The 53977-nt window shown below is 36.9% G+C and overlaps 7 protein-coding genes across 8 annotated transcripts; 3 read left to right on the plus strand and 4 right to left on the minus strand.

Moving 5' to 3' along the window:
• Window positions 1–305: 305 nt before the first annotated feature.
• Window positions 306–5740, plus strand: LOC147539145 (beta-galactosidase 1-like). 2 transcript variants are annotated; one of them, XM_086639060.1, is made up of 17 exons: window positions 306–781; window positions 1168–1263; window positions 1361–1473; window positions 1567–1633; window positions 1722–1814; window positions 1961–2104; window positions 2253–2341; window positions 2438–2543; window positions 2648–2735; window positions 2830–2948; window positions 3449–3613; window positions 3914–4086; window positions 4176–4395; window positions 4488–4598; window positions 4681–4791; window positions 4907–5112; window positions 5210–5740. In XM_086639060.1, exons 1-17 carry the CDS (start codon window positions 605–607, stop codon window positions 5316–5318), a joined length of 2187 nt encoding a protein of 728 aa, XP_086495186.1. In that variant the 5' UTR covers window positions 306–604; the 3' UTR covers window positions 5319–5740. The 2 variants fall into 2 exon arrangements, with proteins under 2 accessions (XP_086495186.1, XP_086495187.1); XM_086639061.1 differs by lacking the exon at window positions 5210–5740 and having other exon boundaries at window positions 314–781; window positions 4907–5116.
• Window positions 5741–5847: 107 nt separating this feature from the next.
• On the plus strand, window positions 5848–11821 carry LOC147539146 (beta-galactosidase 1-like). The gene is made up of 18 exons (XM_086639059.1): window positions 5848–6326; window positions 6882–6977; window positions 7069–7181; window positions 7404–7470; window positions 7574–7666; window positions 7801–7944; window positions 8137–8225; window positions 8323–8428; window positions 8518–8605; window positions 8940–9223; window positions 9322–9494; window positions 9586–9695; window positions 9792–9901; window positions 10007–10117; window positions 10206–10316; window positions 10481–10686; window positions 10771–11107; window positions 11425–11821. The coding sequence occupies exons 1-18, from the start codon at window positions 6135–6137 to the stop codon at window positions 11536–11538; spliced, it is 2544 nt and encodes an 847-aa protein (XP_086495185.1). The 5' UTR covers window positions 5848–6134; the 3' UTR covers window positions 11539–11821.
• A 377-nt stretch (window positions 11822–12198) lies between these two features.
• Window positions 12199–17662, minus strand: LOC147539147 (acyl-CoA synthetase family protein). The gene is made up of 7 exons (XM_086639062.1): window positions 17651–17662; window positions 16742–17093; window positions 16471–16657; window positions 14797–14986; window positions 13933–14136; window positions 13345–13644; window positions 12199–13258 (listed from the first exon to the last, which is right to left on the minus strand). Exons 2-7 carry the CDS (start codon window positions 16931–16933, stop codon window positions 12328–12330), a joined length of 2004 nt encoding a protein of 667 aa, XP_086495188.1. The 5' UTR covers window positions 16934–17093; window positions 17651–17662; the 3' UTR covers window positions 12199–12327.
• A 2997-nt stretch (window positions 17663–20659) lies between these two features.
• Window positions 20660–26261, plus strand: LOC147539148 (CA-responsive protein). The gene is made up of 6 exons (XM_086639499.1): window positions 20660–21630; window positions 24830–24882; window positions 24967–25054; window positions 25139–25237; window positions 25545–25678; window positions 25766–26261. Exons 1-6 carry the CDS (start codon window positions 20956–20958, stop codon window positions 25797–25799), a joined length of 1083 nt encoding a protein of 360 aa, XP_086495625.1. The 5' UTR covers window positions 20660–20955; the 3' UTR covers window positions 25800–26261.
• Window positions 26262–28788: 2527 nt separating this feature from the next.
• Window positions 28789–32646, minus strand: TAF11 (TBP-associated factor 11). Its single transcript, XM_086639501.1, has 4 exons — window positions 31567–32646; window positions 31100–31187; window positions 30252–30351; window positions 28789–29043 (listed from the first exon to the last, which is right to left on the minus strand). Exons 1-4 carry the CDS (start codon window positions 32088–32090, stop codon window positions 28916–28918), a joined length of 840 nt encoding a protein of 279 aa, XP_086495627.1. The 5' UTR covers window positions 32091–32646; the 3' UTR covers window positions 28789–28915.
• Window positions 32647–33295: 649 nt separating this feature from the next.
• On the minus strand, window positions 33296–38295 carry LOC147539150 (transmembrane 9 superfamily member 7-like). The gene is made up of 7 exons (XM_086639500.1): window positions 37884–38295; window positions 36437–36601; window positions 36154–36263; window positions 35817–35925; window positions 35625–35737; window positions 34815–34962; window positions 33296–34731 (listed from the first exon to the last, which is right to left on the minus strand). The coding sequence occupies exons 1-7, from the start codon at window positions 37986–37988 to the stop codon at window positions 33574–33576; spliced, it is 1908 nt and encodes a 635-aa protein (XP_086495626.1). The 5' UTR covers window positions 37989–38295; the 3' UTR covers window positions 33296–33573.
• A 3649-nt stretch (window positions 38296–41944) lies between these two features.
• On the minus strand, window positions 41945–48433 carry LOC147539151 (beta-galactosidase 1-like). Its single transcript, XM_086644859.1, has 18 exons — window positions 47830–48433; window positions 47643–47738; window positions 47422–47534; window positions 47073–47139; window positions 46868–46960; window positions 46630–46773; window positions 46303–46391; window positions 45768–45873; window positions 45585–45672; window positions 45147–45430; window positions 44505–44689; window positions 44292–44401; window positions 43931–44040; window positions 43702–43812; window positions 43497–43607; window positions 43227–43432; window positions 42802–43138; window positions 41945–42262 (listed from the first exon to the last, which is right to left on the minus strand). Exons 1-18 carry the CDS (start codon window positions 48019–48021, stop codon window positions 42152–42154), a joined length of 2553 nt encoding a protein of 850 aa, XP_086500985.1. The 5' UTR covers window positions 48022–48433; the 3' UTR covers window positions 41945–42151.
• Window positions 48434–53977: the final 5544 nt, after the last annotated feature.

Here is a 53977-nt window from a genome sequence, read left to right on the forward strand (position 1 = left end):
AATCTTTTCAAGGATTGGTTGACCAAAACCAACAAATGTTGGAAGAGATTATGAATTCAGTAACTGGAATCTCTTTTATGAAAATATAAAATTACTTCCTAAACTAGAAACAAAAAAATACTTGTTTTCTCCTTTCTTAAATACCGTGCTAAATATCAAAGAAATTAAAATTAATAGAATATGTATTAAACAAAAAAAATGTATTAAACAAAAAAAAAACAATGAACTGGATTGGATGAAAATCCACATCAGTGAGGGTTAGGCCAAAGAATTATGGGTCCTACAAAACCCCTTCTTAATAGTACAAATTTTCAAGTTTAAAAGCAGATGAAAAGCTTCTCATTTTTGCTAAACCAAAACCAATATCTTCTCATTACTCACTTACTCTGCATTCTCCAACTATCTCTCTCTCTCTAATTTCTCTCTCTTATATTACTACTACTTCAAATCCCTTATTAAGAAAGAAGAGAAACATAACACTTATTAGTGTTGCTTTCTTTCTTCATTAATATTATTATTATCATCACTTTTCTATTTTAGACCAAAGTGAAAAAGCAAACAAACACAATACAAGAAAAAAAAAAGACCCCATTGAATAGAAATTATGTATAACTTATTAGGGACCAAAAGAGCTTTGTGCCTGTTTCTGGTTTCTTTTCTATTTTCATATCTTTCATCTGTTAAAGCTTCTGTCTCTTATGATCATAAAGCTATTACCATTAATGGATGGAGAAGGATTCTCATTTCTGGTTCTATTCATTACCCAAGAAGCACTCCTGAGGTATTAAAAATCTAAATGTGTTCAATGGGTATTCTATAATTTCTTGTTTTCTTTAATGGGTATCTCTAAATTTCTTCATTTCTTCCATTTTTCTTCAATTTCTAAGGCTTTTAAACAAATGGGTATCTCTGCTTTTGGTTTTCTTCTTCTCCATAACCCTCAAAATTTTCTCAATTTCCTTTGGGTTTTTTGGATTTTGTCAGTTGTTTGCTTCAATTCTTTAATGAGAATCTTTCATTCTCTCACTTTCTGCAACTTGTCAGATTTTGTAGAATAATTTCTGCAATTTTGTACCTTGGATTGTTTATTTGTTTTTTCTACTTCTTTTTTGTTTTTACTTCAAATTTTCAAGATCATATTAAATTTGATTATTGGGTTTATTGCAGATGTGGCCTGATCTTATTCAAAAAGCCAAAGATGGAGGTTTAGATGTAATTCAAACTTATGTCTTTTGGAATGGACATGAACCTTCTCCTGGCAAAGTAATCAAAATTACTCCACCAAATTCATCAAATTCCAATTTCATTTCCATTTTTTGTGCAATAATTCTAATGGGTATTTCTTCAATTTCATTTTCAGTATAATTTTGAAGGAAGATATGACCTTGTTAGGTTTCTTAAATTGGTGAAACAAGCTGGTCTCTATGTTCATCTCAGGATTGGACCTTATGTTTGTGCTGAATGGAACTTTGGGTAATTAAAAATTCATTCTCTTAAGACCCATATATAAAAATAATAATCAAAGTTTTGATTTAATAATTCTATTATGTTCTGTTTTTAATTCAGAGGGTTTCCTGTCTGGCTCAAATATGTTCCTGGTATCCAATTTAGAACAAATAATGGACCTTTCAAGGTTGGTAATTTGGGTTTCTTTTCTTCTCCACTTAAAATTTTAAATTTTTTTTATTAATTACTGTTTTCTTTCGAATGATTTTATGAAGGCGGCAATGCAAGGTTTTACGACGAAAATCGTCAATATGATGAAGGCTGAAGGGTTATTTGAATCTCAAGGAGGTCCAATAATTCTATCACAGGTAAAACTTATTAAGTAAATTTTGTTTCTTGCTTTGGTTATTAACATGGGTTGAAATTACTTTTCGAACATTTTGCCGCCAATTTTATTTTCGTACTTAGAAACCATTAAGAGAGTAAAGAGTTGATGTGTTATTATATGTTGCAGATTGAGAATGAATACGGACCAGTTGAATGGACTATTGGTGCACCGGGTCGTGCATATACACAGTGGGCAGCTCAAATGGCATTAGGTCTTGGCACTGGTGTCCCATGGGTCATGTGCAAGCAAGATGATGCTCCTGGTCCAGTTGTAAGCTTCTCTAGCCTTAAAGCGTTGAGAAAACAAATTTTAAAGCTTGAAATTACTCTTTCGATCATATTTTGCAACGATCTTCTGTATCTTACATGAAATTTTTTAAAACGTTTATATTTATATAGTTTGATCGTTCTTTATACAGTTGGGTGCGTGTAATGGTTTCTACTGTGATTGGTTTGTTCCTAACAAGGCAAATAAGCCAAAGATGTGGACCGAAAACTGGACTGGATGGTAAGAATTTTTACTTCTTCCAAAAATGGTTTTAACGACTCTTATTGGTTTTACGTCTATTAAGAATCTTATCGTTTTCCTCTCAACAATTTGTAGGTTTACAGGGTTTGGAGGTCCTGTGCCTCATCGACCAGTTGAAGATATCGCGTTTTCAGTTGCCAAGTTTATACAAAAAGGTGGATCATTCATGAACTACTATATGGTAAGGTTATGTCATAATTGTATTTTTATTTTATATTTGTGAGGCAAAACTAGTCATTTTTCAGTCATTTAAACACTAAAGTTGTTTCGATCTTTATATTTCAGTACCATGGTGGGACGAATTTCGGAAGGACAGCAGGCGGTCCGTTTATAGCGACTAGTTATGACTATGATGCTCCAATTGATGAATATGGTAGGCAACCGTTGCTTGGTTCATACATATTATATGTATATCCGATGAGCTTATGTTCTTTATTGTTTTAACTTTCTTTTCGCTTCTCATGTAGGACTATTAAGGGAACCGAAGTGGAGCCATTTAAGAGATCTCCATAAAGCCATCAAGCTCTGTGAACCAGCTTTAGTTTTTTCAGACGCAACTGTGACATCACTAGGGAACAAGCAAGAGGTTCGATTTAACTTTCCTCTAGTCTATTCAGACCACTAATTAAGACTCTTTCGATGGAACCTCCGAATTACACTTGTAGAGTGTTTTTGAGTAATTTTCGTCCACTTTTTACTTAAATAAGTGAAAGTCATTTCTTCCTACTTTTAAAGAATTTATTCTCTCTTTTCCATTTTGTGTGGTGTTTCTAGAAATTGAATTTATGAAGAGAAACTTGTCTATCGTTCACAATTAAAATTACTTTATCAAACTACCCTTGTTTCATGTATAGTAGTCTGAACTATACTGGTCGCTTTGACATTTCTCGCCCTCATGGTTTTAACAAACCTCGACAGGGAAAGGTGATTAACGCCTTAAGAGGAGCATCACACTCTTACCAACAACTCTTGGTTTGGTTGGAAATATAAGAGATTTATTCTTTCACCCTAGAGGTCAATGGGTTCGAGGCACGCTGACTATCATTATACTAACTCTTTATATCTTTTTTGTTATTGTCGATTTAGGCTCATGTGTTCCCGTACAAGGCAGGAGGTTGTGCTGCCTTCCTTGCTAACTACGACACCGGCTCTCCTGCAACAGTGACCTTTAGGCGAAAGAGCTATAACCTACCTCCTTGGTCTATTAGCATCCTACCCGACTGCAAAAATGTCGTCTTTAACACTGCAACTGTGAGTAGTGCTCTTTGTTTTTCTGTTTATCATAACATTTGAACTTCTCATAGCAGGGTTTAGGGTTCCAGGGTCCATGGTTCAAGTCCCAAGATCTAAGGTCTATGGACTCCAGGGCCCTGGCTCTAGAGTCTGGGATCCAAGGTTCAACATTTTGGGGTTCAGACCCGGGGTCCCTGTGTCCATGGATCGGGTATCGGGGTCTGAAATGGACAAAAGCTTTGATTTTGATCCAAAGTTTGTGATTTTATTTCTACCATAAGATTGAGCTCATCCACTCCTCACCTAATCTCTTGACAGGTTTCGGCTCGAACTTCACAAGCCACAATGACACCTGTTGTTAAAGGGTTCTCATGGCAATCATACAATGAAGAGACTGCTTCTTACGACGATAATTCAGCTACAACAGTTGGACTCATTGAGCAGATAAATGCCACTAGAGATTCTTCAGATTATATGTGGTATTCGACAGAGTAAGCAATCATAAAAGAAAACGTCAAATTCTTATATCGTTCTTGTTATTATAGCTTGTGTTAAACAGAACATCTCTCTGTATTTTCAGTGTCAGACTAGCTCCAAATGAAGCATTCTTGAAAAACGGTCAGAGTCCCGTGCTTACGGTTATGTCAGCTGGTCATGCTTTACATGTTTTCGTCAATGGTCGACTATCAGGAACTGCATACGGGGGTATAGATAACCCGAGACTGACATTTAGTGGTAAAGTAAACATGAGAGTTGGCATTAACAAGATTGCACTTTTGAGTATTGCTGTTGGCCTCCCGGTACGTTCTTCTATCTCTTCTTTCCCTTGAAAGATAATCGATGCAGACAAATTTTATCCGACTAATATCTAACTTTTTTTCATTGGAATTAGAATATCGGTATCCATTTTGAGACATGGAAGGCGGGTGTTCTTGGTCCAGTTACGTTAACGGGCCTTAACGAAGGAAAAAGAGACTTGACATGGCAAAAATGGTCTTATAAGGTCTGTATTCTTATATTCAATTTTTTTCTATTACCATATAAAGATTAGAGTATTAAGCTCTCTTATGGTGTTCGTTTTCCAGATTGGTTTAACGGGAGAAGCGAAAAGTCTAAATTCACTCAGTGGGAGTTCCTCTGTCGAATGGGTACAAGGTTCTTTAGTGGCACAAAAGCAACCATTAACGTGGTATAAGGTAAGGACCCCGAAAGAACTTATCTCCATACCACCATTCATAACTTAGCGAAAAATCATAAGCTCGTTACATTCTTTGGTTTTCATCAATTTCCTGACATGGAATTCTTTTATAGACGATATTCAATGCACCAGCCGGAAAGGATCCGTTGGGTTTAGACATGGGTAGTATGGGAAAAGGTCAAGTATGGATTAACGGTCAAAGTATCGGACGTTATTGGCCTGCAAATAAAGCATCTGGTCAATGTGGAAGTTGTAACTATGCAGGAGAATACACAGAGAAGAAATGTCAAAGTAATTGTGGAGAAGCATCACAAAGATGGTAAGTGAAGCTTTCTTGATTCGAGATAGGATCGATTAAGAAATCAATTTAACTCGTCATCTGATTTCTTTTTCTCTTGTTTGCTATTTTATTTCAGGTACCATGTTCCCCGATCGTGGTTGAATCCAACTGGAAATTTAATGGTTATTTTCGAAGAATGGGGTGGAAATCCAAATGGGATTTCTTTAGATAAAAGAACCGCTTAACTATAGATACCGAGATCTTTGGAGATGCTTCATGTTTATATACACCATTTGTGTACAAGTTTCATATTTCTTGAAGATTCAAGGCATCTGGTTTATAGCTTTTAGTACAAGGATGAAGTGATAGGAATCTATAACACATCATTTGGCTCGAAGCTTAGATACTATCGGTGTGAAAAAGAATAAAGAAGATAAAGTGTAAATAGATTATAAGTTGTTTTAGCCCCATATATACATGTATATATGGTGGGGTTATGAGTTTAGCACGTAGAGACGGAATGTTTTTTGCGTGCAATGTTATCGATTCATAGAGAAAAATAATGTTTGGGCAAGTTGTTTACTTGCAGTAAAATGTATACCTTCTTGTGTTATATTGAACTTCTCCATTGTTGAATAAAATTGTAATCGTTAATTTCGAAGCAAAATTTTCTTGTGTGTGCTTCTTCTTTATAATATCGGTTCTATATATATATATATATATACATATATATATATATATATGTCATTGACTTTTGTATAATGAGGCCCTTATATAGAAAAAAACTTGTTATGTTTGAAATAGTCATGGACCTCAAAAATATGTTTAATGGTAAAAGTAGATAGATTTTAGGAGAAGAAAAAGATTGCAACTTGTAGATATCTTAAAATAGAAATAGTTTATTTTGTTTTTACTTTACTTGAAAAATGGACAATTGACACCTCCACAGAAATTGGATCTAGCATGGCTTCAATCATACTCCTCATAAGATATTGAAATTGTTGGTATCACTCTGATAAAAGTTGAATCTGAAACTGTGATTTGAGAGAGAAAGAGAGAGAATGGAGTTAGAGCAAATAATGTATAGGTTATTAGGAGCCAAAAGAACATTGTTCATGTTGTTGGTTCTTTTGTATTTATGTTTTTCATCTGTTAATGCTTCTGTGTCTTATGACAATAAAGCTATTACCATTAATGGACAGAGAAGGATCCTCATTTCTGGCTCCATACATTATCCAAGAAGTACCCCTGAGGTACTTAAACACAAATGTGGATTTATGGGTATCTCTCATCATTGGAATTGATGTTTTCTCTTCTGGAATTTCTTATTTTCTCTAAACTTTAAGTTTCTTCGTTCCTTCAACGCGTTTGAGATATTTGTAGCTCCTAAGTTTAAACAATAGAGTCCGAGGCATACGAGCTTCGCAAGTAAGTCGTCCGACTTACAATAGGGTGTCATCTGCCGTGCCCAAACAGGTTAGGAGTAACTCATTGGCCTGTCCAGCCCTCTGGCGCGCTACTGGCTGTGTCAGCCCAACGCAGCCGAAAAATGAGTTGTGTTGGGCCTTCTCCGACCAACATGGCCCATGGGGAAACTCTATTATGCGATTTTTTTTTTTTAAATCGAATGTCTACTGTTTAGTTTTCTTCGATAAATTGGTTTACGCCATTTACTGCCATGAGACCTAGACCTTGAAGCAATGCCTCATTTTCAAACTAAACTATCTTGAGGCAGAAAACTGCATTTTAGAACATTGTCATGTTGTGTTTTTAAGATAAAATTATATTGAGTTTTGTGCTATTTGCAGATGTGGCCTGATCTCATTCAGAAAGCCAAAGCTGGAGGTTTAGATGTAATTCAAACTTATGTCTTTTGGAATGGACATGAACCTTCTCCTGGCAAAGTAATAAAAAATACTTCCCCATTTCGTTTTAGAAAACTTAATTCCTTCAATATATATGCAGAGACTTCATGTTTTTGACTTCCATTTGTAGTATTATTTCGAGGATAGATACGATCTTGTTCGCTTTATAAAGTTGGTGAAGCAAGCTGGTCTTTATCTTCATCTCAGAATCGGCCCTTTCGTTTGTGCTGAGTGGAACTTCGGGTAATAACTTAATACCTTCAACAGAACTGGAATTCAAGCATAAAGATAATACTATATAATCGGCCCATAAAGATAAAGAATACAAGCATGGAAACCCATTCTATCGAGTAAGTCGACTCACAAACGAGTAGCACTGAATGCTGAAGATACTACGGCACGAGCTACCTCATCAAGACATTATTGTTTAGAATAATAACCTAATTTGTTCTGTTTTTGTTTCAGAGGATTCCCTGTCTGGCTCAAATATGTTCCTGGTATCCAATTTAGAACAGATAATGGACCTTTCAAGGTTGGATAGTTTGGGTTGTGATCCAAACCCCTAGCCCTCATTCTTTGGTATCAATAATTATTTTCTTTCTTATACTAAAATTTTCTTGAATGGAACAATGTAGACAGCAATGCAAACGTTTACGACAAAAATAGTCGACATGATGAAGGCCGAAAGGTTATTTGAACCTCAGGGAGGTCCAATAATCATGTCACAGGTAAAAATGATGAATCAATTAACTCAAGATATATATATATATATATATATATATATATATATATATATATATATTGCAGTGTTTGATTCTTGAGAGTTTGATGTTTTACGACTATATATCAATACTTGTTGCAGATTGAGAACGAATATGGACCTGTAGAATGGGAAATTGGTGCTCCGGGTCGTTCCTATACCAAATGGGCCGCTCAAATGGCAGTCGGGCTTGACACTGGAGTTCCATGGGTTATGTGCAAGCAAGACGATACTCCTGATCCGCTTGTAAGTTGTCAACACATCCATCTAAGTAATCTAACTAGGGGTTCACTAGGGCTCTTGCCTTGGCACGACCCATTAATGTGGTGTGGTGGATCGCCGGATCGCCCGCCAGGCACTGCTCCTAATATCTTGACCTTTTTTGTAGCCATGGTTCTTAAAATGAAACATCTTGATTTTGGTTTTATCTTAAAACAGCTAAGTGCATGCAATGGTTTTTACTGCGATTGGTTTACTCCTAACAAGCCATATAAACCGAAGTTATGGACAGAAAACTGGACTGGCTGGTAAACAACGTAAACGAAATTTGGTATTAATGTCTTAAGACTAACTAATTCAAGAGAAATTCTTCTGTTAACTAACCTTGTTTGAACTATTCGACAGGTTCACAGGGTTCGGGGGTCCTGTACCTCGTCGTCCAGCTGAAGATGTAGCATTTTCAGTGGCCAAGTTTATACAAAGAGGTGGATCATTCATGAACTACTACATGGTAAGATTATGGTACATTTTTAGGTAAAACTAATTCTTCTTCAATCAATATAAAATTACAAGTTATTTTTTTTTCATTTTGTATTTCAGTATCATGGAGGAACTAATTTCGATAGGACAGCCGGTGGTCCTTATATAGCAACTAGCTATGAATATGATGCTCCAATTGATGAATATGGTAGGTAGTCTTTGCTCAGATGACATGATTTTTATTGATTATTGGTCAAGGATAATTAGTCATTTCAGAATATGAGATCTTGTTTGCAGACTATTAATTCAAAAAGATTATCTTATTTACTTAATCTCTAATTTAAACGGGCCAAAGTCAGCAATTGACACGAGTCAGATGCACAAGCCAGAAATCCCAAACCAATAAACTAACATTTCAAAAATCTAACGTGGACCAATTTAGCTATCAAGTCAGCTTTTATATCCAAATTTGACAAAAAAAAAACACCACTTGCAACTTAGAATGAAAATGTTTGTAATGGTCTAACCATGCACTCTTGTAGGACTACTAAATGAACCAAAATGGAGCCATCTGACTGAGCTCCATAAAGCCATCAAGCTCTGTGAAGCTGCTTTAGTTTATTCAGATCCTGTCAAGACAGTTCTAGGGAAAAGTCAAGAAGCTTATGTCTTCAACTACAAAGCAGGAGGTTGTGCTGCTTACCTTGCTAATAATGACCCAGGATTATATGCAACAGTAAACTTTCGTGGCAAGAGCTACTACCTTCCTCCTTGGTCTATCAGTATTCTCCCTGACTGCAAAAACGTCGTTTTCAACACAGCAATGGTGAAAATCATATTCAAATTCGTTTCTAATTCAAATTACAGAATATCAACGAGATACACCGAGAATGAATTTGGTAATAATATCAGTCTCCTTAATAGGTTGGGACTCAAAGTTCACATGTGGCGATGACACCAGTGAGTAAAGGGTTCTCTTGGCAGTCATACGATGAAGAGATTGCTTGGTATAGTGATAACTCGGTAACAACGGTTGGACTAAGTGAACAGATAAAACACACCAAAGATTCTTCAGACTATTTGTGGTATTCAACGGAGTAAGTACTAGCAACATATCATCGATTAATTTACGACTAAGCAGTTACAAATTTACATGTACCAATTTGTCACTATTACACTATATTTCAGTGTCAGGATAGACCCAAATGAAGCATTCTTGAAGAATGGTAAGAATCCCGTGCTTACAGTTATGTCAGCTGGTCATGCTTTACTTGTTTACGTCAACGGCAAATTTTCAGGTAAAAAACGAGATCTTTTAACACAACAGAGTTCACATGGTTAAGATTTGCAAAAATTAATCATCCAAATGCGTACCTTTGTCTTTGTTTTGGCAGGAACTGCATACGGTAACTTAAAAGAACCAAGACTGACATTTACAGGTAATGTGGTGATGAGAGCTGGCATTAACAATATAGCTCTATTAAGTGTAGCTGTTGGCCTCCCAGTACGTTCTTTCTTACTCTCATTTAACCAGTTTGTCGCCATCTAGTAAGTAAAGAGCATTATGATACTTGGAATTAACGTTTCGTTTTTTGTGATTTGAGTTTAGAATGTCGGCGTACATTTTGAGACATGGAATACAGGTGTTCTTGGTCCAGTCACGTTGACGGGTCTTAATGAAGGAAAAAGAGACTTGACATGGCAAAAATGGTCTTACAAGGTTTATCTTCTGAAGGTTTATGTTTTCAATTTTCATCCGATTAAGACCACATGATAGAGTCCTAAGCTCTTCAGATGTTATTATATAGATTGGTTTAACAGGCGAAGTGAGGAGCTTCGATTCTGTCAGAGGAAGTTCCACGGTCAAGTGGGCCCAAGGATCTTTCGTGGCTCAAAAGAAACCCTTAACATGGTATAAGGTAAGGCCTTCTCTTTATAGAGTTTATACGAGAGAATATGTCCATGTTGTACTATTCTCTCATGGAAATGTGGAATAGAATAAGAAGGGAATATCCTATCTTACTGATACTGTCTTTTCTTCCTATTGCTACACTAGTTTGTTTACATTCTTACCCTTTTGCAGACTAATTTCAATGCACCAGCTGGGAGTGATCCATTGGGTTTGGATATGAGCAGCATGGGCAAAGGGATGATATGGATAAACGGTCGAAACATTGGGCGTTACTGGCCCGCAAACAAAGCAGAAGGAAAATGTGATACCTGCAGCTACACCGGATTATATTCCGAGACGAAATGCCAAACTAATTGTGGAGAAGCATCTCAAAGATGGTAAGATGAGTGGTACTTCATAGATTGACTACATGTCAGGAAAATCTTCAGGTCTAAATGCTTATTTGTTCCTTCTGTGTTCAGGTATCATGTTCCTCGATCATGGTTGTACCCGACTGGAAACCTAATGGTTGTGTTTGAAGAATGGGGTGGTAATCCAAATGGGATTTCTTTAGATGCAAGAACTGTACAAAGTGTCTGTGCTGATATTCATGAATGGCAGCCGACGCTCACAAGTTATCGACAGCAAACTTCAGGGAAGAGTAATGGGCCGTTGAAACCCCAGGTCAATCTATGGTGTACTCCTGGAAAGAGAATTTCATCAATAAAGTTTGCAAGCTTTGGAACTCCACAAGGTGTTTGTGGAAGCTACAAAGAGGGGAATTGTCATGCCCACAAGTCTTACGATATTTTCCAAAAGGTATCATTGTGTTTTCTTTATCATCAACAAAAAGTATTTCCTAGCACAAGTAAACTTGAAAGTTGAAACCATCTAAACAAAAAAAAAATGAACATTCGCGTATGCCTAGTGGGTCAAACAACAGGCAAAATAGTCATTTTAACGCAACTATTACCACAAAGCATTTTCACACTACTTTATTAGGATTGACCAATGGAACTGGGTAACTCGGGGATAGGTTTAGGGGTGAGCCCTAGTATACGTGAAATAGTTAATATCACAAGGTGCTTTTTTTTGCCCAATTTACATTAGAAAATAACACAAAGATGTCGTTGCAGAGTTGCATTGGGCATCCATCGTGTACAGTTACTGTAGCTCCTGAGCAGTTTGGAGGAGATCCATGTCCAAGCATCAAAACAAAGAAACTCTCTGTTGAACTCATCTGCAACTGATTTTTGACACCATCTAAAGTAAATGCTGGTAAAACTCTCGTATCCTAGTCTGTTCAAGTACAAATTTCAAGTTTCTTCGTAATTGGGTCTGATTTTGGTTTTGCCACGTACATATAAAAATCATAGGAAAAAAGCTAAATGTAAATGAATGATTGTAGTAGAGCCCTATAAGATGGAGTTGTAATAAGTAGAGCCCCGTTGTGACGGCATATATTTCGTCCACGGGCTTGTTCGAACTTTTTGGCTTGCCAGGAATAAGGTTGAAGAGAATGTGTTTATTGTTTAGATTGCATTACATTGTAATGTCGAAGCTTACAGAATGGTAGTATGACTTGTTGATTTCCGTGACAATTTTCTTCTTTAGTGAGGGACAGAGATAAGTTTTGTAGCAGAGGAAGTAGCTTAGAATAACCCATCTCAGTTGCAATAGAGTATAGTAGTCCAACAGCAAATTAGAAAGAAAGAAATTTGTACCTGTGCAGTGACACAGGAATAAAGACTCGACGGTAGCCTGAGCCAAGTTCACCTCTTCTTCTTCATACACGATCAGCAGACTCTCTTCTCGAGTGACTCCCTTGGCCTAGGACTCAACCTTAGCCACCGAGTTTGGTCCAACTACTTAGGTCTGGGAAGATTTGGAGATAGGTTCAAGAGTAATCATTGGAAAGAGAAACTAACTTCCATTAGATATCTAAATACAGTTCTACATCTGTCAAGTGGAGTACTCAAACAAAAATCTTGACTTGAGTGTTACCATCGAAGTTACAAACAACCACTTTTCTTTTCTTACTAAACATTTCCATAAGAAGATATCTTAAAATTTAGGGAACTAACAATTTCATCGAAGGCCTTGAATCCCTCTATTTTTTCACCACTTTGATTTTTCCACTGTAATAATCTCCTCTGAAGATCCATTAACATGGGCATTTGTTCAACATCTCCTCTAGTTCCGAGTTGAAGTAATTTCTCTATGCACTTAACCAAAAACATCCCTGTTCTTCCTCTTAACCGGCAAATATATTCTTGTGCACCCTCCTCAGTCTCAAATAGTGAATCTGACATATCCTCAATAACATCGAACAAAGTGAACACCATGCGTGCTCCTTCTATAGCTTCCTCAGTTCCATTCATTTTTCTGAATAATGGATTCAGTTCTTTACTTCCATATGATAGGATTGCACCTGTTGCAGCATAATGGAGAAGAAGTTCACATGCCTCTTCATCTATATTATCACATGCAATCAAGATCCCCAACGAAATTCTTCTGAACAACGAGTTCTGTCTATGGCTAAGGTTTTTTTGTGATTTTGTTCCAGCAGAAATACTCTCGCTGGCAATTTTCTTCAAGTACCTCGTATGACAGTCGTGGAATTCTTTGATCCAGAGGCCTATTACACGACCATCATATTCCTTTGCAGTCATGACATCCTTTTTGTCATGGGTTCTCAGTTTCATGAGTTTCTTTTTGGAGCCCGCTTTAACTTTATGTGCATCTGAGCTGCATTTTTCGAGAGAGGTTGATATTTGAATGAAACAATCGACCAAAAAATCAAAATAGTGATTGTTAACTGGGCTATTAATCCATGCGAGATATTTAGCAGCTGCCACTCGGTGTTGCTCTCTGTCATGTGCTTGGGTTTTCATGTTAGGACATTTTTTACCAAAGAATAACAATGTGGCGGCAAAATAGAACCAAACAGGAAAATTCATCAACAATGCCCTGCAATATAAGATTATATCAAAATCCTGAATAATTCGATCGAAATGGTATAAACGCAGATGCTTTGATAAAGCAAGAGAGTTTACCACGTAGATTTGTGATCAACCATTGTTATCTTGCTTGAAGATTGCTTGGAAATTGGTCTAGAATGATTTCCGCCATACGGAACATGCTTATCAATATGATCAACCAAACTTAGAAAACTCTCACATGAGAGAGATCCTGCTAGGGTCAGAAAAAGCTGATGTTGGTTGGGAAAATAAGCCTGACTGAATGGTAGCTTTGATCCCACCTCCATGGACAGACCCCACCACATTGGCCGAGAAAGTACATCCAACACTGACGAGACAATGTCAATTTGAAGGTCTAGAATGGAAGCCAACCCCCTATATAAAGTAGCTGGCAGATGAGTAACTCAACCCATTGATCAATATAATTATTCAACTAAAAAGCATATGTGTGTCTGTAGATTAGATGTTATAGACAGAGCAATCAAATAAAAGTGTGGACTTCATTTGGGCATCAATACGTATGTCAAAAAATAGACCAGTCATTGGACATGTTGTATAGGTGAAGATTAAAATTCTAAACTATTAGCCTATGTTTCACGCATGGATTGGAGACCATTATTTATAGTAACTGAAGTATCTACAGAATTATGAATCCAATCTTACGATATCAGAAACCAGCCATGCAATAAGGTTCTTGTCTCGATAAACATCGTTGGAGAAAGTACCAAGCATAAGACTATAGAACGCCAAGCCATTCTTTCGTGCATTTCTTTCTTCAAGCAAAGGAACGGTCTCTTACAATATTCTGACAAAATTCCTGAAATGTCATCTTTTAGAATCAGTGGTTCAAGATACCACAAGAATAACCTGCATTACACAACAGTTTTAGACGAAAGATCTAACTTTGTAAATAATAGAAGCTACGAAAAAATAACACAATTAAAAACTGATAACCTGATAGCTGATACTGCTTATTTATATGTTAAGATTCACAACTATATCAAGTCATTGGAAAGAAAAAAGCACATTCCAGAGGTATCACATATATGTCGCCTTAAGAAACAATTTATAGTATTATCAGAAGATTTAGTTGGATAAGGTGTTATAGTTTTCAGAAGAAAGATATTTGAGAGCGAAAAAGACTTTAAATAGGAATATAGGATGGAATTTTTTCTCTAAATGAATCTAGACCAAAATATATTGAAATTTATATACTGTAAATTTAGTAGGGGAGGAACTATAAACATAAAAAACAATAAAAAGTAAATATATAAATTAAATCACTACGAATGACAGCAGAAAACTAGTACCTCATGATGTGCAAGAAAGACAAACTCAATTATACTATATAATTAGCAATTGAAGTTCTAAAATGACACATTATAGGATGCTTCCAGAAAGTCACCAAATAGGTTCTTGATCCACTGAAGGCGTTCATCTTTCGTGAAGTTTACATTCCTAAGGATGCTGAGTGAACGGTAAACAACAGTTGTATCAGATAATTTCCTCAAGTGAATGAAGACACACCTTGATGGTATTTCGTAGTTTTCCGAAGAGATCTCTTCTGGTAAAAGAAGATGCAACCTTGAGAAAGCAGTGTTTTTCTGGTAAGTTGGTTTGACATTAAGAATATTTGGTGATGGGAATACACTTTGATGACAAGATGATGACGCTGCAACTTTTAAAACAGCACGCAGCAGCAAATTTGACAGATTTCCTGCAACAGTAATAAATGGTGTCTAAGGTCCTTAAAGCCCGGAAAAAAAGTATTCAAGAGCTACAAACCATGGAACCATTTGATACCCGAGGATCAGATGCGTTGGAAGAAGAATTTGAGAAGAAAGATACAAACTATTGCCATCTCACAAAAAGCAAAACGTGCATTCAAAACACCTATATACCAATATGATTCCCTCTGACTTCTTGACACACAGCTAAGCAGATGGGAACGGGATCGACTCCGGATCGGCTACCAAACGGTTCTGATCCCCCGCGACGGGATCCCCTTGGAACTGATCACACCTTAAACTATGTATGTATACATATATATACATACATTAGACATACACAATAACTGCAAAGCTATTATTGTAGCTGTTGTACAATATCCATCTGCATGGGACCAACCACTCTCTCTTTTTCTCAAGATCTCTATCTATAAGGAATCCTTGAGTTAGGGGATCCTCGTCGGATCGGCTAGGTCTACCCTCGATCCAGACCCCATCCACACCTTACTCGGGTTGATCAAGCAATCTCAACTGCCTAGGCAGTTGGACGATCCAAGAATGATTTTCCTATGGAAGCTCCCTTGCACAATACGGAAGGGGATATAGTCCATTCCAAAAGGTGTATAACAGAGATTTCATATTTCAGAAGAAAAGTACTCATTAAACTTCCCCAAAGAACAAGTAGGTATCTTTTTGTGAAATGAAGGTAATTCTGCTAATCAGATTCAGCATCATTCAAACAAAAAATTAAAAATGACAAAATTTTAAAACTGCACCTAATAACAACCAAGCTAAGAGCATCTCCAATGCAAGACTCAAGAAAAACTCTAAAAATCTTATGTGTCAAGTGTGAAAAATGGATCTCTAAATAGTCTCTTTCCTAGTTGGCCATTTAGAGATACTCTATTGAAAAACCTTTTCCAATGCAACACTTGAGAGAAACTCTAAAAACCTATATTTTAGTATAAAATTAATTGATTTGCTTATGTGGCTCTTAGAGATCCTCAAGAGGACACTCTAAATTTAGAGTGTCCTCTTAAGGATCTCTAAAATAACTACCGCCACCTCACTTTAGAGATCCAAGTTAAGTTTTGCATTGGAGATGGATTTTGGAGAGAAACTCTAAAAAATCCAATGTGGCACTCTAAGATTTAGAGTTTGAGTGTTGCATTGGAGATGCTCTAAATCAAGCATGAGTATCTCAATTCACAACGTCCTAAATAAAGGCAACCCAAATGAGAGACAACAAAGGTCAAGATAAATATTTATCTGACTTGAGATCTGAATTGGCAAGATTCAGATTTCAGATAGTTCATTTTTGTCTGACCCATGATGGCTAACATGTCCAAGAGGCTGATTTAGGTTGATTTAAGGACTATCTGACTCGAATAATTCAGATGAAGATGAGTCTAACAAGCCAAAGACAATGAGAAAAAAAAAACACTACTTAGAAAGTACTCCCAATTAGACTTACCATGTCCTTCCAATTTCTCGAAAACATTGATACAAGCTTTAATCAATTCCCCACAATCATACTTAGACATCAAACTCCCAATCTTCAAGAACTCTTCCTTCTGAAACCGCAATACCTTGCAGGAAATGGATGAACATAGAACAGATACGATCGTTTCCACTAGTTTTTCAGTAATTGAATCCAAAACCTAAAAGACCAAGAAAGAGAAAAAAAGAATTAGACCCATTAACAAAAAAAAACCCAGAATGGAATTGAGCTAGATAATAAGAACCTGAGGAGATTTGAAGCACATCAAAGAGAGGGTGGTTTCTAAAACCCTAACATTAGATTCTTCATTGAGGTTCAGAGATTGATTTAATGAGGAAATGGCGGGAATACTAGATGATGTTAAAGGAAGTCCAGATTGAATGTTGGAAGCAATTTCAGTTAGGAGAGAAGTTATTTCTGCTACGCTGGTCGTCATTCTTAGAGAGAGAGAGAGAGAGAGGGAGAGAGAAGAGCACCCGCCAAAATGTTTGGTCTCGAATCAGCCCAAGTTCTTTTCGGCTCTTCCACTGCAGCCTGGTTCTAATTAGGGTGGGAAAACCGTTGGGAAACCCGCCACCCGAAGTTGACAGTCGGACCTAGGGGTGTACACGAGCCGAGCTCTTAACGAGCTGCTCGAGCTCGGCTCGACTATTGCTCGTGCTCGACTCGAATATTAACGAGCCCGAGCTTAACACGAGCTCAAAATCAAGCTCGTTTACATAAACGAGCCGAGCTTGAACATTCTTTAGTGTATCACGAGCTACTCGTGAACAGCTCGTTTAACATACTCTTATAATAGTATAGTACATAATTACGTATTAGTATTGAAACTTGTACATGAAATATCAACCATTAAAAAATTATCGGAATATGAATCATTAATCATTATTATTGTATGTGACAAATGATCATTGAAGTATTTTGATGATTTAGAAAGTTTTAATTTGAAGTATTTTGGTAAACGAGCTTAAAACAATGCGAGCTCGAGTTCGAGCTCGAGCTCGTTCAAACTTATACGAACCGAGCTTGAACAAGTGGACAACTACTCGAACGAGCTCGAGTTCGAGCTCGAGCTCGACAGTCAAATACACGTACCGAGCTTGAACATCTTACTACTCGGCTCGGCTCGACTCGAGTACACCCCTAGTCGGACCTCGAAGGTGACTGCCGGACATAATGAGCCCAAGTGGGTTTATCCAGTACGAAAAAACGAGCTCTAGTGGACGGGACATGGGCAGAGAGGCCTTCACCTAACGTCCGACCTGATAAGCCCGACCAATAAGAGCCTGAGAACCCGCCCGATAGGAACCCACAAGCCATTTAAATATATTCAACGACTGAGATTACATTCTTTTGAAGAGGAAATCTCAGCCGTTTCTAAACAACCTCACTTTATAAACGCTAAAACAAGTTCAATCTCTTTCATCTTTGAGGAGGATCTTCTTCTCAGCCTTCCTTTTCTCTGGTGTTTGTTTTTATGCACCTTTCTCTGGCATCTCCACCACCTTACAGCAAGTCCAATGTGCGGCTCAGGCTCCCAATTTTGGGAGCTCCTGAATTTTGAGAGCTCCGAGGCTTTGTTTCAATTCTAACGTCGGGGCTCCCAAATCTAAAATATGTGCATATGTGGTGTATGTGTGTGGGATTCGTGTTTTAATTTTCACCCAAGATCGCAACAACTAACGGAACTATTATCATTATTTTACTTATTTTTCTGTATTTCGATTATGTGTTTGTGGGGGAGTTATTATGTATTTGGTTTTCAATCAATGAAGTGTTACTTTAAAAAAAATCAATGAAATTCTATTTCAAAAAAAGTTACATAAAAAAAATTTACATTAAAAAAAAAAAAACTAAAATATCTTATTACATTTAACAAAAAAAACTCTCTGTAAGAGCATCTCCAATGCAACACTGAAATTGAAAAACTCAAAGTGCCACCTAGGATTGTTTTCTCTCTAATGCAACACTCAATTTGGATCTCAAAATGATGTGGCATCATTTAATGTTGAGATATCTCAAGAAGAAACTCAATATTTGAGATTTCTTTTGTAGATCTCAATTGGCTACTCAATATTAAAAGCAAAAATACTCATCTAGGATATGACACCTAAGTTATTTTAAGTTTTTAGAGTGTTGCATTGGAGATGTCTTTTGAATTGAGGATCCCAATATTGACATCTAGGAAAAAGAAACTCAATTGACCTTGACACATAGGACAATTTGAGTTTTTCTTTTTACTTTTGCAGTGGAGATGCTCTAATGCAACACTCAATTTAGATCTCAAAATGATGAGGCATCATTTAATGTTGAGATATCTCAAGAAGAAACTCAATATTTGAGATTTCTTTTGTAGATCTCAATTGGCTACTCAATATTAAAAGCAAAAATACTCATCTAGGATATGACACCTAAGTTATTTTAAGTTTTTAGAGTGTTGCATTGGAGATGTCTTTTGGATTGAGGATCCCAATATTGACATCTAGGAAAAAGAAACTCAATTGACCTTGACACATAGGACAATTTGAGTTTTTTTTTTACTTTTGCAGTGGAGATGCTCTAATGCAACACTCAATTTAGATCTCAAAATGATGAGGCATCATTTAATGTTGAGATATCTCAAGAAGAAACTCAATATTTGAGATTTCTTTTGAGGGCCTCAATTGGCCACTCAATTCTAAAAGCAAATCTACTCATCTCGGAAATGACACCTAAGTTTATTTCAAGTTTTCAGAGTGTTGCATTGGAGATGTCTTTTGAATTGAGGATCTTAATATTGACATATAGGAAAGAGAAACTCAATTGAGTCTTGACACATATGACAATTTGAGTTTCTTTTGAGTTTTGCATTGGAGATGCTTTTAGTAACCACATATTCAACCTCTTTCATCTTCTTCTCAACCTTCATTTTTTCCTCAACATCTTTCTCTTTTGTTGCAGAAACAAAGCTCAAATTTTCTTATCCACTTCACCATTTCTGAGAAGATCAGATTTCTTACGGAGAAAATTGATAATAGTTTCAACAACTCCTAATGGAGTTTGCTTGTCTAAGATCGATTTCAGAACTTCATCGTAAGGTCCGACAAAGTTTCCAAAAGATTTAGGAAGTGAAGAAGGTGAAGTTGGGGTTTTTTTTGTATCTTTTGTTGCCCTTATTTCTCTTGAAAATCAGAAATAATTGGCATTAATGACGGTTGAAGATCGTTTCTTCTAGATTTTATTTGGAGTTTCGCTTTTGGGGTTTTGATTTGGAGATCTTCCAGACGTTTGGAGATCAGGTTGTGGTAATCATGTTCCTCGGTCCAAGCTTTTCACTAATCTTATTGATGGTCTACTAAAACAGATAGATGCATCCAATGATTCAATGTATTCCCCAAGAACATCATTTAGTCGACGAGTTTTGCTCTCTATCATTAATTTTCTTTCATCTACTGTTTTTTGTGTGTTGTTATTGTGCTTCTGCTTTGCTTTTTTTTTTTAATGAGGATGAGTAGTCATGTCCCCGAAATATTGTTCGTGGTAGACCTCTACTGTTGCCCATGCTTTCGTTGTTTTATTGATTCCGCTCTAACCTTCTAAGGGTAGAGATGACCTTGACTTTGCCTTCGACTATTTTATTTTGAACTTTTGTTGTACCACGAATTCTAAAGCGAGTCATTTCAAAGAAGCTGCCTCAAATCTATGTTTATTTAACGTTGTTGTACACTTCAAAGTATTATTCTTTGTGCCTCGGCTAAATCATTTACTACGCGCTTCCCAAACCACTATAAACAACCTCACTTAACCGCAGACAACAACATTTGTTTGTTTATCTCTATTTCTCTCTCAACTCTCTCACCAAAATATGGGTTTCGAGTCCATACGCGGACAGAAGAAGAGAAGAAAAAGAAGTTTGAAAAAAGAAAACAACAAAATAAACTACATCCAGATATTTTTGAAAACACAAGAAAAATCAAAGGTCAACCTATGGTCAATAGATGAAATTCTAAAAAAAAAAAAAAAAAAGGTCATCTTGGAATTTCAGGCCAAGCAAGAAACTGGAAAAGTAGTACTAGCCATATAGAAATGACCCAAAAGAAAAAGCTACAAATTTGTATTAATACGTCCCTTTAGCTACAAAATCTCTCCCTATATACAAAATATCTTGATAGAAAAATCAAACGATGGATATTGCTTAAAACCAATGGTTAAAAATCAAATTCACAATTATACCCAAGAACAAACAATTCTTTGCCTTGTCACTTATCAAAACCTTGTTCAATCACTCTTCAACAACAAAGAAAAAGAAAAGAAGAGAAAGAAAGAAAGCAAGAAAGATACTTTCTTTCATCACTAGTTTCTCTCTCTAAAACAGAACACCCCCTCCCTCCCCATTCCCCAATTTCAATCCTTTTTCCCTCTCTTTCTCTCTCTCTCTCTCTCTAAAACCTTGGCTCTTCTGGGTAATGACGCATTTCCATGGCGACTTCAACACTAACTCCATCATCATCAACTCTTTTCTTTAGTTATTTGGCTCTCATTGATGAATTTCATGTTCAGATACTAGTGTTTTTAAGTTTTCTAATGATCTTACTCTTTATAACTTTTTGTTTTATCCTTTTTGATCTCTATAGAAAACTCAAACTAGATATACCAGTCTTACCTGATTGCCCTCCTCTTTCTTCTGTTGAACATTCACTCTCTTCAATTGTTGATAAAAATAGTCAAGCTTATAAAGCCCGTAAACTGTTTGTAGAAATTCTTAAGTCGAATCCCCAAAAATGGACATTCAAGATTTCTTCTATTCCACCACCATCTACTTCTCCTGTTAAAAAGGTTGAGAATGATCAAACTAGTAATGGGTCTGAGCTAGATAAGAATTTGGGGAAGAATAACTTTGTTGAAAAAAAAGAAAAATTTGGGGAAGAACAACAGATTGTGAAGAAAAAGAAGAAAAGGGGTAAGAAGAAAAAGCAGAATTCTCAGGCTGAAGAAGATTCTGAGGCTCAATTACCTGTTTTGGAGGAAAAGAATAATAGTTTGGGTTCTTCATACCCATTTACTTCTTCATCTAGTGTTACACAGAGAAAAATCAAACAACAATATGATCAGCTTGTCAAGTCCCATGACTCTAAAGGATTGACATTAGCTCAGGTTTCAATTACTTTTACCTAATGTTTTTGTTTCTCTCTCATTTGAGTTTATTCAATTTGTCAAAGCTTATTAAATTTGTTGTTATGAATGGGTACCCACAATCGTTTTCTATGACTATGTGTTTTATAATCTTGGTAGAAAATAAGTTATCTTTGTGACTAGTTGTAGGAGTTCTTTGCTTGACAAGTCAAGAAATTTTCGAAGCTTAAATAATAATCCTGAAGTTGATGATATTAGAGATTGTGATAGTACCTGAATTTGTACCTAAAGTATAGTTGAAGGAGGTATAGTATAGTTGAAGGAATGATAATATTTTACTTACTGCCCTTTTAGTTGTCTTTGTAACTTGTAAGGAAGGAAAGAAACCCATTTGTTCTAATTTGCTATAAGGTTCTCAACAGGTTTTGGTCCCAATGTTACATAAGTAAACGGGAGATTAGAACTTTTATTTTATATTTCAGCTACATATTGTTGGAGTAGAGGTGAAGCTTGTTGTCTTGTACGTTACTAGTCCACGTATTTCGTCAACACGGGGATCGTTTAATTCATAATCCTTTTTGTTCTCATCTATGAAGATGCATATTTATAAGGTAAGAGGTTGCTCGATGCTCCTCTTGCCATTAAAAAAAATGCTCCTTTCATTTGTTAAGACGTCATACAAAGTCGTGATCCCCCAAAAATTTTAAGCATAGAAAGGCTACAGCTTTAAAGTCTTTATCTGTTACGTCGTTTCTATGCAGAAACTGTAGATGCCAGGATGTTATTAGATGAGCCAATAGGTAAAACTTGCAAATCTACATTTGCTAGAGCCTACCATCACAGAGTATATATAACTATGTAAGAGGGTTTTGCGGGCTCAAATGGCTCGCGTGATAAACTATAAAATTTAAACTAGCTGCTTCCTCCACCTTCACGTACCATAAACAACAGGTCTAGTGACACCGTTGAAAAAACAACCCTTGTGAATACCCTTATGGGTTTGTCACTTTTACTGTTAATTGTTTTCTTCTCTGAAGTCCCTTATGGCCGACCTTATTCCATCGGCGGTTTTCAAAGAATTCCTACGATCTCTGACTTTCTTGGAGTTAATGTTGTCATTGTTGTTTAGATTCACTATTCCTGCGTTGAAATGTCTAATTGGGAGGATCCACATTGACTTTAGTTAAGGGGACAACGGAAACCCCTAGATCCTAAACCCATTTAGGTTCAGAAGTAGAGGTGTAAGGCTGTCATCTTGCAAACCTCATGGAAGGTCTTGATTTAGTATGGATGTAGAGGAGGTGTATGGTCTATTCTACTGTCTAAGTTGTTCAACTTGTCAGTTAGGAAAACAATTATTTCTCTAGGACTTGCAGTCTTCTTCTTTGATTTGTGATAGAGGGTGATGGCGTTATTTGTCGTTTTAATGAGTTGAAGCGCTAAAGGATAATAAGTACTCCCTCAGAGAGGATTTTAAAAAAGAAAGGAGCTTGAAGATGAACAAAAAGATGAAGAGGCAGTAAGGGTCTGACTGGTCTCCTAGACAATTACAGTTTCTCTAAATATTTATCTTATATTGCCAACGATTCTGTAGTAGCTTCTTTTGGTCCTATAGTATTTAAGGATTATTATTTATAAAATGTTCACCATAAACCTATAGATTTCCAACTGATTGCTCAAGTGATCATTCAACGGGAGTGAGACTTTAGGCTTAGCTCAATATTGTTTTTTTCTAAGCTTCTCAAAAACTCAATCTGTCGGTGGCTCAAACAATAGTTAGTGTGATAGGATAGAGGTTAGTTATGGATGCAAATTCTTAGTGAAACTCAGGTCAATTAATTCGTCCATCTTGATGAGCATTTATCTACTGCGTATTTAGAACGGGAGAGTTTAGGTCCTTGCTAGGTACAAGGAAGAAGGTCTGACATTCTAATTTTCGCTCTTGACATATCTAGTCTGCGTTAAGTCCTTCTGACGAACTTGAGTTGCTGAATCATGATGTTTACTCCCTAATAGCGCATTTTTGAAGGAATAGACTGGGGAAGGAAAATAATCCCAAGGAAAGAGTGCAAGTGGAAATCATTTTAGCTAAAAAGTTGCGGATTTGATTAGAAATATGGATGTCGTTTCTGTTTCTACATTCTTATATTGCAGTGAAAAACCAACGGACTCGTCAGTTGGATGTGGTTTGTTTCTTCATATTTGAATTATGAAGCAGTTTATGCGTCTTGCTTTTTTTTAGTGTGTCATCTTCATTGTCATTACTGTACCAATAGGGCCACAAACCTAGTTCCACATAATACAAGGTTTTTTCTCGGCATGTGACTTCCCGGACCACCTTGGAGATCTCCAAAAGACCAGTCTAGGCGTAATACATCATGACCAGAAGACGTAGGCAACGTGTAAGGCCGGTGCTACTGTGTAACTGTTCGTGAAGGTATACTGAAGCAAAGAGGGCATTGTATATGAGCCTTCATTTCACATCATCCACCATTGCTTAAGAGAGAGCCTACCTAGGCTCTGAGCCCTTTGCTGTAGGACCAGTCTCTATACCGACCACGTTATATCCCTGATATAGGCACCACCCGAAGCCACTAGCCTAGTTCATACATGATTTTTTTTCATAGCATATACCTGTGCTGAGCCGCCTTAGGTTTCTCCAGCTAACCAGTCTTAGGAAAACCTATCGAAACAATATATCTCATCTTTCTTCTCGCCTCATGTTTCATTTTGCCTTGAAGATGATATTAGCATACATTAGTTAGGAATTAAAAACAGAAAGGCATGTTAAGTACAACTTTGGCTACTTCGGACATGGAAGTGTTTGCTATGTTAAATTGAAGGTCTTTATCAAAGTTCTGTCTCACTGCTAATTTGATCTAACCCAAAGGTTAACCTAGCCATGAAATGGCGTTCAAGTAGGACAGAAATTAAACTTCTTACCTAGTCTTTCTGTTAAAAGTTCTACTTTAGCTTAGAATGACGATTGGGTTATGTTTGGTTCAGAAGAGCTTGGTTTATGACTTACCAGGTGGAACTTATTCACTTCCATAACTAAATGTAGATGTGCTTACTCAGAGTTTTGACAAATTTGTACTCCGCCCTTGTATCTGTCTTTGTTCTAAAATCTTAACTAAGAAGTTCTTCAATGGGTTAGGAATAAACTTGTGTGGTTAAGGGAACTTCATGTCAATTAAATCACTTGTCTATTGGCATGCAGGTTAGTCAATTTGCAAATTGCTTGGTTCAGGCAAGAAATGATCTAAAACACAAGTATGTGATTGACTTTGTTTAAGAAACTAAACTTGTTTTCTCTCTCTTTGAACTTACCGAATTCTTGTTTCTCTAAATGCATAGGTCTGAGATGATCCAACGTAAATTTACAATTACAAAGGCTTTATTATTAAAGGCGGATAGGTCTTCATATGATCGCATTTCTCAACAGGTTTGCAATGTCATAATATATTGAGCAGATAATAATGTTCTTTCTACTCTCTGCAGAGTGGGTTTAATATACTTCTCTCTTCAGATATACAAGTTAGAGGCAGAACAAAAGAGATTAGAAGAAGATGCAGTTGTTTATAATCGACTCCAGGAACAACTTAAGCTTTCTCCAGCATACAAAAAGGTGGTATCTCGTAGCTCGTTTTAAGCGCATATCAGTATAAAGATGTATCATCGTGATAGAACTGTGGACTATTTGGTTTTATGTTCCAAATCATATAGTTTGTTTTGGGTTTGTTTTTTATACCGTCAAAGTCACCTTTGTAAGTAGAATACATATATATATATATATATATATATATATGTATATATATTATCTACAACTCCACCAAAAACAGAAATGATGGCGCAAAGATTAGCACTCGAGTATTTTGAGATCATTAATACAGTTCTTCCTGTTTAATTGAACTCTGTCCTTCCTCTTACTGCAGCTGCTCGAAATCAGTGAGCGTGCTGAGTTAGAGGCGGATAATGGCCAGCAGGCAGATACCATTGATACTGAATCCGGATTCCCAGACATCTCGTTCGAGGAGTTCTTAGCACAAGAAAAACAGGATAGCTTTTGGTAGGTACTTCTAATCAAAAGTGTAATGGTAGCCATTTGGTAGGCCAAATATCTGCACTAACAGTACTTAATTTTCTTACTTGTCAGGCAAAAAAACGGGAAGCTCAAATCTACCAACTGACATTGATATCATTGTTGCGAACAGATGAGGCCTAATGTGGGTTCTCCTCTGAGCAGTATGGATGTCTTCATAGCCAAAGTTGTATGAATGGGAGCGTCAATCCTTCCTTTTTTGTTTAGTTATGCTCGATAGTTCTTTCTACCCGTATCATCTGCTAGGATAGGTGATCTTTTGGTACTGGCTAACAACTATCATGTTGAATGATATACTTTAGATTTAGTTTCAGAAAGCAAAAGATTATAATCTAACTACCATAAGACAACATACCATATTATGTGCCGAAGCTTTATATATTTTGCGAAGTTATTACTAATGAAAAAACAAAGAGATGAATGGATTCCTTCAATGATCAGAGTTCAGGAAATGTAACTTGGGAGAGGAACCCTAATGTGCTTTGGATTATGAGTTTGGCAGTTTTAGTATGACTTGAAAATACTGGTGAAAAGTGAAAACCTTCTTACATTTTTCTTGTCTTTGGATTGAAGGTAGGTTGGTTGTTTCTTTAATTTTTTTAGGCTGTCGATTTTTTATTTTTTTTCTACTATGGTCCTTTAAAGCTCATATAAGGACCTTTACTCTCCATCGTAAGGGGCCTTAAAGTCGTCTAGACTACCTTTATTTGTTGTCCTATGATTACATAGAAGATAAATCTTGGGGATTTTCCATCACCGCCAAGACTCGAACGCAATATATCTTAGGAGGTAGATGCAAACCATTGGACCAAAGACTCATTTACTTTTTAGCCTATGATCTGAAGTGGAATCAAAGTTTGCATGGTAAAACATAAATGATATATGCAAAGGCCGGCCTTATTGTACAAACAAAACTCTCCCATATGAGGTTTTAATGATTTTATTTTGCGAGTTTGCCACGGGTGACCATTGATCCAATAGTTTGGGTGAACCAATTCCCGGGGTGCGAGGGCCGGTACGGACAGGCCGGGTACATATTCACTGGAGCATGCTAATATGCTATTACTAGCTATATGAGTAGAGAGTTGACAAAAAGTTCCCTGGACAACTAGGCACTAGAACTAAGAAGACCAATACAACTAAGGCCTCAATGTTGAATCATTGGGGAGAGGACTAGTCAAATCAAGGGCATGGTTCTCAACATGTCCCACTAGTATATCATGTATATGATAGGCTCCAAGAAATTACTCTCTTGTAGTTGCCCAAAACAGCCTGGTTAGCATTTTTGCCTTTCATCCATCTTATTTCTTTCTTTCACAACACTAATATGCTATAGCAGAACCCAAAATATTGTGATTAGGTATTTGGTGAAAAGAGTTCAAATTAAGGTTGAAAAAATGTTTTCTCCTAGACACATAGCAAAAGAATGACTTCGGTAGAAACAGTTCTTTTCACCTTGCTCCTATGATCCTCTTCTTCTTTCAGTAAGATTTGTATTTCTCCTTAGAAGAACACGTTCATTCAAAAGTTCTAATATCAATAATGTAACTTCCAATATAGACTTCTCATCCTAGAAGTCAGTCATACGTACAAATTGAGGCTTTGTTGTTCAATCTACTTAAAAAGGTTGGATGGGCAAAGAGCTTTGAAAGAGTGTATTTACTTTATCACTTCGGAAATTTGGATTATTTTTTAGAATGTGACATGTACAAAGAGATGGACCTACTCACTCAGATTTTTCGTTGACAAATATAACTTGTTTCTTAAGGGAATTTCAAACCTAAGTGCCTTCAACCCTGACATAAAGTCAGTCGTACAATTTTTCAACAGAAAAAAGAAGTCAGTGATACAAGTGCTTGACCACTCCAACCAACTGTCGTGAGCCTTCAAAAAGCTTTTAGTAATGTTGAATATCCTTTTCCCTCAACATAAATCATGGCTGCCATTTTCGAGAAGTTTGGGTGGAAACAAAATTTTGTTTCCCCCAAATCTCACCACCTCTTCTTCTCTTCACTACGGCAAAGTCGCTAGCAAACTTCCACTGCCAGTGACCTTAAATTTTTGTTGTTTGTCCTCACCGTCCACTAACCTTTGGCCGGAACCACCACCACCTCTCTGGAAACCCTTCAGGTCTCCAGATCTGGAAACCCTTCAGGTTAGAGAGAGTAGAAAGAGAACCCGAAGTGGTGGTGATGGCACCCATGTCCACCCAAAATGTTTTTGTTTTTGCACCCACCAAAACTATAGTGCCTAAGGCCAGCAGCTTCTCATTACCACTTAAATGAGCTCCATTATAGTAACTGTGTGCGATAATCCAAGCCAACTTACCCATATTTCAGGAAACAAACAGAAAATATAGGCTAGTGTTTTGGGAAAATAAGCAAAATTTTCGGGGCAATAAATTTTGGGTGGAAACAATTTTTTTTTGTTTCCTCCAAACACTACCCACTTCTTATGTTGCCTTTGATTTTCTTCTTCCACCATAATCCTTCTCACCAACGTCAACTCCGGCGATCATTATTTCCGACGACAACAATTCCGGTCATCCATTTCCCTCTCCTTCTCTTCACCCCTCTCTTTTATCTTCTGCCTCTTTCCTCTTTTTTTTTGTCAAAATTCCATCGAAGGGGACCATTCCCTTCGCCGGAACTTAGAGACAGAGGGATAAGAGAGATGTAGAGAAGAGAAAAGAGAGAGAGAAGAATGAGAGGAGAGAGAAGATAGAGAGAGAGGAGAGAGAGAGAGAGGAGAGAGAGAAAGTTGGCCGGCCGCCAGAGAGAAAGTTGGCCGGAGAAGAGAGAGTTGAGAGATAAGGTGCGTTTGGATCGTGTTTTTTTGGTTTTCCATCGTCCTCCCCGGAAAACTTTTTGCTTTCCCCAAAGCAGTGGCCAAACTATAAACTTTTAAAAAGACCAAGCTCAATGTAGAATAAAACCTAACTCTTACCATGCTCAACAACCTCTTAACAAGGAACCAAAAAAAACATGAGATGTTAAACCAGTAAGGAAGCCATTTTTATCTTTAGCAATTTTGGATTGACGAGGTCAATGTGAACCCAATCAGGAAAAAGAAAAGTATGAACATAAGATTGTACATTATATGAACTTTGAGCTGGATTCTGTTGTCTAATAAAACTATATACATTTGATCCAGACGTAAATTTTGAAAGCAGATAATAGGATCAAGTTTACACTAAGAATTGACCTACCGAAATAGGCGAGGGACTGATTTCTTCGGTACTTTTCCTTCTAGCTTTAATCGTCTGTAAGCTTCTCTGATATGACAAGGCCGAATCGGTCCAGTCTCCCCTCTTTCTGTCATGACTATCCTACCTGCAAGACTCAACCCATAGCAAGTTAGCAATTTTCGGGGACTCTTTTAGATAAAGCAAATTTAATATTTTTATTTCTTTCATGTGTTCATTAAAGCCTATACCTTTCAAGCTGCAGCTAAGCACACAATTCAGATTCAAACTAAGAATTCATATATCAAACTAAGAATTCATCATTTTCTACTAAAATCAATAGGAAAATGATGAATTATGGAACTTGCACATTAATAGTCAAACTTAATAGTCTTGTACTCTGAATTGTGTACTCTTATTAATAGTCAAACTTTTAGTGTATTAGCATAATGCACATTTTGTATTATGGAACTTGCCAAACGTAAAATTAAATGTATTGGTATTGCTATTAGATGGTGGAAACTAAGAATTCATCATTTTCTACTAAAATCAATAGGAAAAGCAAATTTAATATTTTTATTTCTTCTTTCATGTGTTCATTAAAGCCTATACCTTTCAAGCTAAGAATTCATCATTTTCTACTAAAATCAATAGGAAAAGCAAATTTAATATTTTTATTTCTTCTTTCATGTGTTCATTAAAGCCTATACCTTTCAAGCTGCAGCTAAGCACACAATTCAGATTCAAACCTCATATCATGAGTATTATAAAACAAAGCAACCTTTGACTCTCTCAGTATCACTAACTTAGAAGATATACAATGCAATTTTATCTCTGAATCATCCTAAATACTTGGGCTTGGGCCTCTAGAGTCAGTCAGCTGAAACATCGAGTTACTAATTTTTTTCTTAAGTTCCATATAATATAAAAAGAAAATGAAGAAAGAAAGGAGAGCGAAGCGTGGGATAGGGATGGGAGTCAGCTTGAGTTTCACCAAATTCAACGCAGGATTGGACTACCCCCCCCAGTCCAACTACCTACTATGTCCATGTTCATAAGTTGTCAAACCTAGTCTTGTACTCTTATTAATAGTCAAACTTTTAGTGTATTAGCATAATGCACATTTTGTATTATGGAACTTGCCAAACGTAAAATTAAATGTATTGGTATTGCTATTAGATGGTGGAAACTATGGCTGGGCATGGATGAAATAAAAACACTGTTCATACTCCGTACAATTTCTTTGATGTCAGCCACTTAGAGTGTCTTTCCTTTTTAGTCCTCGACTTGATTACAAAAGAATCACATGCAACATGTGAACTAATGACAGTCAACAAAATAGCCAATGATACTTGCCTGTTTCAACTAGCTCTCCAACAAACATTTTAGCTATCCCCGAGACAACAATTGTCATTGGTACAGAAATTTTTGGACTTCCAGTGATGCTTGCTAACAACTGCAATTGAACCATAGGAAGTGAATTCCTGTTAACATTACGACATACATAAATATACATATGTGTGTGTGTGTGTGTGGGTGTGCGTGAGTGTGGGTGTATCTGGGTCGAAGTTATTACAAGCCAAATAGTAACATAAAGTATGTTATTCATAAAACAACTTCCACATGGACCTCAAACGCTTATTTTCTATGTACTGTTCCAAACATCTATATCTTTTACTCACGTTCAAGCTTACATACATATGCAAATTTCTTTTCTATTCGTGTTCGATGTTCGGACTTTGGACATGATTTGGGTGCTAGTATTATCTCTGTAAATCATGCACAAATTGACTAAATAAGTAAATCCCGAATTCAATCTTGAGTAAGAAGGGCAAGGCTTCCAGCTGACCAGCTCAACTAATTCATTACAGAGATTATCTGATAACTTCCTCAACAGATAGATCTAATCATTAACCCATCGTTCTGAGACGTGGTCAAGATGAACTTAGTCAAGAGAAGTGGTATGTACATGAATCCATTTCATTCAAGGAATATGGAAAAACACATATGATAGAAATATTCAATAAGGATTAGCAAGTGGAGAAAATGAGGACCACAAAAGATAGAAAACCAATGTTTGATGCTTAAGTAATCACAACTACGAAAGTAAGCATGAAAAACACACAATTCAGAGTGATAGAAAGAGTTCTTTGATCTTCATACGAAAATCAAGAACGAAGGTGAAAGACATATAATGGACCCACCTTTTTCATGTTAGCTTTCTGAAAACCAGACCTTCTGAAGGACTCATACCGACTCATCTGTTCTTCTGTAAACTGAGATAAAATTGCCCTGGAGAGAAGAATAATTATCACCACAATAACTATACCCACATAAATATACAATTATAATAGATATTGTCTAACAAACAACGACGTCTATCTACATCGAGGAAGTTCGATAAGTGGTAAATCAAATAAGAACCCATAAACATATATAGACCTCTCATGTTAGAGAAGATCATACAGTTTTCAACAATGGGTAGGTGTTCTTTCAAAGCTTCAAGCATGAGGTAACGCCAGAATTCGTGTAAATATTCTAGTAATCAAGTGTTCACTATACAGATGTTAATAGGTTTTACTACTATTGAGTTCAGATTATGAAAAAAAAAACTTGCTCTAATTAAAGAAGAATGGTAGCAAAAAATTCAAGAGAGAAAGAGAAAACTAACTGCATTTTGGCCATTTTATCAGGATCACCACTAGAATTGAACTTCCCAAGCTCAACATCCATATTATCTTCTTCTTCTTCCTCTTCATCTTCTTTATTCTTTCCAGTTGTTTGTTGTTCACCTGATGATGGATTTAATTTCCTCTTCTTCTTGTTGTTATTATTATTATTATTGTTGTTGATTTGTGTTGAAGAAGAAGGAAGATTATTGTTATTGTTTAATTGACCATCATAATCTTCATCATAATCATCAGTATTATCATACTCAACTTTATTTGATGGTACCATTTGGGTATTATGAACCCTAATTTCATCAGTTTGGGGAGAACCCTCATGTGGTTGTGAAGGTGATGATTTCTCTTTCTTGTTTTCATCTTCTTCTTCTTCAGAATCTTCCTCATCTGATTGATGGTTCTGTTGTTGTTGTTGGGATTGGGGTTGGGGTTCTTCTTCTTCTACATCTTCATCATAATCTTCTTGTTCAAATGCAACCTCAAAAGGATCCTTGGATATTTGCTTCGTCATTCTCTCTCCCTCTCTCTCTCTCTCTACCTCCAATAGCAGAGCTTATTCAAACCCTAGAAGACTACCCGCGCTCGCTGTTCTAAATACCCAGTAGTTGAGCATCTCTCTACAAGGCCCCATAGATCACCATAAAATTTGTTAAGTGGGCGCAGGCAGCCCAATTGGAGGACCTAAAACAAAATCGAAAAATGCCACCGTGCCCCGGGTCATATCAGGCCGAATTCCGCCAGAGGTCCCGTCATGATCTAGAGAGAGAAAGTAAAACACTTTCTCGCTTCAAATAAATCATGATCGGACACATATTCTGACCGAGTCTAATATGTCAAAGCGTAGTCTCAAACTCTCAATGCTGAAATAACATACTTATACTTTCGTTTACTTCTTTTTTTTCACATGTAGCCACCCCCTTCATCATAACCACCATCTTCACCAACCACTAATCAACTTCACTGCTCACGGACCACCGCCACCTTCTTCCTCTTCTTTAGCATTCTAGTTTCGCTTAACACATTAGGCCTTCTTTCTTTTAAGAACAAGTTTTTTATCAACAATGTGCAAAGGATTACCTTAGGAAAGTACAAATAAAATAGAGGGTCGTGATACAGATGAAGAAGATTGTGGTGGTGAGTAGACGACCACAGCTAAAACTGGTGGTGGCCAATCAATGTTGTTGACGCCGGTGAGATGGCTCGTCGCCAAAAGTGGTGGTGGGCAATGAAGGTGATTGAGGTCGGTGAAATGGCTATCAAAATAAAAAAGGGAAAAGTTATGTACTTAGTTTTAGATCTTCAATATAGTTTTCACAAACTAAACTTAGACTCATTTTTCTGTCATATAGTGCAGTAATGTTTGATCGAAGTACCTTCGATGTGTCCATGGTGTTCTTTATCTAGTATTTGTTGAAATGAACTAAAAATATATATTCTCCTGAATCAATTCAAATAAATAAGATTCAAAAATGTGTCATTTTAGATCTCAAATTAGATTTCCAGTTCTGTTTTTTGAAAAGAAAACACTACCTTAAACGTTTCAATTGTCAACAAAAAAAAAAAACTTAAATGTTTCAATTATATCCTCCATGGACATAATCTTTACTTAGCAGATAAGAATTATGGTGCCCCAGGACCCAAATTTTCTAGGTCATCTTCAATAATCTTACAGTGAAACAACAGATAGCAATATCAGCTGTGTAAGAACAGAATCCCTGACAAATTAGAAATCATTGATTGAAAATACAAAAAGAGTTCATGAGTATGAAAACTAAAAGAGAAACAACAAAGTAATATAGAATAAGGGTACAAACCAAAGCCCTAGTACACTACCCATCTGCAAAATGAAGAAGTTGGGAACAGAACTTCATGGACTAAACTAAACTGAACTTCTTTTTCCTGCCTCTTTCCCTACTGCATTTTCAACTTCATTTAGTCCTCATTAATACTTACTCATCACTTCTCATCAAAACCTATATAAACTTGTAATCTGATCAGTCAATCTTAACAGAGGAGTAGATCTTCCTTACAAACCAATAGCAAGCATAGAAACCAATTGTTCCGGTCAATACGAAGAATGCATAAGATACGATCAACATGTACCCGATATAGAGAATGCCCGAAACTAGTTTCGTTATTTCTAGTTTAGTGAAGAAGTAAAAGATTGAGTAGAGGAAGAGGTAAACGGCAGATGAACCTGCCGTTAGATAAGCTCTCCACCACCAGTAATAATCTTCGCTGCAGAGTTGGAAGTAGCAGAGGACTATTGTAATCTCGGCACATGTTATTAGAAGGATAACAAAGACGATGAAGAGGAACCCGAATATGTAGTAGAATTGGTTGAGCCATATTGAAGTTAGGATGAAGAAAAGTTCGATGAAGACTGCACCAAATGGAAGTATTCCTCCAATAAGAACGGAGAAGATAGGCTTCATGTACCAAGCTTGCTCGGGTATTTGTCTTGGGATCTTGTTTGTTTTCACTGGATCCTCGATTGCGGGCTTTTTGAAGCCCAAGTAGCTACCGACGAAAACTAATGGTACTGATATTCCGAACCATAGGAAAACAAGAGCAAACATTGTCCCGAATGGAACTGCACCGGAAGATTGTTCGCCCCAGATTAGGGCATTAAGAACAAAGAAGATGGAGAAGAGAATACCCGGGAACATGAATGCTGTTTTTAAGGTATTTCTTTTCCATTCTGTGCCTTTGAACATTTTATATAAACGGGCTGAACAGAAACCTCCAAATATGCCCATGAAGACCCATAAGAGAACCATGGCTGTCATCAGGCCACCTCGGTTTGATGGAGAGAGGAAACCTAGCAACGCAAATATCATTGTCACAAGGGTCATTCCGAAGATTTGGACTCCTGTTCCAACATAAACACAAAGTAGACCGGAATTGATTGGTGGTCTGAAAACATCTCCATGGACTAGTTTCCATCCAGTTTCTTCCTGGGCTTCATCTTGTGTCTCCAACTGATTATAGTTGGCAATATCTCTGTATAGAGTTCTCATCATGATCATAGCAACCATACCAGAAAGGAAGAGAACAATCATCAGTGAGTTGATAATTGAGAACCAGTGGATTTGATCATCATTCATTAGAAGGTAAGTGTCCCAACGGGAGGCCCATTTGATATCGCTAGCCTACAAATAATGCAAAATAAACGAAAATCACAAAAAGGAACAAAAACTAAGAAAAAAATTTAAGTTATGAGAAATAAGATTACCTGGAAGGTAACATCATATGTGAAAACAACCTCCTTATCTGCCTCGACCTCCTGTGGAACTGTACTACCCTGAATCATTTTGGTAGTTGGGTTGCATGTTACCAATTGAGGATTTTTCTCGTCCCAAACCTTGTATTCGTGATTAATGCTGTTTTGGGAGAGTGAGTGTTAGAAAATAAAATAAATGAATTTTGACAACATGAATAATTTCTTTATAAACATAAATATAAAGAGATTTTCAACCAAGACAGAAAATGATTCTTATAAACATGAGCTTGACCATCTTAGATATCAATAAGAATGACAATTTATTAAATCACAGTTGCCTACATATTAACCAAAATACATAAATATGGTAAGTAGCAAAGAATGATATCGAGGGCATATGGAGGCAAAACACCAACAGAAGCAAGAGAGTGAACCATTTTGTGCCATCCAGAATGGTCGAGAATCAAAACACCCATTGATGTAGGTAGGTTACTCGTACTCTTAATAAAGCAAGGATGTATTTCAAAATTTTAAGACGGCAAAGTCATCGACAGTGAAAACATAGAAATTCTAATCCTAACTTGATCCTTCCATAACTCATTCATTTCAATTGACTTTCTTCGTTCTGTTGTATAAGCCTCAATCAGATGCTGTAACTATCTCTAAATTCTCACTCTCGCCAGTTTTCCTATTTTATGTTTTCCTGGCTCAAGTTTGGTTCACAACTTTTACTAAAGCAAATAAAAAAGTATTAACAAATGCAAAGGGCAAAGATCGCAGTACTATCACAACTAGAATAATTCTTGAATATGTGTACAGTACCTGTTTGGAGTGACCTCAAAACCAACAATGCGAGCCAAATCAGTGTCAGGATCCATGTGATACATAACTCTGAAGCTAAGGTGGTTATTGATAAAATATTTCTCTTCTTTGCTCTGCACAAGCAAAGTTAGTATATCAACCACATAACACAGACACTTGGATTAGAACAATAAAGAGTGGTCCACAACTTACCCCAGCATAGTTTCCTTTAAATCCAACACGGAAACCGTGCTCATATGATGAGGGCAGATTTCCACCCCTTGGTTTACCAAGCACTGCCACTGGAAGGTTATCCAAAATCCTGAAGTACATCAGGAAGTTAGCTAGTCTTCCTATATATAAAAGACTAAAAGAGTACTCCAAAAAGGAGGAAGAAAACTACCTACAGCTTCATCTTTTAGCAAAAAAATCTAAAAAAAAGTATGTATCTAACCCAAGAGTAGGGAGCAACAAGAATGACACTTCTCCGTTCAACTAACTTTGACACTTGAAGGCATTAAAAGAGGCAATCCGTAAATTTTGTACTTACATGTTCACTCGGTACTCATCATCAATTTTCTCTTTAAAATTCTTCGCTGATTTAGCATCAAGCTTCGCACGACATGCAACTTTGCATGTTTGTTCTTCCCTCATTTGAAACTGGAGTATCATTCAAAGATTTTCAGATTTATATCAACATATAGAGAGAAATTGAAGTAGAAGATCAAACTTCATTCTGCGCATAAGATACCTCTTTAGAATAACCTTTCATGTGAAGAATAGAACGCATATCAGAATAGAAAAATTACATGAAAGAGAAAGTGGAGGCTCACCGTGTATATGGAGTTCTCAATACGATCACCTCGAAGTACCTCTCCCAAATTCTCTGCACTGTTCAAAATTTTCGGGGGCTTGCAATACTTAAGAAAATAATAGTCATAAGGAAGCTGAGTCTTTGTGGATGAAAGCTTGTTCACTTTTACTTGTAGCGCATCACCCTATTTGATAAGAGGAAAACATATAAACACTTCACATTTGATAGAGCATGAATGCATGTCCAGAGAAGGAAAAGTTCAGGTTTTTCACCAATCTCTTTGAACAGAAGTACATGGAAATGAACATAAGATTAAAAAATAATTTTACAAGAAAATGTTCAAATCTACCCATTGCTACACAAAAGGTATTTATAGAGTACAAACTAGCATCTGCTGTAATGCTTTAGTGACGATACAAATTCATATGAAAAAACCATGTTTTACTTTAAACTTTAATAATATTGCAGAATAGTCACTGAGCCAGGACACCATAATTTTGTAAAACAAAAGGGAAATGCTAGAGTTACAAAGGATTTTGACAAAAGAAAGTTCCCAGCTGATGTGGCGGTTGTGATATTCATCTCTCAACGGCCTAGATTTGGTCAAAGTTTCAAACCACAACCGCCACATCAGCTGGGAACTATCTTTTGTCAAAATCTTTTGTAACTTTGGCATTTCCGAAAACAAAACTCACGAGCTAGAAAACAGAATCTTTAAATTGCATTTCTGTTACCAATCTGCCATAATCTTGTGGAGTTTAACCAATACAGAAATGATAGTGTCAACAAGAGGTCAAGGAGACGAAACCAACTACAAACATTAAGGTATTTTTCTTTTCGCCGTCTACAATCAAATTACGTGTCATTCCAAACATACACGGACAAAAATGGAACAAGAGACGAAAATTGTAAAGCAACAATTTTGATACTTCACATATGCAAATTTCATATCTCGATTTACATATGACACTACAGCTTAAACCCCAGTAATCCGACATGCTCTCTCCTTTTCCGAATCCGACCATCTAGACTAAATTCTTTCTGATGTTTCACCAACTCTAATATCTGAATCATGGACGATCCTCTTCCCAATATAAACTCAAACTTAATCCTAAATCTTCATACCAAGAAACTGATGGGTGTAATGCAGATCCCAATAAAAATGATTATCAATGAACTCATTGAGCAATCAAGCAATCATTTTTCATCACAGAACAAGAAGAATTTCAAAACTCCCAATTCACTAAAAACCCAGATCCAGAAATATAAGAAACCGAAAAATGAACCAAACCCAGATCTTATAAATCAAAACCCTAGATCTCAACTAAGTAAGGAAATGAATCGAACAAACAGGATTCTAAAGAAGCAAAAAAGTAACTAAACAATCAAAGATCTAATGAAACTACAAGTTTTTCAGATGAAACTTGCTGTAAAAAAAGAAGAGAAGATTAAAGAAGAAATTGTACCCTTTGAAAGTCACGAGGAGCAACACCAGGGAGATAGAAGGATTGAGCAGAATCGATGAGAAGAAGAACAAAGAAGAGAATCGCGATCCAACCGGAGCTACCCATCTTGGATGGTCGTAGCCAGACACAGATTGAAAATCAAGAGAGAGAGAGATTTTTGTTTTCTCCTTTCGAGAGAGATTTATATAACAACAAACTTTAGAGAGAAATTTAGAGAGAGAGAGAGAAGAGCGTATAGATCTTCACTAACTACTAAAGAGGGTTTTCTTGACACGTGGCGATTAAAGTTTCAATCTCGAGCCCCTTAATTGGATTCGAAAAAATCTTGACCGTAAAATAATATATAATCATGCTTAGTTGCTACGTTATGAAGGGTAGTACGTGCGTTTCATGTGACTTATTCTATTTTCTCAATTTACATGTATACATCATTGTAGAAATACCCACAATTAGGGCTGAGAAAACGGTCCGGGAACCCGGGGTCCGGCCCGTTCGACCCGGACCGTTTTGACCCGCAGACCGAGTCCTACTCGAGCCGGGCATACCCGGCACGATGGCTTGGGCTTATTAGGTCGGGATTCGGATAGGCCCTCAATTCCGAGTCCCGACCCGTTTGGTCCGTCCGATGGACGTCCGCGAGAACCCGCCCGTAGGAACCCGCGTGCAAATAAAAAAATTTCAACGAATGAGATTATATCCTATTTAAGAGTGAATCTCAGTCATTTATTAACAAAAACCCTAACAGACCACCGTATGCATAGCCTTCCTTCTCTGTTATCTTGAAGTAGCATTCTTTATTTGAAGATTTGAGATACCAAATAAGAGAGAGAGAGAGAGAGAGATTTATTGACTTGATCAAAGCAAAACTTAAAGGAGAATACTTTATTTCGTCTTTGTCCTCCTAGAAGACCCTATCTTTCAATCTTTAGCATGGTGCTTCGTGTTCTTCAACACCATTTCTCAAGCAAGCCGCAAATCTTAAACCCTAGCTATTCACCTCCTAAGCTTCTTCTATCTCTATCTCTCCCTCTCTCTCATTTGTTGTTTCTTCAACTACTACTTCATCTAAGAAACTGATGATTGATAGACCTAATTCTTGTAGAGAAGTATTTTTGTTATGTTTTCTTGTTTCTCTCTCTATTTTTTCTTCTGTAAATTGTATAGCAAATTCGAAATCATAAATGGATTTGTTGAAATCATGAATAGATTCTGATATATCATTGATAGATTTGTTCAGTACCATAATAAATTTGTTGATCAATTGATTGATTAGTTTTCCAGAACATGAACTTGGAACTTTGGGTTTTTTTTTACTCAGTTTTTTTAATACTTTTGTTAATAAAAGTACCCGAGCCCGATGCAGCCCGCTCGGGCAGGCGGGCTCGGACGGGCTACGAGCCTTGAATTTGTTGTTTCTGTCCGGCCCGATCTCCCCGGCAACTAGTCACAGACTAGACAATTTAGTGCTCGATCCGCCCGAGTCCGATTATATTAAGTCCGAGCCCGTCCGAACCCGTCCGATTCCCACCCCTACCCACAATAGAGGGGGAAGAAGAAGTAAATGTTAAAGCATGGGCCGAAATGTTTAGAAAATATCATTATTTTTTTATTTTATTTTGTTGCAAGTTAGAAAATGCTCTTAGGAAATATGAAAATCAATATTATGTTGTGGCAACAATCTCACACTGGTGGTGAGACGAAGTGTGATGCTCCTTTTAAGAGGTTAAACACCCTTCTCTAGTGAGACCTTTTAAAATCGTGAGGCTCAGGTGTGTTAAAGCGGACAGTGTCACTAGCAGCCTAGAAGGTTGGTCCGCACTATCCTATAACACGTTATCAGCACAATTCGCTCTACTATGATGTGGTCTTGGGAGGGTGTGTTGTGGCAACAATCCCACATTGGTGTTGAGACGAAGTGTGGAGCTCCTCTTAAGAGGTTAAGCACCCTTTCCTAACGAGGCTTTTAACCAGGTGTGCCAAAGCGGACAGTATCACTACCCAAAAGGTTAGTCCGCACCATCCTATAACATATTAAGTTTAATGTCCAAAAAAAATATCTCCTACGTCCAACAACTGCTAGCCTTGTTGGTAGTGTTTTTACTATGCAATACGTAGGTTGCATGTGTGATCCCACATAAATGTAAATACATGATTATTGAATTTGGAGATAAATAAAACCGATAGATAACCTTTAGACCAATAGTTTCTGTTTTTCGAAGATTTAGTCAAAACTCCTTATAATTTTTTTGTTTTGATGAAAAAGGATTATCTCATTTTCTTTTAGTCTTTAACTTCAAGGTAATTTTGTAATTTGCAACAACTTACAAAATGTTTGCAATAACTTTGCAACAGGTTTGCAACAACTTTCAACAGCTTTGCAATAGCTTGCAGCAGCTTGCGGAAAAGTTGCAAAAGATATGGGACATTTAACTAAACAAAATACAAATTCAAGATTTTTAACCGAACTTAGTACATATTTTTGATTTTTAACCAAACAAAATATAACTTGTCTTTTTAACTCAATTTCTTTTTTTTTAATTTGGGTATTCAAGCCAAGTTCTCGTTTCTGCAAGGCAAGGTCGTGACTAATAATTTAAGGTTTTAGTGCCAAATTTAGATCGAGGCTTCTCGTACATGGGAGGTAAAAGCAATTTTTTACATGTAAAGTAATAAACATAAATTTGTAATAATTTACTCACATAAAGTTATATTGAATCTTTGATGAATCCGAACTCAATGACGGGTGGTGTACTATCAAAGGCTTAACTTTCAAATAAAGCTTTCTCCATTTGTACATGTTTTCATTTAAAGATGTTTTCATTCAAAATGAGGGATTTTCATCAAATCCCTTCTCAGGGCAAACCTGTGACACTTATATAGGTTCCATTGTGGTGGTCAATCACCAATTCTGATTTTGCAATGGTTAGACACCAGCTTGACGATGGCCACGTCACTTAGCCGTTAATAGAATCTTTATGATCATGATCATATGACTATTTTTTTATGGAAAGCAAATATTTCGCACTGTCTAGCCATCCGCGTAGAGCTATTCGATGCAGGCAAAGCAGAACTCAAAGTGCCGAACTTTCATCTACAAATCTCCTTAGTCTAGGGCTCACGTGGAAGAGTCTACCCGGGTCCACATATCTACTTGCATTTATGTCATGATAGAGTTTCAGGTGTCTAGGAGACGCATGCCCACCTCCAAGAATTTCTCTTGTTAGTGTTAGCTCAAGTTGCAAAGCTCTTTCCTGTCCACCCTTCTATTTGGCCTATGAAAGGTTCGCTGGTGCGTCATGTGGGTATCCAACACGTGCAGCTTAGGTCATCTCTAGATTTCTTGACTTGATACAAGTTGACCAGGCTCAACAGTTTGCAGTTTTCAACTTTTGCTGGTAGCAAATCTTTCAAATATATGTTTACAAAATTGAACGAGAATTCATTTGTCAAAATCTAATTCATTTTCTTGCAAATTAAAATTTACAAAATTTGCAAACAGAATTGCAATAATTCAAATTACAAATCTTCATCTTTTCTATCTTATTCATTCTTTTGCAGTCTTACGCTTGCAACAATTGTTTAAAAAAGTCGAGCTCTAGCAAAATCGAATTCTTGCAAACTTAAATTTGCAAAAAAACAAACCAGATTATCTCACTTCATCAAAATTCACAAATGGAAGATCCAAACAAATTAGTTTTTTTCAAGTCTACTAGATTTGTTCAGATTTAAAAAGAAACCCGAAGAAATCATCTTAAAAGACAAACTCACGTAGACGAACTTTAATCTTTATTGTCTTCGAAACGCTTCAGTTTTTTTTACTGTAATGAAAAAGAAAGCATATTTCAAACACATTTTGGAAAAATAAATCGTTCGAACATTATCTTCTTCATCATTTGTTGCTAGAGAGAAAAACATGACAAGATAGAGACGATGATGAAAGAGAAATTCTCTGGTTTCTTGTCAGAAAGTTCTTCAGTTTCCTGCAACCTAACAGTTTGCCCAATAAAGTCACAAACGATAAGTTCCGATGGGAAGGACTTCTTCCTATAAATACATCATCGGAAGTTTAAATGAAAGTTTATTACCAACAAACAATATGTAAAAGAATAATTCATGAAAAAATCCTCTTTAAAGAGTAATCGACTATTACTCATAACCGCTCCATTTTACAGGGCTACAACAATTTTTATTTACATTTAGCTTTTCTCGGTAAGATTTTCAATTGTTCGAAGAATGTACTTTGAGGCCGAATAATGTGTCGTAGTTACTCAAGTGCAGATGACTTCAACAGATAGTTTCTTGTTGACTCTTGGACATGGGTCTCCTCCAAACACATCAGGAGATACAGTTACTGCACAAGATTGTTGCCCAATGCATCTCTGCAAAAACATTCTTGTGTTACAAAATATGCAATTTCTCATATTCAAGTATATTATAGCCAGTTCAACAACAAAAAAAAAGTATATTATAGCCGACTCGGCAAGTCATTTATGTTAGGATAACTGCATGAAGGGGCAGGTGGTCGGTTTATAAATGAAGAGAAACCTCACATCTTTTGAACATGCTTTCGGGATGAAAGAGGTCTAAGACCACTGAACAATACGTATTTGATCCCAGAAAACAACAATTTCAACTCCAACAAACTATTAATGTCTAAACTAATGTGTGAGGATGAAATTGTTGGGAAAATGCCACAGCTGTAGAAGGGGCTTGTAGTCGGTTTATAAGCGTCAGGAAAAGCCTCACCTCTTGAGCTAGTTCTCGAGGTGAGAGAGGCTCAAAACCACCCAAGAATTTATGTGACATAATCTTCAAATGCTCGAAATTATCAAACTCAATACGCTAATGGAATTGCCCGTTTTTGTTTCCGTTTTCGTTTTCATGAGATAAGTGATACCAAAGAGAAAACAACACATACCTTTTGAAAAATGTCGTAAGACTTGTGAGCATGACAACTTCCTTCACTATAGCTTCCACAAACTCCTTGTGGAGTTCCAAAGCTTGCAAATTTTATAGAAGAAATTTTCTTTCCGGGTGTACACCAAAGATGGGCCTTGCCTCTTAAGGGCCCGTTACTTTTCCCTGACGTTTGTTTCAAATAACTTGTCAGTGATGGTTGCCATTCGAGAATATCAGCACATACACTTTGAGCAGTTCTTTTATCTAAAGAAATTCCATTTGGATTTCCACCCAATTCTTCAAATATAACTAATAGGTTTCCAGTTGGGTATAACCACGACCGAGGAACATGAAACCTAAAGAAAATAAGAGAAGCAAAACACCAGTTAGAACATCTCTCGACTCTCACCAAATCGATGTGAAATCGAGTAAAACTCGTCTCACCATCTTTGAGATGCATCTCCACAATTACTTTGGCATTTCCTTTCGTCATAATATCCGGCATAATTACAACCACCACAGCTACCTCGGGCTTTGTTTGTGGGCCAGTAACGCCCAATGTTATGCCCGTTTATCCATATCATACCTTTTCCCATGCTACCCATATCTAAGCCCAATGGATCATCCCCAGCTGGTGCATTGAAAGTAGTCTGTGGAAGCAACACCATGTCAACTGTTCGTTCATTTCCAGAAAATGTACAAAGTAGTACTCACCTTATACCATGTCAAGGGCTTATTTTGAGTCACTATAGAACCTTGATCCCACTTCACCGAGGAACTTCCGCTGAACGAACCAAGGTTCATCGCTTCGCCTGTTAAAGCAACCTACACAGGAATAGGAAGAGAGCTTACTCCATCTTGTAATGGTAACACAAAGAAACTGAAACACCAAGAAGAATGATACTAATACGAGATTTACCTTGTAAGACCACTTTTGCCAGGTTAAGTCTCTTTTTTGATCGTTAAGGCCCGTCAACGTGACTGGACCTAGAACCCCCGCGTTCCGTGTCTCAAAATGTACGCCTATATTCTGAACTCAGACGACAAATAGTGGTAGATTAGAAGAGTAAGATTTGCCTCCTAGGCTGCTACAATCATGATATTTAAATATGAACAAACGAGTTGACCAAGAGAAAGACATAACGAACCGGGAGGCCAACTGCTACACTTAATAGAGCAATCTTGTTAATGCCAGGTCTCAGCATCACGTTACCTGTGAATGTTATTTTCGGTTGTCTTAAGCTTCCAGATGCAGAACCTGTCAAAACAAAGAGAAAAATTACAAAAGAAAAGTTACGCCTTTGGGCGAGTAGTTAGAGTACCGCGGGTTTGTTTCTATTTTTATTATTGTCCGAGTCTGAATCGCCTGAGCCTAACCTTATCTGAATCTAATATGTCTGAGCTATTTGATCTTTCTCCTTTTATTAAAAAAAATCCTAAAACAAGGAAAGCAAACTTCAACTGTTTAACTATGTGAATTATCTTTTGTATAAAAAGTATTTCATTTACCTGATAATTGACCATTGATGAAAACATGTAAGGCGTGGCCAGCTGACATAACTGTGAGCACAGGACTCTTGCCGTTCTTTAAGAACGCTTCATCCGAGTCTATTTTGACACTGAAATATAAGTTATACGTAAGAGTATAGGCCATTGACAAATACACCTGAAACTTCAGGTTTGAAAGAAGAAAGCAAATTATGACATGTTGTTACTACTTACTCTGTTGAGTACCACAAATAATCCGTAATATCTCTGGTTGTATTTATCTGTTCAACTAGTCCAACCTTTGTTAATGAGTTATCACTGTAAAAAGCAGGCTCTTCAATGTGTGATTGCCAGGAGAAGCCCTTCATCACTGGTGTCATCACTGGTGTCATCACTGGAACCGAACTTTGAGCTCCGACCTGTTAAGATTTATGACATTAAAAATTCAGACAAAGTGACTTCGTAAGCAGGACAAGAATATCCATGTATATACATTGGCCATATCCATGTACTGGACTTTAGGTTGTCCTATTCGCTTGCCGGAGCGACCAGCGTCTGGACAATAGGTGCAAGCTCAAGCGTAATTTGTTGAGACCTTGGTGGGCTTTCGGGAGCCTTTGATAGGAATATAGCTCTGTCATTCATTGGGCTTCGGCACAGGTGGCAATATAGGTGCTACCTATATTGGGTAGTTTACAACTGCATCAGAGCCAAAGACTGCTAGTCTCTTACGATTAAGACATTTGAGCATCCATGGGCTGCCATATAGGTGCTACCTCAAATTTCATAAGTTCTGAAGCCTTTAGGATGAACTTGCAAAAAATTTGCAAGGAACAAATCCTGTAATTAAAAAAAGAGTAAGAATCTGATAATCACCATTGCAGTGTTGAAGATAACATTTTTGCAGTCAGGGAGAATACTGATAGACCAAGGAGGGAGATCAAAGCTTTTCCCCCTAAAGTTAACTGTTGCATGAGATCCTGAATCATTATTAGCAAGGAAAGCAGCACAACCTCCTGCCTTGTAGTTGAAGACATAAGACTCTTGATGTTTCCCAAGTACTGTTCTGACAGGATCTGAATAAACTAAAGCTGCTTCACAAAACTTAATGGCTTTATGAAGATCTCTCAAATGACCCCATTTCGGTTCCCTTAGTAGTCCTACAAGAGAACAAAGTCAACCCGTATCAATCATGTACTCGCGTAGTTATAAGAGGAAAAAATTGTTATCACAATTTCTCGATTGAGAAAAAGGGTGTCCTTCAAATAATAGATATAAGTGGCAATAGTTGATTATATTTTAAAGATAACCTACCATACTCATCAAGTGGAGCATCATAATCATAACTAGTTGATAAAAACGGACCACCCGCTGTCCTACCAAAATTAGTCCCTCCATGGTACTGAAATACAAAATGAAGAAATGAACTTTAACGTCATATTATATCGATCGAGCATAACTAGTAGTACCTAAACGAAAAGTATAACATTTTCTTACCATATAGTAATTCATGAATGATCCACCTCTTTGTATAAACTTGGCAACAGAAAATGCGACATCTTCAGCTGGTCGATGAGGTACAGGACCCCCAAACGCCGTAAACCTGTCAAATAGTTAATCAACAAAAGAGTTTCTCTTAAGTTACTTGCCCATTTGACCCTCAAATTTTGATTAATAGATTGTTCGGCCTGCTAAGAAACAGTCCTTCAGTGGGTTGTTAAGTCTACGGAGAGTGTCGGTACTTGCTTCCCCTCTCTCCTCTTTCTCTCTTTGAGAAAACTAAAAGTTGTGAAAGAGAGAACTGACAAAAGGATAAAATTATAAATAAAAAGAAATGCATCTTAACATCCACTAATGGAACTCTTAGTTAGGGTATCTATAGGTGACAAACTAGGGGTTAAACGGACTGATTGATCGCCATTTGGGACTTAAAATGTATGTGTGTGTAACTGTGTATATATGTGTGTGTGTGTGTGTGTGTGTGTGCGTGTGTGCGTGGATTAGGAATTTTAAATTGGTTTACGATGTTTACCATCCAGTCCAGTTTTCTGTCCATAACTTCGGTTTATATGGCTTGTTAGGAGTGAACCAATCGCAGTAGAAACCGTTGCATGCACTTAACTGTCATAAGATAAAACACAAAGCATGACTACAAAATAAAAAGAAACAGATGTATCTACAAACAAGATATTTAGACCGAGCTAAGGCCCGTGATACTGTTTCACAACATGTTGTGGGTGGCGGTCCAAAAATGTCCCGCCACGAACAATTCGATAGGCACATGACCATCACGACGCCACCTAAACGGGCTGTGATGGTCCGTTTGGTAACCACTAAATAGTAAGCATGTAGTAATTACAAGTGGATCAGGGGCATCATCTTGCTTGCACATGACCCATGGAACTCCAGTACTAAGCCCGACAGCCATTTGAGCGGCCCATTTTGTATAGGAACGACCGGGTGCACCGAGTTGATATTCCACTGGTCCATATTCATTCTCAATCTGCAGCAAATATTGATAATATAGTAACAAATCATACTCTCAAGAATCAGATAGTGGACAATATGACACAAGTCGATGGACCATATTTTTTCACCTGTGACATAATTATTGGACCTCCCTGAGGCTCAAACAATCTTTCAGCCTTCATCATGTCGACTATTTTAGTCGTAAATTTTTGCATTTCAACCTTCATTATTAAATAAGAAAATTAAGTATATGCAACAGAATTGTAATTGAAAGAAACGGAAAACAGAGATGAAACTTTGGGTGAAGAGATAGATTGAACCCAAATATCCAACCTTGAAAGGTTCATTATCCGTTCTGAAACTGATACCTGGAACGTATTTGAGCCAAACGGGGAACCCTCTAAACCAGAAACAGAACAAAACAAGTCATTGAAGATTGAATAGTATTAAATTGTACTGTTTATACGAGGTAGTTTCGTTGACATATCTTTTGTGTTGAATGTTGCTCGCTAACTAAATTGAACAAAAAGTAGACTTTTCGTGTAGTTAAACTCAATTCAGAAGAACATGATTTATCATAATTATTTCTTCAAAACGAGAAATCGATGGATGAAATTGAATTTCACAAGAATTGAATTCAAAATCTTTGAAGCTAACTATCCCAATAGTGTAAAGCTCTTACCCAAAGTTCCATTCGGCACAAACGTAAGGACCAATTCGTAGATGAACATAGAGGCCAGCTTGCTGCACCAACTTGATGAACCTCACAAGATCATATCTATCCTCAAAATAATACTACAAAATAAAATTCCAAAGAGAACCCAATTAAATTCTCTGCATTATATGAAGAAAATGAAGTTCTTGAAAAGAAAATGATGAAGATGGTGGAGTAATTTATATTACCTTGCCAGGAGAAGGCTCGTGTCCATTCCAAAATACATAAGTTTGAATTACATCTACACCTCCAACTTTTGCTTTCTGTATCAGATCAGGCCACATCTGCAACAAACCCAATACTCAATAATATAATCCACAAACTAATACAAACCCAATACTCAATAACAACAAACCCATTGAACCATTTGAATACCTCAGGAGTACTTCTTGGATAATGGATGGAGCCAGAAATGAGGATCCTTCTCTGTCCATTAATGGTAATAGCTCTATTGTCATAAGATACAGAAGCTCTAACAGATGAAAAACATAAATACAAAAGAACCAACAACATAAACAATGTTCTTTTGGCTCCTAACAAGCTATACATTATTTGCTCTAATCCCATTCTCTTTCTCTCAAATCAAAATATTGGATAAAATTTCAACTTTAATCATTTGATTAAGGGTGTTAAGTGTTTAAAATGGTATATAAGAATGAATTATATAGACATTAGGCAAAGGTGTCAATAATTTATCTTTCACTTAGAATGGGATTATCAATTGATAACTAATTCTTACCTAAATATTAAAACTTGTCTGGATCTAATATATATCTTCTTTGAACCTGAATTTGTTGTTAAGGCTGAGGACTATTTCAATTAATAACAACTTTTCCTATAAAAATGCCTTGATCAAAATTAATGTCCAAGCCTCCAAGGTTAGTTTGTTTGGATAATGGAAAAGTACTCTTTCACATATCTAGGACCAATAATCACCTTTCGTGTTTCTGCCAACAACCCTTGGTTGAAAAGGTAAGACGTTTAATCTTCCACCCTAGATGTCAGGGTTCGAGGCACGTTGACAATTAAAAAAAAAAAAAAAAAACTTTAGTGCTTCTGCTGGAACTGCAATTTGTTAGGGAGATTTTAAGACATTGCCAAAAGTTGTTATAGGCAATCTGTCAAGGTGACTGAATATTTTTTAAGGTTATTTTTCAAATAGCCTCCAATTTTATGACCGGTTTCCTGCCTAGCCCCCTACTTTATGAAAAATATTCAGATGGTCCACTTTTTCAGTTACCGTTATAACTCCGTTAACTAGTCATCACCTCTCTCTCTTCCATCTCATAACGTCTCTCAGCCACCTCATCTTCTCACCACCTCATCGTCTTCACCGGCGAAGGTCGCCGGCTGGCCACTTTTCCTGCCGGCGACCTTCAAACATAAAAAAAAATATATATTATATATTTTTTCTTCTTCTCCTTCTTCTTCCGTCTCATCTCTCTTTCTCCCTCTATTTAATCATTGAACTTAAGCTATTTAGGTTTAAGCAACTGAAATTTTCATCAAATGTTACCTGTATAAACTTTCAATTGCAATAGATATCTCCAAACACAAATCAGCAAACTCTTTTCCTGAACTAGCTTAACCAGTTCATCCTTTGCCTCCTTTCCGTAAGGCATTTCACCTCCTGGTTCATCAAGCCCCTGTTCTCTATTCAAAGAAGAATGCCCAAAAGTTCAGAAATTATACACTGTATATGCCCTAAGGTCTATAACACTTCATTTTTATCTCAATCGGATTCAAGGTGCTGATCGTAGACTGTATGACAAGGGAAGGATACCTTGTCGCCTCCCCAGATCCAGACGAAGGTCTGGTAAACCAGGCCTTCATCGTCTGGGTTATCAGACCGCCGGCGAAGGAGAGGATGAAGATGAAGAAGAAATTTTTTTAAGGGAGACTTTGACATTGACTCCCACTTCTATATCAGTATTAGGACCACCCCTCTTTCTGAAAAACATTTGATTTACACCCCACGTGGACGGAAAAGTTAACTTCTAATTATATGTCAGTTGTGTGAATCACATACGTGTATGAGGACAAAAATGCCCTTATTAATGATATTGACCCTTAATTTTTTATCGCTATTAGGACAACCCCTATTTTTTTTAAAACTTTTGATTTACATTTCCACGCGGAAGGAAAACGTTAGCTTCTAGTTGAATATCAGTTGTGCGAATCACACATGTAAATTATGATGAAAATGCCCTTATTTACATTTTTATTTTCATCCCAATACCTTCTTCATCTTTCTTTCATTAATCAACTTCATCAACCACATATAACCATTCTCCTTCATCGACTACTACCATCATCATCGTCGCCGTCGTCTTCATCTTTTCCGACCTATATAGTCACCGCCATAATCTTCATCTTCACAAGCCACCATCATAACCATCATCAACCTTAGGGGTTTTAATCTGTGATTAAAGTTGTATACTTAATTGATTAGAGCTAATTGAGTTAGAGGTTAACTCATAGATTGAGAAATCAAATTTGAGAGTTGATTAAGAAGATGATGATTGTGGTAGCAATAGCCGAAGATAGCCATGATTTCAAAACAAGCTCATTCTGGTCTGTGTTTTTAAAAAGAGATGACTCAATTTTAGGATGTATAAGTTGTTGATACTCCGGCCATGTGTTTTAAAATGAGATTACTCGATTTTAGGATGTTTAAGTTGTTATTTCTTTTCACAAAATTTTGCAAACTCATTGTCTATGTTCGGTATAATCTCAAGTGCATCCACCTGTTCCGTGTTCAATGATTTGCTTCATTAAAAGGTTCTTCCATTGAGCACTAGAACAGTATCATTAGGATTAGAAATTTTGGCGAACTCAAGATCAAGGTTAAACAGAATTAACAGCTAAAAATCCAAATCCCGCCCATCCCCATCAGATTAATTAAAAGTTTACAACCTTACAAGATCCACCACCCAACAGTCTAAATAGAAACAATCTTACAAGCTTTAAACACAATCTTTCAACTTCACTTAGAAAAAGCAGTAGAATCGTCTTCTGATGTGGCGTTAAAATGCCACATTTGGATCGCTTAACTTCGATGAGTTAGTTCTTTTCGTGTTTTATTTCTAATTACTTATATATTTTTATTGGTAGGTACCTCATTTGGAGTTTGACTCTTAATTCAGAATAAAACGGAGCATTTATCACTATTTTATCTCATGTGGAAGAGATCGGAAGGAAATAGGTCCAGGGGTTTTTTGGTTTTTTGGTGAAAATCAAAGGTTAGACGGCAAGTGGAGTCAATGGTGAGTCTGATGGCGAAGACGGAAGTCGAATCGGAGTTCGGACGGAGAAGTTATGGAATGAAGAAGTCGAGGGGCATTTTTGTCTATTCTGAAAATTAGAAATGTAGAGATATGTGTTGAAGGCACCCCCTTGATTTCTAAAGAGATACAAGGCCCAAAGCCCAAGCCCACAAGTCTAAGGAAAGAAAAGCAAACAGGGACTCTATGAGCACCTCCATTTAGGTCCAAGTCAAAATAGTCTTCAGACTAGGTCAAGTCAAGGTTTAGTAAAAACAAAATATAAAAGAAAGGCAAAAAATCAGACTTGAGGGGGTATCATCTTCTCTATTGAGTTTTTAGGGTTTGGGGGAGGTAAAGGAGAGAGGAAGCAGCCGCCGGCCGGCACATCCAAGTCACGGGATGCGGCGACAGCTAGCCGAAACCACAAAGTAGCTCGGGACTTAGCAAATCAGATCGGGGCACCGACAAAACGAGAGAAATCCATTAAAACGAGAGTAATTACTTTTAGGATAATACAGTGGCCTCATACCAGTTATACCATCCATAACAAGATTTTAGAAACTATGAATGAGTTTGAAATAAAAGGAAAAACTGTTTGCTATTACATTTGATAATGCTTCATCTAACACTAGTGCTATAGCAATTTTTCGTGCTCGTTATCGTGATTTATTGCATGTTAGATGTTGTTGTCATATCATAAATTTAATTCTGCAAGATGGAACCAACTCTATTGGGAAAGAGTATGATATAAACTTTGTTGCAAAAATTAGGAGTATTGCTAAGTATATTATGTGTGTAGGTAGTAGGTACAAAAAATATAAAGAAATATGTGTACAACATGGATGAATTCCTAGAAAATTAGTATTAGATAATAACACAAGGTGGAATTCTACATTTCTTTTATTAAAATCATGTCAAGGCTATCAACATGCGATTTTATAATACATCACTCGTTATCGTGAAAGCATGGAAGTAAAAATAGATTTAGATGTTACTCATTTTGATTGTGCATCTCTTTTTTACTCAATTTTTAGAAACATTTTGTGATGCTACTAATGCTCTTTCCGGAGTTTACTATCCTACATCATTTCCCAGCTTCATCATTCAAATCTTGTTCTTTTATCAATATTTTATGTTTCTAAATATGTTTTGATTTATGTTTGATGAGCATTTTTCTTATCTGTTTTGATCATTGTTTTTTTTCCTTTATAAATATATATATATATATATAGATATGTATGTATATCTTTTTGGTATATGTTTATTATTTTTGTCATATGGTTTTGATGGATGGAGAGATGAGGCATTTTTACGGGTTATTTTACGTATGTCCCCTAGTTTATAACTAGATTCCTACCTGACCCCTTTTTTTTTTTTATAGAAATACCCAGATGATCCCGATTTGAAATTTCTTGCCCGTTGATTGTTTTCATTTTTATGTTTCCCGAAACACCCATGTCTAACTTATCTTACTTCTCCTCGCTCATTTTCTTTTACATCATCACCTTCCTTTAACGTAGGTCCAAAAAATTCATCATCTTTCAGATGACCCTTTAAGTCGTCGGATGGAGTTGGCTGGCGACGGGCGTTGACTTCTTTGCCTCTTTTTTTTTTGTCTCTCTCTCTCTCTCTCCTTCTCCCTCTCTCTCTCCTTCTCCATCTCTCTCTCTCTCTTTCTTTCTCTTCTCTCTATCTTTCTTTCTCTTCTCTCTATCTTTCTTTCTCTTTTCACTATCGTCTTTCCCTCTCCTTGCTTCCCTCTCTAAATCTCGGCGAAGAAGAGAGCCCCTTCGGTGGAACCCTTCGTCTGGATGTAGAAGAACCAGATCAAGACGAAGCCTCCTCGTCTGAAAAACAAGACGAGGTTCTGGTAAATGAGCTCTCCCCTTCGCCGGAACTTAGATAGAGGGAAAGAGGAGAGAGAGAAGAGAGACAAAAACAGAGAGATAAAGAGAGAGAGAGAGAGAGAGAGGGGGTGGGGGGTGATGGGGAATAACCTAGTGTATCTCATACACCTAATTGTCTAGTGTTGGTAGCGGAATCTCAAACATCATATGTTTAACACTATTTCCAGGATCTATACATGAACATACCAATGAACTAGATTGGAAAGATGATTACCTCTTAATCGCTTTCCCATGAACTAAATTCCGATCAGTATTCGGAAGATAAGAGCTCCAAGTGTAGCTCCTCTACTTGAGACACCGAATAATGACTTGAACTCCCTCCTTTCAGTCAGCTAGGACCTTCTTGAAGGTTGAGATGAAGAACTCCTTCTTCTTGACTAGATTCTTGAGAAAACTCCTTTTCTCTCTCTTTCTCTGAGATGTATATTCTGAAACTCTTTCAGTTAACCCTCAGACTCTTGAGAATTCAATCTCTCTCTCTTTAGGTTGTATAATTAGGTATATATAGAAATCCCTAGAAGAGGTATTAGACTCAAACTAGGATTCCATAAACCTAATTATTAGGCAACACCCAAACTACCCTCCATTGGGTCTCTTTAAGTGGCCGGCCAACTCAAGCCCTTTATGGGCTTCCTTGGCCGGCCCACTTAGGGCCTAGCCGGCCATCACATGGCCGACCCTATTGCCTGGGTCGGCCATCACATGGCCGGCCTTTCTAAAGCCATTCCGGGCCTCCCTTTTGGGCCCCGACATGTTTATCTCTTCGGACTTCTCCGAATCTTTCAGGACTTACCAATAACGGATCCAATCCACTTATTTGCCATTATCCATCTAGTCAATTCTCTCCGTTCAAATCATTACTCTGTTGTGTAACCCTTGTAGGATCTGGTCTATGTTAGCCGCGAATCAACTCTTGACTCGACGATCGTAGTTGGCTTCTAGCTAAGCATTACGACCCCTAATTGGACCGGACTAATGATCTTCCGAATAAGCTCATTAAGATCCTAATAGCCAAATTGCACGCATTGCATCCTTGGTCGAAGGACACTCCTTCGGAAGGATACCATTCCTTCAGACTTTAGGCATCATATCCTTCAGGGGGGAGGGGAAGAGATGATTGGATTTGGTGGTGGAGATCGCCGCTGTTAATGGTGGAGGTCGTCGGAGTTATAGAGGAGGTGAAAAGGGAAAAAGAAAGAATAAAAAACTAAAATAACATTAAGCGTGATGTGTTTGGAGGAAACAAAAAGTTTCTAAATATTTTTGTTTCAAGCAAAACTTATTGTCCGAAAGCTTATCTTATTTGCCCGAAACACTAACCTTATTGAATGTGCCATAACACAAAACGTG

The sequence above is a fragment of the Eschscholzia californica genome, unplaced genomic scaffold (assembly GCF_041429995.1).
Source record: "Eschscholzia californica isolate CP2 unplaced genomic scaffold, dmEscCali1.0.p SCAF_5, whole genome shotgun sequence".
NCBI classification, from domain to species: domain Eukaryota; kingdom Viridiplantae; phylum Streptophyta; class Magnoliopsida; order Ranunculales; family Papaveraceae; genus Eschscholzia; species Eschscholzia californica.

What these genes read in the sequence shown, in the direction of transcription:
- LOC147539145 (XM_086639060.1), top strand. Translation starts at nt 605, where the DNA reads ATGTATAACTTATTAGGGACCAAAAGAGCTTTGTGCCTGTTTCTGGTT. An exon ending in TGTGCTGAATGGAACTTTGG is followed by an intron (nt 1,474 to 1,566) that starts GTAATTAAAAAT and finishes TTTTTAATTCAG; the next exon opens with AGGGTTTCCTGTCTGGCTCA. An exon ending in TGCTCCAATTGATGAATATG is followed by an intron (nt 2,736 to 2,829) that starts GTAGGCAACCGT and finishes CTTCTCATGTAG; the next exon opens with GACTATTAAGGGAACCGAAG.
- LOC147539146 (XM_086639059.1), top strand. Translation starts at nt 6,135, where the DNA reads ATGGAGTTAGAGCAAATAATGTATAGGTTATTAGGAGCCAAAAGAACA. An exon ending in ACGATACTCCTGATCCGCTT is followed by an intron (nt 7,945 to 8,136) that starts GTAAGTTGTCAA and finishes ATCTTAAAACAG; the next exon opens with CTAAGTGCATGCAATGGTTT. An exon ending in TATTTGTGGTATTCAACGGA is followed by an intron (nt 9,495 to 9,585) that starts GTAAGTACTAGC and finishes ACTATATTTCAG; the next exon opens with TGTCAGGATAGACCCAAATG.
- LOC147539147 (XM_086639062.1), bottom strand. Translation starts at nt 16,933, where the DNA reads ATGACGACCAGCGTAGCAGAAATAACTTCTCTCCTAACTGAAATTGCT. An exon ending in CGAGAAATTGGAAGGACATG is followed by an intron (nt 14,987 to 16,470) that starts GTAAGTCTAATT and finishes TTACTGTTGCAG; the next exon opens with GAAATCTGTCAAATTTGCTG. An exon ending in AACTACGAAATACCATCAAG is followed by an intron (nt 14,137 to 14,796) that starts GTGTGTCTTCAT and finishes TGTGTAATGCAG; the next exon opens with GTTATTCTTGTGGTATCTTG.
- LOC147539148 (XM_086639499.1), top strand. Translation starts at nt 20,956, where the DNA reads ATGGCGACTTCAACACTAACTCCATCATCATCAACTCTTTTCTTTAGT. An exon ending in AGAAATGATCTAAAACACAA is followed by an intron (nt 24,883 to 24,966) that starts GTATGTGATTGA and finishes CTAAATGCATAG; the next exon opens with GTCTGAGATGATCCAACGTA. An exon ending in ATGATCGCATTTCTCAACAG is followed by an intron (nt 25,055 to 25,138) that starts GTTTGCAATGTC and finishes TTCTCTCTTCAG; the next exon opens with ATATACAAGTTAGAGGCAGA.
- TAF11 (XM_086639501.1), bottom strand. Translation starts at nt 32,090, where the DNA reads ATGACGAAGCAAATATCCAAGGATCCTTTTGAGGTTGCATTTGAACAA. An exon ending in GATAAAATGGCCAAAATGCA is followed by an intron (nt 31,188 to 31,566) that starts GTTAGTTTTCTC and finishes TCTTCTCTCCAG; the next exon opens with GGCAATTTTATCTCAGTTTA. An exon ending in TGGAGAGCTAGTTGAAACAG is followed by an intron (nt 29,044 to 30,251) that starts GCAAGTATCATT and finishes TGAGTCTTGCAG; the next exon opens with GTAGGATAGTCATGACAGAA.
- LOC147539150 (XM_086639500.1), bottom strand. Translation starts at nt 37,988, where the DNA reads ATGGGTAGCTCCGGTTGGATCGCGATTCTCTTCTTTGTTCTTCTTCTC. An exon ending in CTCCTCGTGACTTTCAAAGG is followed by an intron (nt 36,602 to 37,883) that starts GTACAATTTCTT and finishes CTTATCAAATAG; the next exon opens with GGTGATGCGCTACAAGTAAA. An exon ending in GATGAGTACCGAGTGAACAT is followed by an intron (nt 35,926 to 36,153) that starts GTAAGTACAAAA and finishes GATGTACTTCAG; the next exon opens with GATTTTGGATAACCTTCCAG.
- LOC147539151 (XM_086644859.1), bottom strand. Translation starts at nt 48,021, where the DNA reads ATGGGATTAGAGCAAATAATGTATAGCTTGTTAGGAGCCAAAAGAACA. An exon ending in TTATCTTCAACACTGCAATG is followed by an intron (nt 44,690 to 45,146) that starts GTGATTATCAGA and finishes AAATCTTAACAG; the next exon opens with GTCGGAGCTCAAAGTTCGGT. An exon ending in AGCCCTTGACATGGTATAAG is followed by an intron (nt 43,433 to 43,496) that starts GTGAGTACTACT and finishes TTGCTTCCACAG; the next exon opens with ACTACTTTCAATGCACCAGC.